Source organism: Equus quagga, chromosome 5 (genome assembly GCF_021613505.1).
Source record: "Equus quagga isolate Etosha38 chromosome 5, UCLA_HA_Equagga_1.0, whole genome shotgun sequence".
NCBI classification, from domain to species: domain Eukaryota; kingdom Metazoa; phylum Chordata; class Mammalia; order Perissodactyla; family Equidae; genus Equus; species Equus quagga.
Window position 1 is genome coordinate 87327437 of NC_060271.1, and position 72089 is coordinate 87399525.

The 72089-nt window shown below is 45.1% G+C and overlaps 1 protein-coding gene across 4 annotated transcripts; it reads right to left on the reverse strand.

Annotated features, from left to right (window-relative positions):
- Nucleotides 1-22497: 22497 nt before the first annotated feature.
- B3GNT2 (UDP-GlcNAc:betaGal beta-1,3-N-acetylglucosaminyltransferase 2) lies at nucleotides 22498-55501 on the reverse strand. Of its 4 annotated transcripts, XM_046660177.1 has the most exons (4): nucleotides 49280-49378; nucleotides 48188-48363; nucleotides 43250-43356; nucleotides 22498-24966 (listed from the first exon to the last, which is right to left on the reverse strand). In XM_046660177.1, exon 4 carries the CDS (start codon nucleotides 24955-24957, stop codon nucleotides 23764-23766), a length of 1194 nt encoding a protein of 397 aa, XP_046516133.1. In that variant the 5' UTR covers nucleotides 24958-24966; nucleotides 43250-43356; nucleotides 48188-48363; nucleotides 49280-49378; the 3' UTR covers nucleotides 22498-23763. The 4 variants fall into 4 exon arrangements, with proteins under 4 accessions (XP_046516133.1, XP_046516134.1, XP_046516135.1 ...); XM_046660178.1 differs by lacking the exon at nucleotides 43250-43356; XM_046660179.1 differs by lacking the exons at nucleotides 43250-43356; nucleotides 48188-48363; nucleotides 49280-49378 and adding an exon at nucleotides 55428-55501.
- Nucleotides 55502-72089: the final 16588 nt, after the last annotated feature.

Genomic DNA, 72089 nt, shown 5'->3' on the forward strand with positions numbered 1-72089 from the left:
CCTGATTTCCCAGAGCTATCACTTGCCAAAGCAGCGTGTGCAGCAGATCTTCATAAAGGTTTGGTGAGAGGTTACTTGGCAGCCCAGCAGAGCCACCATTTTCACTTTTCCTATTAGAACCCGCAAGTGTTCCCACCTTGTCGAATGTTTGGCTGGCTCTCTCTTCTCAGGCCCCACGCGGTGCTATCTGGACCTTAAGTCCCTCCATTCTCATTTCTCGAAACCTCTCCAAATTCCCTCCCTTCTCTGCCCTGCCCCTTAGCCCCTCTCTCTCTCGAGAGCTGTCCCCAGGAATTCAAAATTCTTCCCACCTTGCTGGGGAAAGCATAGCCCAGCCCATTCAGCCCTGGATCTGTGAGTGTTCACCTTTAACACCGAGGCCAGGAGGTATTCTCTTAGACTAACCTCCATTTCCTCTCAGACAAAATAAGACATTTCTCTAGAATGGGAAGGTGGCAGCAGTTGGTTCTTGTTTTAAAAAGCAAAACTTTCTTCTCCCATCACACATGGGAGAGGATAATCCAAATATATAGCAAAATGGAGGGAGAAAAGAGGGAATTTTTTCTGTCACGTGGCTCCCAGGGAAATTGCTCCCAAATTTACCATATTTATAAGCTCTCTTTCAGATCCCCAAAAAAGAGCTGGATTAAGAATTTCCCTTTGGGGAAGAACCCAGTTTTCCTAAAGGCAGAGGAAATCTTTTGGGCACAGATGACTTGTGTCCTACTCCAGACGTGTAGTCTAAGGGCCCTGAGCTGTACCACAGCACCCGGGGAGGTGGCGGCCAGGGGTGGATGCTTGAGAGATGCTCTCAGCAGCTGTGAGATTGGCCAATAGCAAAGCAGCAGCATGAAACCTGCCGGGATAGCAAAACAGTCCTGTACTGGGTATCGACTCATAATCTCCACACTATAGTCAGCAAAGACGTCGAGGAACAGTTCAGCTGCATGTTGCAATTTCTTAAAATAAAACTTCCTAATTTGGAGCTTCACCAAGGATTCACTTGGTTTTGCAACATTACACACGTGGTCTTTACTTCTTACAGTGTCTAACGTTCACACCACTTTTAGGAGACTCCCCTTTGCATGGAGAGGCTGGCCTAGGAAAGCTCGGTGTTAACCTTCCCGCTGACTTTGAATGTGGGAGGGTACCAGACTGCATTAGTCCACTCAGCTGCCATGACAGAATACCACAGACTGGGTGCTTTAAACAACAGAAATGTATTTCCCACAGTTCTGGAGGCTGGAAGTCTGAGATCAAGGTGCTGGCTCTTTCTCTTGCCTTGCAGGCGGCCGCCAGCTCACTGTGTGCTCTCTTCTTTCTGTGAGCACAGGGGGAGACCGAGAGAGCAAGGTCTCTGGTGTCCCCTCTTATGAGGACACTAATCCCATGGGGAGGTGGAAGCCCACCCTCGTGACCTCATCTAACCCTAAACACCTCCCGAAGGCCCCATCTGCAGAGACCGTCATATCGGGGGTCAGGGCTTCGACCTATAACCTTGGGGACACTCGCTTCCGTCCATAGCAGGGTCTCAGGTTCAGAAGCAGCCTCTTCGCTTCCTGGTCCTATGATGTGAAACGACAACCAAGAGCACCAAGTGCATTTTAAACTTCGCGAGTTTCTCTCTTTCTCCCATGACGAGAAATGACACAGCATTTTAAAAATTATTACCCTGGTTTTTAAAGGTCTTTTTACAGTTCTCTTCAGATATTTCGTCCGAATAGCAGGTAGTAGCATTCCTTTGAATTTCAAAAAGTTTCTGCTGAATGGCCTTTCTCTAGAGAGAAAGAAATTCATGCTTGATAAGGGAAGGAAATGATAGTAAGTTCCTCTCTGTGGTGATCTAAAAATAACACAGAATGCTCCATGTTAAAACGTATTAAACACGCACAAGGGCGTTCTTTCCACCCTTTTATATCTCCATTTATGGACTATGGTTCATAAGAATGCTCTGTCACAGTAAAAGCATAAAAATCAAATTTCACCGCAGCATATTTACGATTACTACCAGGAAAATATGTAGTGTTAAGACGGGGGGGGGGGGTAATTCTTTTTCCTTGGGTCTTTTTTCCTTTCCTGTGTTGTTACAATGTGGATTGTACAATAGTAAATAACGATAGGTAATGCTGACTGAATTCTTCATATGTGCCAGCCACTCGCCAAGTGTTTACATTCCCCATGGCTTTAATCCTCACAAAAGCCTCCTGAGGTAGATATAGTTATTAGCCATGAAACCACATGCAAAAAAATTAAGTATTTATAATTGCCTCCCTGTTCTTCACCTTCTGAACAGGGAGATTCCTTGGAGGGTTCTTTATTTTGCTTGGTGAGGTGCTGTTGCGGACAGGAAATGGAACGAGTCTCAAATCCACTTACCCAAAGATGGGGTCTCAGGGCTATTTATGGGGTAGGGAGCAAGGTGGTCTGAAATATGGAGATAGATGATTGGAGGTGAGGAGAGGTGAGGTAATTGATGATCTGCACAAGTGTAGTCAGACTTCATGCTTCTTCATAAGACGCGTTTCACAAAATGGTGGCGTTAGCATGATCTGAGGGTGCAGTTTTTAGCCTCTTGACGTCAAAAGGTCACTTATCGGGCATCTGCCTGGGCCTAGTTGATGGGTTGGTGATCTCAACCGACTTGAACTGGACAAGGGGTTCTAATTCCTGGAAAGAAGCTCAAACATTCATTACCATGGTGATCCAGGCTCCAAGGAGATGTTATCTATAGGAACCTAGTGGGAGCCAGGTAGCATATTGCCTAAACAGCACAGTTAACAATGGGTGGGTTAAACAGCTAAAAGCTATAATTAGTAATTGCAAAAAGGAAAAAAAACTTAGTTACTAGCTACCTAATCATCAATGACTAGCTGTTTACTGGTTTCACAGGCACCTGACAACATGGTTTTCCAACAGGCACTGGCACTTTTAACAATCTGTGAATCTTTGCTGACATTAATTCTCCATCTAAGAACGCCTCCCACCTCGCTTATCAAAATCCTTCAAGGTGGGATCAAAGCCGCCTTTTCCTGTGAACCCCACCCCTCCCAAATCCTCTGACCACATTAATGGCTCTTTCTGAAATGTGTCAGGATTCTGATTGTCTTCCTCTCTGTTTTACAGAGAGTTGATACTTAAAGACCTGTGTCTCAACTAGATTATCAGCTTTCCAAAGGCAGGCCTGAGGCCTCGCTTGCTTGTTTGTTGGCTTGTTTTTAATGAGATCATGTTTGTAACGCTTGAGGACAGCGACAGGTATGTAACAGAGGAGGAAACTGAGGCCCAGAGCCAGGGCCACTGCAGGAGACCAGAACGTGCCTCCCCAAATAGGCTCCTTGTGTTTAAGGATTATTTTGAGAGAGAACAGACACAGAAACTCTAAAAACAGAGCAGAAATCACACTTTTGTAAGGGAAGTTTACATTTCTAAAGAAAATCTCCATTTGCAAGTATGTCTGCCTCCTTGTCCCAGGAAGAGGATGACCCTAGATCACTTATGGGGGGGGGGGGGGGGGGGGCAGAGACTTATCTTTACAACAATACTCACCCTTGTTGACCATACTTTTCCTGGTCACTTTCCCAAAATCTGTCTCCCACACACACTCCCTTTGTTTTAGCTGAAGATGGTATTTGAGCTCAAGTTCTAGCCACCTCTTTGAGCTACTCTTCCCTGTGTTTCTCCCATGTATATATGAGATATACATGTTTATAAACTTCTGTTTGTTTTTCTCCTGTTAGTCTGTCTTTGTAATAGGGCCCCCAGCCAAGAAGCTAGATGAGTAGAAGGAAAAGATTTTTTCCCCCTCCCCTACGCTACCTAGGAAATGGCAGAACCAGACGGAACTGAGAACTGTAATCAGAGTCTTCCCGGAGCACTGGCTCTCATTGGCTGCTGTCTCCGTGGGCACTCCAATAGCTATTCTTGATAACAATAACAACAACAAACAAATACATTAAAAACCAAAAGCTTAGGACGTAAGGAACGAAAGGAAACTTTGAGGGAGTAATGTTCTACTTCTTTTCTTCTTCAAATTTTATTACAGAAACTGTCAAACTGTTGAATCAAGAAGTCGAAATGGACAGTAAAATGGACTTTATCTATATTCATCAGTTGTTAACATTTTTGCTCTATTTTGCTGAACAACTTGAAAGTAAATTGTACATAAAGACATTTCAGCACTGACTATTTCAGCATGCCTCTCCTAAAAATAAGGACATTCATCTGCATAACCATAATAATATTGTCAATAATAATAATTTCCTAACATCATCTAATATCCAGTTCAAATTCCAATTTCCCCCAGCTGTCCCCAAAATATATTTTACAGCTAGGTTTTGTTTTGTTTTTCCCACTAGGACCTAATCAAGTTTTACACACTGCATTTGGTTCTCTTTTCTCTCTTTTAATATAGAACAATCCCCCAAACACTTTTTATTATTTATGACATTGACTTTTCTATTTTTTACTCTGTTGTTTTTTTTAAAAGATTGGCACCTGAGCTAACAACTGTTGCCAATTTTTTTTTCTGCTTTTTCTCCCCAAATCCCCCCAGTATATAGTTGCATATTTTAGTTGTGGTCCTTCTAGTTGTGGCACATGGGATGCCGCCTCAGCATGGCTTGATGAGCCGTGCCATGTCTGCGCCCAGGATCCAAACTGTTCAAACCCGGGGCCCCCAAAGTGGAGTGTGCGAACTTAACCACTTGGCTGTTGGGCGGGCCCCGACTTTTCTTTTTTTGAGGAAGATTAGCCCTGAGCTAACATCCACCACTAATCCTCCTTTTTTTTTTTTTCCGAGGAAGATTAACCTTGAGCTAACATCTGCCAATCCTCCTCTTTTTTTTTGCTGAGGAAGACTGGCCCTGAGCTAACATCCATGCTCATCTTCTTCTACTTTATATGTGGGATGCTGCCACAGCATGGCTTGCTGAGCAGTGCGTAGGTCCATGCCTGGGATCTGAACCAGCGAACCCTGGGCTGCCTAAGGGGAGGGTGCAAACTTAACTACTATGCCACTGGGCTGGCCCCATGACACTGATTTTTTTTTTTTTCTGTAAGGAAGATTGTCGCTGAGCTAACATCTGTGCCAGTCTTCCTCTATTTTATGTGGGATGCCACCAGAGCATGGCTTGATGAGCAGTGCTGGGTGCGTGCCTGAGATCCGAACCTGCAAACCCCAGGCCACTGAAGCAGAGCATGCAAACTTAACCACTACGCCGCCAGGTTGGCCCCAACATTGACTTTTTGAAAGAACCATATGCCTTATGAAAGGCCATATGTCTTAGAGAACGTCCCACTGTGTGATTTTGCGTGTGCTTGTGTGTGTGTGTGTGCATGTGTGATGCAGTTTAATTTGGTCCTCTGTTACCTGTGTTTCCTATTAAATAGAGGTTGGGTGATTCAGGTTAAACCTTTCTGGTAAAATTGTTTCACAGGTGATGCTTTATACTTCATAGGGAATCCCATCAGAACGCATATGCCGGGCGTCCCACTCTTAGCGACTGCGTTGGATTGTGTGGTTAAAGTGCTGATCAGCAGGTAGCTCCCTTTGCAATGGATAAATAACTTGTGTAGTGACACCTTGTTCTGTCTTGTTCATTTTTGTAGCTCTCAGTTCCTTGCACAGGCCACACCCAGTAGATGGATGAGTTCTGCCTTGGCCTTACAAACTAGGATTGAGCACAAGGACCCAGATCTCGTGAAGGGACTTCCTCTAATTGCATTATTCTCGAGTGATGGAGACCCTGCAGCCGTGAGAGAAGGCAGATTCCTGGAGCAGGTGCTAGGGCGTAACAAAGCTTCCTCTGCCACTACCTCAGACTGAGGCCCCAGACCCAGGCTGAGTGCTTGGGAGGAGCTGCCTTCTCTCAGAGACTGCTGAAGGAGGCTACCCAGAGCTTGGAGGAAGGCAGAAAAACAAGGATTTTAAAAGCTATCCTTTCAAAGCTAGGAACCATTTTCTGTTTTGAGGTAGGCGAAGACTATAATCTCGCTTTGTTCTTGGAAAACCACCTGCCTGGTTCATTGGTGTTATGCAAATGTTTAGCAGGAAATGCTTGAGCTAAATTGCTTATTATAATGTAAGAGGGTGTCTATGCTTTTGCAGAGTCAAATCTCAGAAGAGTTGTTCCCTTAGGAGAAATGTGGGGTTTTTTGTTTGTTTTGGGATGTATGTGTGTTTGTGTGTGGGTGTTGCCTAAGTATGGTTTGAAAGTTCTCTGCACTTGAAAACTGTTGCTAGTTCTGGTGGAGATGACTGGAAGGGGCACCCCAAGAAATGACCTGTACATGGTCCTTGCTGTTACCATGAGCGCACTGTCCACAGAGGCTCCTTCAAGCTGAGTGGAAGAACGTGAACAGAGCGGCTCCTGAGCCAGCTGAGCCTGAAACCTAGACATTCCCAGTAACAACTGGGGGACATCCTGAGGGGGGGCTTAAAATTCTCTTCTCTGGCTATGAAATTAAAATGTGACCTCATTGTGATGCCAGTTTGATGTAGCATACAAAATGCTTTAACACCAAAAAGCATACATGAAACGCCTGCTCTGAGAGAGCAATGTGGGTGTGGGAAGCAGTGGACACGGAAAGACCTCCTCCTCTTCACTGGCAGCTTTAGAGAGAATGATAGGGCACACGCTGCCACCAGATACGTTCGAATTTTAAACAAAGATTATGTTCTTTAGCCAGGCCTGACAGGTAGCTCTCTGTGCAACTGCTAGGCAAATAGCAGTTCTGTCACCTGCTGACCTTGATACGTTATTAATGGGTCAGACTTTGGCCACATTAGAGTGGATCTCTTCACCAGAATGAATACACTATCCAAAAGTTTCTTGATTCCTGGAATTCCTAAGTACCTTAAACCTCTTAGCAATACATTTTGGCGAACAGTTCACCAATCTCTGTTTATCTCAAACCAACCATAAGCCTCTTCTGAGACCCCAGGGACAGACAGTGCACCCTGAGGATTCACCCCGTGTTGGGGCTTGGGCGGCACTGGGACTGATTCTGCGTAGACAGGTGGGTTATAGTTCAGGGCCCAAGACCTCAAAGCCTTGTCTCTATTGCCATCTTCATTAATTAAATGTTTTTGCCTTGAGAGGTTATTTATTAACATAATCATATAGTTTTTCTGTTTTAATTTGTTAATATGGTGACTTAAATTGATTCAGTTTTGAATGTTGAACCAATTCTTGCAACCCTGGGATAAACCCTACTTGGTCATGACTATCACTTTTAGATACTGTTGGATTCAATTTGTTAAAATTTTGTTCAGGATTTTTACACTATGATCATAATGAATATTGGTCTGTAGTTTTCTTGAAATGTCTTTGCCCAGCTTTGATATTAGAGTAATGCTGTTCTCATAAAGTGAGTTGGGAAATGTAGCCTTCTCTTTAATTTTCTTGAAGAGTTTGTGTGGAATTGGTATTATTTCTTTCTTAACTGTTTCGTAGAATTCACCAGTAAAGCTATCTGGGCCTAGATCTTTCTTTGTAGGAAGGTTTTTAACTCCAAATTCAATTTCTTTAATAGATACAGAGCTATTGAGGTAGGTAATCTATTTCTTCTTGAACAAACTTTGGTAGTTTGTGTCTTTCAAGGAATTTGTCCTTTTTACCTTAGTTGTCAAACTTGTTGGCATAAAGTTGTTCATAATATTCCCTATGTTCCTGTTAATATCTGTAGAATTTGTAGTAATGTCACCTTTCGCTCATGACTGGTAATTTATGTCTTCTCTTATTTTCTTTATGGTCTGGCAGGAGGTTTATTGATTTTATTGATCTTCTCAAATAACCAGCTTTCGTTTCCATTGATTTTCTCTATTGTTTTCTGTTTCATTGATTTCTATTATGATCTTCATTGTTTCCTTTCTTTTGCTTACTTTGTTTTAATTTGGTCTCCTTTTTCTAGTTTCTTAAGGTGGAGCTGAGGTCATTGATTTGAGATCTTTTTTTTTTCAAATGGGAATTTAGTGCTACAAATTCCCTCTACATTCTGCTTTTTGCAAATCCAACAAATGCTGATAGGTCATACTTTTATTTTAATTCAGTTCAAAGAAGACTTTCTAATGTCCCTTCAGATTTATTCTAATATACATGGCTTATTTAGAAGTATGTTATTTTGTTTATAAGTATTTGGGGATTTTCCAGAGGTTTATTATTGATTTCCAACTTAATTCCATTATGACCAATGAAGATATTTAGTATGATTTTAATCTTGTAAAATAATTTTTTATAGAGAGAACAGAAGGATAATTCAGTCTTTCCTATAACATGTTTGATCAAAACTTGCTTTTCATTGACAGTTTAGAAAGGTTTCTTTCAGCCTTACAATTCATTATTGGTAATGTCATGTATATGATTAGGATCTTCCCAAAATTTTGGGAAAACTATCAAGTTCCTTTCATATAGGAGCTATATATAAGTTTGAGGACTTTCAAGTTTTCTTATTCAGTGACTCATCTTATTCTTTGAATTGATTACACTTATCATCCAATTTGTCACCAATATCCTCATAGTGGCTTATTATGAGTTTTATGTTTTATCAGTATTTCATATCAAGACAGCAAAAACTTGATAAGAATCTATATAGATACGCTTGGGAGAGACCATTTCAGGCTGAGGGAAAAGTATGGGCACAGGCAGGCCTGGAAAAGGCAATGAATTCCATGGACCAAGTAAATGGTACAGAGATGGTGACAATGGGTAACAAGACTAGGGTTTAGACAAGGTAGGAAGGTGGAAAATAGTCTCAAATGTAGCAAGTATCTGAGGGCAAACTCTCATGTCTTTAAGCTGATGGATCACTGAGAATATGAAAACCAACCTAGCCTAGGGTTCAATCCATGAGATGAGTCCTGCAGTGAATCCTAACCATGCCAAGTACCAGCCTGTGAAACTTTGCTGGCAACAACACACTCTACACGGAAGCGACTGCAAGCCTCATGAACATATACCCCTAAATCTTCTAAATGCATCTCCAAATCAACTTCCCCTTAGCCAAAGCCTCAAAATATTCTCAGATGTTGTCACACCACCAAATCAAGAGGAAGTATGAAGGAGGGAAAGCTGAAGTAGTAAGAGGCACCAGCCCTAAATGATTGCAGTTAAAATATTTTCTGTAAATTTTTTTTTTTTTTGAGGAAGATTAGCCCTGAGCTAACATCTGCTGCCAATCCTCTTTTTGCTGAGGAAGGCTGGCCCTGAGCTCACATCCGTGCCCATTTTCCTCCACTTTATATGTGAGACTCCTGCCACAGCATGGCTTGCCAAGCGGTGCCATGTCCTCACTTGGGATCCAAACTGGTGAACCCCAGGCCACCGAAGCGGAACCTGCACATTTAACTGCTGTGCCACTGGGCCAGCCCCTATTTTCTGTAAATTTTACAAAAACATATGACTAGGTGAGCACATCGCAAGGGACTCTCCAAGGACCACGCAAAGGGCTATGCAAGTGAGGGGCCCAGAAACTTAAGTTTCACTAGCTTCATAGTAAATTTGTCGCTTGGTGGAGAGCATAAAGCAAAACACATACACAATGTATTAATTATCTCTGGTTGAGTAACAAACTATACCAAAACTCAGTGCTTTCAAACCACGTACATTTATTATCTCACAGATTCTGAGAGTCAGGAATCCAGGCATGGCTGAGTAGGGTCCTCTGTTTCAAAGTCTCTCACAAGAGTGCAATCAAGGTGTATTGGCCTAGAGTCTGCGTCTCATCTGAAGGATCGTGTGGGGAAGAAGCAGCTTCTAAGCTCATTCATATTGTTGTTGGCAGGATTCACTTTCTTGAGGACTGTTAGACTAAAGGCCTCATTTCCATTTCCTAGTTGGCAGATGTCCCGAGGCCACCCTCAGTTCCTTGTCACATAGGCCTTTCCAGTGTGACAGCCTGCTTAATTAAAGCTAGCAAAAGAGAGAGTTTGCTAAGAAGACAGAAGTCACAGTCATTTATAACCTAATCATGGAAGTGACATCTCATCATCTTTGCTGTATTCTATTGGTTAGAAGCAAGTCACTAAGTTTAGATAGTTGGATGTTCCAAGAAGCAATCTGGTCTTTACAGTAATCTTCTATCTCCATCCATTGGCAGGGACACTGGGCAAGACACAACTCAGCTGCCTGGCCTGCAGGGTGGGGCAGGAAGTAGGAGTGTCTCTTACTCACTGTGGCTGTAGGCAGGGTTGGAGATCAAATGCCAGACTCTAATGTCTTATGCTGGGATTCAGGGCTCAAAATGAGTCAGTAAATGCAGGACTGGAACATATACCAAAGTTAAGGGCAGAGGCAAACAGGAGCTGGAGGACTAGACAAGAAGTGACCCAGGTAGTCCTTGAGGTAAGTGACCGACACCTGTGGCCAGGCATTGACCTGTCTTCAGGTTATCCTTGCAGAGGCAGTTTGGGTCCATGTAAGGGGCCAGAGTAGGACTGACAGAAAGGATATAATAAAGAGCAACTTTGCGGAACAAACACTTCCCTGCTCTTTCTTCCTCTCCTCTCTGGAGACCATCTGAGTGTCACTCTGACTTTTCTTCCTTCAGCAAATATTACCACATTCATCTATTCATTCATTCAACACAACCTCTGTTGAACTCCTCTTATGGGCTACATATAGAGGTGAACACACAGATACTGGCCCTTACAGTACTTTTTTTTTTTTTGAGGAAGATTAGCCCTGAGCTAACATCTGCTGCCAATCCTCCTCTTTTTGCTGAGGAAGACTGGCCCTGAGCTAACATCCATGCCCATCTTCTTTTGTTTTATTTGTGGGACACCTACCACAGCATGGAATGCCAAGCGGTGCCATGTCCGCACATGGGATCCGATCCGGCGAAACCCGGGCCACCAAAGGGAAACGTGCGAACTTAACTGCTGCGCCACCTGGCTGGCCCCTACAGAACTTTTCACCTACTTTCCATGAAAACTGAGTGGAAAAGAACAAAGATTAAATTCAAATTAAATCAGTCAATCTGGTTAATACAAAATCTTAGGAAAAACACTTCAGAAACCTGAAACTATTATCTGCATGCTCACATACTTCTTCTTTCAACAAACACTATATTCACTCATTCAACAACCACCTCTTGAGCTTCTATCATGAGCAAGACACAGAGATGAACAGGACAGACATACCTCTGTCCTGTGGAGCTTTTATTTTAGTGGGTGAGAGACAATATGCAAACAAAGAAACCAGTTCTTTGAAGATAATAAAGTGGATGAACAGGACAGCAGGCACTGGGAACCCAGGAACAAACAAGACAGAACTGGCCTCCACCCTGTGGGAGCACCTAGTCGAATGGGGTGACAAACGGGAGGGCAGCGAAGCGACTGTGCCCCGTGAATGACAGCGCTTCACCCAGACTGCACCCTGCTTCCAAGCAAGCAGTTCCCAGACAGGCAGGGGTTTCAAGGCATCACGGAATCAGAATTATAGAATTTCAGCATCAGAAGAGGCCTCGGGCCCTTATTTTGTCCCCAGAAGTGGGAAGGAGTGTATGGACAACTCAGGGAAGGCTCCCATCCTGGGGAGAAAAGCATTAAAAGGACACTTCTGGTGGGCAGTAAACCTAGTGTGGCCTGATGGGAAGGTCTTGGTATTGGGGGAGCAGTCAGAATGGGTGGATTTGGTCTGGTTTTTTGAAAGAATTAGAACTGAGGCCCTGCCTTACCTTTTTTTTTCTTAGATTCAGTGAAATTTCATTTTTTTAATAACAATTTTATTGAGATCTACCATACAATTCCCTATTTAAAGTGTATAATTCAATGGTTTTTAGTACATTCACAGAGTTGTGCAATCTTTCCATAATGAATTTTAGATCATTTTCATCATCCCCCAAAAAGAAACCCCACACCCCTTTCTGATCACTCCCCGATTCCCTCCACCATCACCTCCAAGGCCCAGGTAATCACTGACCTGCTTTACCTCTCACTGCCTATTTGAAATCCAAAGGTCACGTGTCCTGTGAGCCTCAGTTTTCTCACCTAATAGCATATCTTCTCGGTGGCCACACACCTTCATCGACAGTCACTGTAGGTCTGTGAGTACAACATGAGGCTGTGTACAGAGATGCACAGGGTGGCGCTTGAGTCAGACTCTGGAATGACAAAGCCTGAGAGACGCAGCTGACGGAGAGAAAAAAGATCTCGACAGTGGGGTCAGAGGTCAAAGAGTAAGCTCAAGTTCATGGCTGGGGACTTTGGCAGAGATGCCACAGCACTGGGGGCACTTCCTGAGACCGTGATGGCCTCCCACGTTCTCCTCTAGAAGGCCCAGGGAGACAGTTCACAGTGGGGTGATGCCCTTGGGCTTTGGAGTTAGAGACCCCAAGTATAAATCCTGGTTGCCTACTTGCTAGTTGTGTGAAGCTGGGTTGATACAACCTCTTAAGCCTCACTTTCCTCATCTGTAAACTGAAGGAGGAAACCAGGCCTGGGATCAGTGGATCACAGCACACAGGCACACATAACTTCTCTCCCTGCAGCCGGAGTGCTTGCCACACCGCTGGACCTGACACTCCCCTGAACGAGGCATGGAGCTCTCACCTCCCCACACCTGCCAACGCTAAGCCCATCTAAGCCCATGGGCCAGGTGCCTAGTGGGAGCAACTGACTTGACATCAGGTGTCTCAGGGTGGGAACCTGCAGGCACTTGCAGCTGGGTTCAATCTAGGACTCAGGGAAAGAGCTAGGCTCTCATGGTATCAGCCAGGTCTTTTCAGGCACGATCACCTGATTATGAAAGCAAGGGATTGCCCATTAGCTGTTCCGACCTCAGCAGCGGTGTGCTGCTGGGCCCCAGCCGGCTCTGGCCCAGAAGAATCCTGGGCAGCCTGGAGCACAGAACTTTCTAATGAGTCTCCATCCACCTTCCCCTTCACAGCTGGGCCAGGCTGTTCATTGCCCTACTAGGGAGCAGCCAGGTCTGGACCCAGGTTCTCCTTCCCCTGACTGTAAGACCCCACGCAGCGGACTCGCGCCCGGCTGTAAAGGCAGCTAAGCACCTCCCCCTATCCAATCTTTTCCCAACCTACCAGCATCTCCTCCTAAGGAACTGGATTTTACACATGCAAACACACACACACACACACATGCAAACATCTCTATCTTTTGGGGGTTTTTTGGCTCTTCACACCAGAGCAAACACTTAGAAACTGAGCCTATAAACCGAACCCTGAATGAGAAGCTGTAAACTGTCTCACCCAGGGATCTCCGGACGTGCACTGAACACACCCTGGGAGAATGGAAGGACCATCCCTGCTTCCCAAGTTTTTCCACTCAAATTCTTTGGCCTAAGACAAGTATGTCAACTCCCGTCCCCAGGTGCCTAGTGGGAGCAACTGACTTGACATCAGGTGTCTCAGGGTGGGAACCTGCAGGCACTTGCAGCTGGGTTCAATCTAGGACTCAGGGAAAGAGCTAGGCTCTCATGGTATCAGCCAGGACCAAGAAGCCCAACTCCACTGAGCTTGGGCAAAAAAGGGAATGTATTGGCTCACAGAGCAGGGAAGGCCAGGGATGGAGGTGGATCCAGGGCTCAAAGGCTCCCATGTGTCACCACCACTCTCTCCACCCTCACCCTTCTGCTTCTACCCATTTTGCCCCTATTCTTCTGCCAATGGGAGGCTTCCTGCAGATGGGCAAGGAGCTGGTCAAGTAACTCCATCAGCTCCATTTAGCAACCCCAAGGAAGAGGCGCTCCCCTCTCCCAGGCCTAGGAGGACTCCAGTAGGCCCTGCTTGGTCACATGTCCAACCCTCCAGTTCTGGGGCTCAGTCTGTCTCCAGAAGGAGGAGGGTGGAGGAAAGCCTGCTGGGCAGGCAAAAATAGTAGCTACAACAGTCCTCTACATGGCAGTTATTTTCAAACATGGGAAACTTCTCATCTCTGAGTAAAAATAGAGCCCAAATGCTCTAAAGCAGGGGAAGAGTCTGGGAGGCTGAGAAAGCTGCCAAGAACAGCTTTTCTGTAAATAAAGTGCTGTGTGCTAGAGCAGGACAGGGAACCTCCTGGAAAGCAACTCATAGCAGGCTGTCCTGGAGCACACTGGCATCTCCTGACCCTGGCTGAGGAGCCCCTGCGCTCATGGAGAGGGAACCAAGTTTGCTTTAACTCGGGCATCCTTGCCCAGAGAGGAAAGGGAAGGCAAGGATCTCCCCACATTGGACCTTTGTGCTCCATCCGCCTCTGAAGGGTGCTCAGCGCAGCAGTCCACCCCTCACTGGAGAAAACTCCACCGCCTTCTACAGGAGGAGGGCCACTCTGGCTCCTTCCTACTTCGAGGCCTCAGCTAGGTGGGCTCTTCTTCGTCACGTCCCTCCAGATCCACGAGGAGAGTGATGTGGGTCCTCGGGTTCTGATCCAGACTTCTACCATGAGGAATATGTGCCAGCTACCCCCACCCCCCAACCCCCAGCTAAGATCACCCGTGAATTAAGCACATCCCGCAAAGATGATCCTCCTGTTGGCTCCCCGTTGCCTTCACCCTGGAGTAACAGGCTCTTGCTCCAGCCCGACCCCCATGTGCTGAGAAGCTTTCAGCTCCTCTGTACCCTTCTTGAGGCCACAGATATTTTGAACAAGAGAGCCAACCCTAATGTGAGGAAGTGGCCAGTCAGGGGTGGACCAGCGTAGGATGCAGAGGAGAACGAAGGAGCAGTAAAAGTAGGCTACACTAGGGGAGGAAAACCAGGGGCAGAGCCAGGGCAGGGGCAGCAATAATGATGATGATGAAAAAGACGACAGCTGCCATTCATTGAGGACATTTTGCATGCCAGGCGCTCAGTGCTTTACATGCATTAACTCAATTAATCATTTGTACATTTTAAACGTACAAGCTTTTAAATGTACAAATGTCCCCCAAGTTATTTCTTAACTATAAAGAGAAAGATTGAACCCCACAGAGGAGAAACCCAGTGAACAAGGATAAAATCACCAGGAATAGAACAAATGGACATAATGATCCCCCGACATGATACACCGAGGACAAAACATCACTTCTGTTGTATTCTTGCCCAAAATACGTAACCTCATTCTAATCATGAGAAAAATGAAACGAGCTCAAATTGAAGGGCATTCTACAAATAACCAGTACTCCTCAAAAATATTAAAGTCATGAAAGGCAAGGAAAGGTTGAGAAACTGCAACAGATTGGAGGAGACCAATAACTAACTAAATGCAACGTGGGAACTTGAACAGGATCCTGGAGCAGAAAATGGACAGTAGTGGAAAAAACGGGTAAAATTCAAATGACGTCTGTAGCATGGGTAACAGAATTAGAGCAATGTTCATTTCCTGTTGCTGGTGGGTCCAACCTTGATTTTGATTGTTGTAACATGGTCATGTAAGATGTTAACTTTAGGGAAAGTTGGGTGGAGGTAAACAGGTACTCTTTGTACTACAACTTTTCTGTAAGTCAAAAATTAATTAAAATTTTAAAATTAAAAAAAAATTTTTTTGATTAACTAAAATTTTACAATTAAAAAAATTTTTTGAGGAAGATTAGCCCTGAGCTAACATCTGCTGCCAATCCTCCTCTTTTTGCTGAGGAAAACTGGCCCTGAGCTAACATCCATGCCCATCTTCCTCTATTTTATTTGTGGGATGCCTGCCATGGCAAGGCTTGGCAAGCAGTGTGTATGTCGCACCCGGGATCTGAACCGGCAAAGCCTGGGCTGCTGAAGTGGAACATGTGAACTTAACCACTGCACCACTGGGCTGGCCCCAAGTTGTAGGTTCTTCTAGTTCTTCTATGTGAGCCATCACCACAGCATGGCTACTGACAGAGGAGTGGTGTGGTTCTGCACCTGGGAACCAAACCCCGGCTGCCGAAGCAGAGCATGCTGAACTCTAACCGCAAAGCCATCAGGGCTGGCTCCAGAAAAATTTTTTTTTTTTAAAGATTTTATTTTTTCCTTTTTCTCCCCAAAGCCCCCCAGTACATAGTTGTATATTCTTCGTTGTGGGTCCTTCTAGTTGTAGCATGTGGGATGCTGCCTCAGCGTGGTTTGATGAGCAGTGCCATGTCCACGCCCAGGATTCAAACCAATGAAACACTGGGCCACCTGCAGCGGAGTGCGTGAACTTAACCGCTCGGCCACGGGGCCAGCCCCTCCAGAAAATATTTTTCAATTGTCTGCCATATTGTTAAAAATTTGCCATGGCTGGGTTTTTTATTGTTATAATGGCTATTTGTTGATCAGGGGATCAGTTGCAGGGACTCTGCTGGCACTCATTTCAATAAGCACCTCTGCAATTTCTAGAGGTGTGACCCGCAAGACAGGCTGCCTGTGACCATGAAACTCTCCTGCCCAGCCTTGTGGGCCAGCGGGCTCCCAGTAGGGCTGTTCTGCACCTTCTGTTTGCCTTGTTCTTCAATCCAGCAAGACCCAGTGAGGGAGAAAGTTCTTTAGCTTTAACAGTGCATCATATGACCTCCTTCTTCATTCCTTCCATGCTGACTCACTTTTGGAGGCTTTTGCAATGAAATAAATAAAGGCATTTCCCACCAACTTTAAGCCCAACAAGTTTATTCTTCAGTGTCCACCACTCATTTCTCATGCCCCACAAGAGGGAAAATAAATGTGAGATTATTGCTACGTAAGAGGTTGAGCTTTGCCCACGTTTGATTATTTTGTTTTCTTCTCTTTGTGCCTCTCTGGGTTTCTCCCATCTCACCAGCCAGGAGGATAACTGAGATCAGAGGCTGCTGCTGAAGATCCTGCAGCTCTGGGACCGGGAATGCTGGTCCTCAAGGTTCCAAAGGGCAAAACCGGCAAGACTTGAGCCTTGTCACTGTGCTAGCCCTTGGCACCTGTCACCTGACTCCTGGGTCTCTGCACACTTAGATTTCCTGCTAGGCCCCTGCAAGCCTGACCCTTGGCTACCTTTACACTGTGCCAACAAAGTTCTACATTTTCATTCTCTTCTCTCCACCCTACAGACTGGAAATAAATTATCCAATGATTCATTAACACTTCATCACTGTGCCACATTCTGCAATGAGGTGGGACAAGGCAAAAGGCATTCTGTCCCCAGTGCCTGGAACCCTTGAACAAGAGGAGGAAGAGCCCAGAGGGCCCTTGATTCAAAGGAGGCAGGAGCCAGGCCTTTCTCGAGTGTCCAGGGAGGGCTTGGGTAGAGCCAGGCCACTTCCCACCCACTCTGGAATTTGTGGCAGCTGAAGGGGTGCTGCCCGGGCAGGGTGGAGTGTCTGTGGAGGAGCCCCAGTGCCCCCCTCCCAAGGCCACCTCTCTGGCTTCTGAGCTCTGCACAGCGGGCAGCAGGGGGGCCAGGGCGGAGGGAGGCAGCTCCATTCCAGGCCCTTCAGGCCAGTTTCAATTGGCCACAACAGGAGAATAAACAGACAACAGGGAGGACGAGGAGCACCATGTCACACAGGGCATGGGGGAGAATGTCAAGGTGAGGAGGTCAGTGTGGCAAAATGCTAGAGGTCAGGAACGATGAGAAGCAGTGCTGGGGACCCCAGTTCAGGAGAGTGTGCAGTCAGAAGTGTTGGCCTCCACCCCCTACTAAAATCACCTAGAAATGACAATAAAGGGATACAAAAGTGAAGAAACCCAAGGCAGCAGTGACAATGAAGACGGTACCATCAACAGAAAGATTTCATTTCTGAACGATAGGAAATACATCAAATTGTACTATGTTAGGACAAACTGGAAGAAGGAAAGCACAGCCCAGAACATGAATGAGAGAAGGCTGCAGGGGATACGGACTGGGCCTTCCCAGGGGAGCCCCACAAAGGCTCCCAGCTTGGAAGAGGCATTGGGGGTGATTTACTGGGAAACTGACTGCACAACAGTCTGACTGACCAACCCCCCAAACACACACATGCACGCGCGCGCACACACACACACACACACACACACATATCAGGTGAGCATGAGCTCAGATGCTTACATGCTAAGAAACGTTCCCTAAACTGCGCAGAGATACAGTGTCTGGGTTGGGGGAAACTGAACAGAACTCCCCAAAACAAACCCAGAACAAAAAGGAGAAAAGGCAGCTCCAGCATCTGAAAGGACATCAGCCCCTTCCAGGACACACACTCATCCAGACGCTTACTCAGCCCTCCAGGTTGGGGAAGTGGCCTTTTAGATGAACAGCCCTGAAAGAAACCCTTCCCAGGAACTTATACAAGTCGGTTTAGGCCTTTATTCACAAAAATGGCAAAGGATCACTTAGTATTCTCTCCCATGAGAATTAGGGCGCAAAACAGCCTAAGCCCTGAGATAACTCATAAAGAATTAACAAAATAGGGGCTGGCCCGGTGGCGCAGCCATTACGTTTGCACGTTCCGCTTCTCGGCGGCCTGGGGTTCGCCGGTTCAGATCCCGGGTGCGGACATGGCACCGCTTGGCAAGCCATGCTGTGGCAGGCGTCCCACATATGAAGTGGAGGAAGATGGGCACTGATGTTAGCTCAGGGCCAGTCTTCCTCAAAAAAAAAAAAACTCAAAGCAGTCTAATTTGTTTTCTTATAAGAAGCCACTGCATCCGTAAAGAATAGGCTGCTATGGAAACAGGAGTAATCAGAGAACAAGAGATTGCTTTGGAGATTAAAAATAAGAAAAAAGACGGCCAAAATAAAAAATTTCCATAGAGGGCTAAGTACTAGAAAGGTTATGACTGAAAACCAAATTGTTTGTGTGGTGGATTGTAGAACCGGTTACAGCACAAGTCTAATCCACTAACATCACTGCACACGTAAAGTGGGTGAATATCATGGTGGGGAGATTACACCTCAACAAAGCTGCTATAAAAAACAGCCCAGGGGCTGGTGCAGTGGTTAAGTTCACATGCTCCACTTTGGCCGGCCCTGAGTTTGCAGGTTTGGATCACGGGCGCAGACCTACACACTATTCAAGCCATGCTGTGGGAGTGTCCCACATACAAAATAGAGGAAGATTGGCACAGATGTTAGCTCAGCGACAATCTTCCTCAAGCAAAAAAGGAAAATTGGCAACAGATGTCAGCTCAGGGCCAATCTTCCTCACAGGCACACAAAAAAGAACGAAAAAAGAAAGCCCAGCTCCCACAGGCTGTAGGAGGGATCATTCTGTTTTTTGTTTTTTTTTTTTTGAGGAAGATTAGCCCTGAGCTAACTACTGCCAATCCTCCTCTTTTTGCTGAGGAAGACTGGCTGAGCTAACATCTATGCCCATCTTCCTCTATTTTATATGTGGGACACCTACCACAGCATGACTTTTGCCAAGTGGTGCCATGTCCACACCCGGGATTCGAACTGGCGAACCCCAGGCCTCCGAGAAGCGGAATGTGCAAACTTAAACCACTGCGCCACCAGGCCAGCCCCTAGATCATTCTGAGGCATGTTTTCTGCACTGTTCTCCAGAGATGCCCCAGGGGAATGCGCTGCAGTTCCCAGGTGGCAGTTGGCTTACCACGTACTCCTGATTGGCTGCCTTCCTTCCTAACATCTCTTCCCCACGGAACCATGTAGCCAAAAAATTACTTGCACTAGAATCCTCCTCTTAAATGTCTGTTTCTGGAAGAACCCAAACCAAGGGCAGGATATTTTTTCATTCTGTACTCTTCTGATAGTTATCTTTAAAGAGGTGGTTGAAGTTGGTGCCAGGATCAGGGTTACTGATGACATTTCAATAGAATGGTTAGGGAAGTCAACGTGGGGAAGGGTTTGGGTGATAAGCAGGAAGAGAATGTTAGTTGAAGACAGGCTAGGAAAGGGCACGTCCCAGGATGGTAGGTTTCCAGGGCAATGAACGAGCCCTTGCTAACACTTAGGATCAAGTTCTCCATGTGGCTTATTGCTTGAGTAGGATGAAAGAGCATTCCCCGGATGTGCGGCAGCTGCCGGGAAGCTGCGAGCATCTTTGTTCAACCACCAGGCCCCTGACTTAGAAATAAGCCATTGGATTACAATCAAACAAAAATGCTAGTTTCGCTGCTTCAATACAATCAATACACCCCCTTTCACAAGAAACAACAGACAGGAAGAGAACTAGCGTCAAAGCTCAAACGCCACCAGGGTTGCTTGCGTGAAAATCCCTAAACACAGAAAGTTAGAGAAGCAGGACATATACCTAAATAGGACTCTATCTTTCAACTTCAGGGTTTTAAAATTCTATGTACACACATACACACTGATGCTGCATTTCAATTATTCCAAGATATAAGAGTTCACGTTTTAATTTCTCTACAATTGAGGCACACCACGCAATTGGTATAAGTCACACTGAATTGACAGTGTCTTTTTGGTGGTATACAGAAAGTATTGCGTCTGAAAATTAATAAATATGGCAATTCATATGCAATGTGACAAGATTTTTTTGGCTCCTTAATGACAAAAGTGCCTCATCCTTGGCCCCTACAAGATATGACAGAGCAAAAAAACTTTTCTTTCAAGTGTATTTGAGACCTGAATGAATCAGGATACTTATTTTTCAGATTTGTTAACTCTAATAAGGTAAAGTTCAGCCTAAAAATTATTTGGTAAATGTCCCTGGCATTTAAAAAATAAAACCAATATAGAATGAATATTAAGGAAAAACTGAATTTACCCCTTAATCTCAACAGCCCAGCACATGAAGAATTTGTTTTCCTGTTCTAAAAAATTTTTACCTCATATGAAGGCACATCACAGAGAAGTTAACTTTTGACCCAAGTAAAGGCTTCATTCACTTCAGCTTTCCTGGAAGTGAAAATGTCATCCTTTGTCTTAATAAATGCATTCTCTCTTTCTGCACTGAGAGGACCAAGATGACCCAGAACATCAAATATTCCAGACCATTATCAATCAAGGGTAGAAAAGCAGATGGTCACACTTCGGGTGCCTTTACTTGTGGATGGATTTAACTTCTAAGTGTGACTCCAAGTATCCCCTCAATTTTGCGTCCTTCTTTTCCATTCTCCCTCAATCAACTCAAGAAAGGAAACCGGGGTCAGGGGTGGAAACGAGCCACTGTGGTCTCCTTCATCCTATTCCTCTTAAGGCCCGACCGGGTTGATGAACAGTCCAAACCCTGCCAATGCTCATTCAGCCTTTTTGACTTTCAAACTCAAAATCGACATGACTGGGGAGTAGCCACAAAAAAGGTCCAAATGCCAGTTTCCGATGAAGCCTCAATTGTTGAGCAGTTCACAAAGAATGAATTAGGCTGTGATGCTTATGCCCATGAGATGGAAGCTCAGGGGAGAATCCATCCTGTGGGCACCAAGAGAGGGCTTCATGGGTTTAAGAATCAGTCAGTGCCATAACTGAGCCCAAGCATGTGTAAAGCTCTAAAACCTAGCATCTCTTTGCTGAAAAGCCCACGAGGTTGATGACCAGTGTTGTGGGCTCAGGTAACCACTACATGAGAGCTTCTGCCAAACACAGGGCTGGAGATCGTGCCACACACCAAATGTAAGCACCAAGGACTTATGTTCAAACAACAGCACACGTCAACTGGAGGCCCATGAAAGGCCCCGAGTGGCCCTCCAAATGTGTTTCAAAACCTGCTACATCTCTTCTTTGTCTGCAGACTTGAAATCTCAGTGAATGAGAATCCCTAGAAGAAAAAATTAAAGAAATTCCCCTCAGAGGAGAAACCTATTACTTGAGAATGCATGGTCAAGTTATATGGACAGACAGAAATTGTGAACCAATTACCTGTGAACGTTCTTAGAGCTTCGTTATTCTTCTCTCTAAACCTCACATGGCAATGTGGCCCTCAGAGAGATCTGCTAGCAACCACTGGAGTAGGTCAGAGGCAGGCACATGAAACCTTTAGAAGGATCAAGCTCACAACAGTCTTCAAATGCACATCAAGGACCTGTCACTTGTATCCTCATCATATACAGCCTCAACATTCCAAGTAGGAGAGGGCAGTCTGCTTAATGTTCTCACAACACTAATCCTTCTGTGTTTCTGAGCTTCATCAACTGTCTACGTGTTTGTCATTGAACATTAGCGATTTCTTCTCAACATGAGCCTAAGAAAGAAACTTGAGCAGTCAAGGCTGCCTCTGTATTTCATCACTGAATACAAACCCCAATAGTCATGGCTAAAGGTAATACAGTCTTTAAGATGCTGCTCCATCTTTCTTTTTTTGGTGAGGAAGACTCACCCTAAGCTAACATCTATTGCCAATCTTCCTCTTTTTTTCGTTTGAGGAAGATTAGCCCTGAGCTCCCGTGCCCATCCTCTTCTATTTCGTATGAGGGTTGCCTCCACTGGACCCCCTATGCGGTGTGTGCAGAACTTTAACTGAACTCGGCCACAGGCCCGGCCCCTCCACTTCCTAGTTAAATTCTTGATACTCACTGAAAATGGAAATATAAATAAATATTTATACTTCTCTTTAAAGACTCTAAGTGGGAAAGCACTTTCAAGAATTTTAAATGCAAACATAGATGACTCATTGAGACAGAGAAAAAGTTATAGTTCAATATTACTCTAATAGTTTCTGGGGGGAAAAAATGGCCTTTTCCAGGAAAATGTAATCAAATACAGGAAACAAGAAGAGATCACAGATTATTACACACGACAATTAAAAATACAGCGACTTTATTTCCATCTCTTTACAGTCCCCAGCATCACATCTGGTAAGAATTCTCATCTCGACAAACACAAAAATATTTCAAGAAAGCATGTTATAAGATAGTATATATAAGCAACAGTTTGGCAGAATTTTATCACTCTAGTAGTTCACAGCCCCCCCAAAATGAATTTTTAAAATTCCAAAATAACAGTTAGCTTTATTTAACACATTATACCTTAACACTTAAAATATCATGCTCTAGTTAAATATATCATCAACAACGCTGTATACAAATAAAATATTACACAAAATATATTTAAGAAAATGTTTTGGTCTTTGATCTGAACAATAAATAAACGCACAGGCACTTCTACACCAAGACAGGGAAGCAGTCACTAGTCAGAAGAGTCATTTTGTATAAGCAACATGTGAAAATACGGCAGGAATAGAATCATGGAATTTTAAACTGATAAATCACATGAAAAGGTCTGTAACTTCACTTGAAGTTCAAAAGTTACCTACACTTTCCTGGTCCACGTTGAAAAATCATAAAACACAATAAGGTTGCCAGGGTCAGTTCAATCTTCAGTTGGCCATTATGTAATCGTACACATTATTTTCAAATACTAAAAGCAGAGAACTATTATGATACCACCCAAATCAAATACAAGAACAGTTAAATTTTCTCTTTATTATAACCATAAGGCCATTACAAGATTAAACTGGTAATGATCACACAGTGATTCTCATTTTGCAAAATTAACAGATTAGACTAACACAAGAAAAAAATAAAATTCCATTTCACAAAAACCAGTGAATCATGTATAACAAAGTCTTTGTAGCCAATAGGTTCATAAACACCTAAATTGCAGATAATTCACCCATTATAATGGAAAGTAGGAATATTTTCAAATGAGGGTAAAACAAAAATAACTTAAAATGGTCAAACTTCAGAGACATCATTCCAGATGAGAAGGGAAGCAAATTAGAAAATAATTACCACTGAGCCAGCAGAAAGGATCAGATGCAATCACCCCAGCATATCCTCCACAAAATATCAGGATCTTTTGCTTTCCTTCTTTAGAAAGTACCACATTGCAGGGTTTAAAGGCCCTCAAATGGATACTACTTACAAAGGCAATTTTGATGATTTAACATAGACATTACCCCTAATGGGAGAGAATATAACGTGGGAACTATTCAAGATATAGTCTTTCTATGCAAAATTTTGTTTCCATACATTTTAGCAATTTAAATGAGCATTTTGCAACCGAGACCAAATATCAATCATCTCTTGAGGTTTCCTGCTGTGTACTAACATCAAATCTAGATAGGAACAAATGTTATTCTTGTTTTTCTCTTCTATATCAAATGTCCTAAAGCCTTTGTGTTTCTCCGGAAGGAGGCCAAGCTTCTGAAGGCACATTCCAGTATAAACGTCATCAATGGGGTAGAGAAGGACCTGGTCAGTTATACTGTGCAGCCTCAGGGCCAGATGGCCAGAGTAGAGGAACCCGCCTCCGCCCGCATACGGCGGGTAGACACCAGTGTAAACAACTTCTGGGATGTAGTACTTCAGTTTCTTATCCCGATGAGGACCAGCATTGTGGATCACATCTCCTATAAACAAATCTTTGGCTTTGTTCTTGGATAAGCTATTCAAGTAATTCAGGATGTGATGGGTGTTCACAAACACATCGTCATCGCCCTTAAAGACAAACTCTGCGTTTGGGCAAGAAGTGCTCACCCACCTGAGAAAGAGCACTTCTTTCAGAGACAAGTTGAAGAAAGTGTCTCTGTAGTTCCACATAAGAATGTCTTGGTGCTTCTCACTCTCAAATTTCAGCATATCTGAAAGGTCAGGATGGTTGTCCTCTGGGGGCGTCTGGCCCAGTAAGAAGACTCGCACCACTGTTCGGTTCCCCACGTTGGTTTCTCTGCCCCAGGATTCCCGAATTGCTTGCCTTCTAGCAAAATGTGAAGTGAGCGACTTAATCGCCAGCAATAAGAAGGGTTTCTTTGCACACTTATTTGGCTGATCTATAAGCAGTGAGTAATTTCGACATCTCAAATACAGAAGAAAGTCTTTAAACCTGTCAGGCAAATTGTCAAAGCCTGAAACTACTGATGCGACCCTCAGGTCAGGTTCACAATAATTCAGATGGCTTATATTAGAAAACCCGTATACTTCCCCTGTCTGGTTGGTCAACATGTTCAAAATGGGATTGTATCGCCTGTTCAGCTTTTCCTGTTCTCTGTTCCAATATGCCACAGGAGGTTCAGATATCTTCCAGAACTTTCCTTTGGGTATTATTACTTCCCCCTTTCCATTTTTTTCTTGGTTACTGCTTTTGGAGACTTCGACAATCAAATAAATGAAGACATTTAGCATCATGAGGATACCCAACAACTTTATTCTTCGACGTCCAACACTCATTTCTCATATCTGGAATAAAAGGGAGGAGCGTTGTATTAATTAGATAATTATTAATTTGCATTTGTTCACACATGTTTTCTCTCTCCTGGAGTAGTGGTTTAGATCAGATTCTAGATTTGCACTGTTTAGGTTCAAATCATGGCCCTGCCATTCTAGCTCAGTGCCCTTGGGCAAGCTGTAAAACCGCAGTCTCGCCTTCTCCATCTATGAAACGGGGATAGTAACTCACTTCATAGGATGGCTGTGAGGGCTACATGATTTAATTTATAAAGCTTTTAAAACAGTGGCTGGCCCACAGCAAGCAGTATGCAACAGACTGATAACACTGTTTTAGACACCCAAGGGCAGAGATATGCATTGACTAAATAACCTCACAGGTGTTCAATTTCCCTGCTTACAAGGACTTAACCACACTGAGTTCAGAGAGATAAAATGAAAAGACTCATACTAGCTTTATCCTAATAGCCAAAAACTGAGAACAACCTAAATATCACTAACAGAAGAACGCATTACCATATCGTGGTATATTCATATAATGGAACAACTCTCAGCTTAAAAAGAACTGCTGCTACTATCATCAATAATACATTGTGAGCGCAAGACCTCAAATTCCATTTAGGTTAGGTGTTCCCCCCACCCCCCACCCCCCCCAAGGAAGATCACAGCCCTGGGCTAACATCTGTTGCCAATCCTCCTCTTTTTGCTGAGGAAGACTAGCCCTGAGCTAACATCCGTGCCCATCTTCCTCTACTTTATATGTGGGACACCTGCCACAGCATGGCTTGATGAGTGGTGCCATGTCCGCAACCGGCATCCGAACCCGCGGACTCTGGGCCTCCGAAGTGAAACGTGCGAACTTAACCGTGCGCCACCAGGCCGGCCCCTAGTTTAGGTTTTGACTGGAGAGAGGCAGGAAGAAACTTTCTAGGATAAAGAAATGTACTACCTATGTCTTGATCTGGATGAGGGTTTCATGGGTGTATACATTTGTCAAAAGTCAAATTGTATACAAAAGATCTCTGCTGTTTATAGCAAAAAGGAAGAGAGAAATGAAAATGACATTTTAGTGAAATATCAAAGGCCAACAATAGATTTCAGGCTGTGGGCAACAGAAAAACAAAGAAAGAGTAATGAAATGGTTTGCTGGGGATTTAACTCCAGAATGCTGACACTACTGAGACGGATGACCTGCAGAAGAACAACCATTTAGATAAGCTTGACATTAAAAGATAATCCAAAAAAGTGGAATGGCAATACACTATAAACAATCTCCTATTTTTTTTTAACGATTTTATTTTTCCTTTTTCTCCCAAAGCCCCCCGGTACATAGTTGTGCACTTTTAGTTGTGGCATGTGGGACACCACCCCAGGATGGCCCGATGAGGGGTGCGATGGCCACGCCCAGGATCCGAACTGGCGAAACCCTGGGCTGCCGAAGCAGAGCGAGCGAACCCAACCACTTGGCCAAGGGCTGGCCCAAACAATTTTCTTCTTAGGTTAATTATAACCTGAGAATTTATCCTTAGAAAAGAATCCCAAAGAAGTATTGTGTCCCAGGTGCTGTGCTCTCTCTCACTTGATGCAGTGAGCCTATGACGTATGTACTGCTGTATTTATTCCCATTTCTACCTGAGGAAACAGATTTAAAGAAGTAACTGTATTAAGGGCAGAACTGGAATCCCAGCCAAGGCAATGGGGTTCCAAGGCCACCATGTCAAATGGTAGCTGCTCTTCTCTGACCTTTAGAAGAAAGTCGTGTGACTATTTTAATCAAGGGTAGTATTTACTTTTTTTAAATATAAGAGGATTTTTAATTTTACTGAGTTCTAACAAACTGTCCCAAGGTAGAAGAAGTATTTGTCATACTGAGAATGCTGTGAAGTTATTATATGTTGGACAGCCCCGTTTGACCATTGGGAATTCACAAGCTATTTTATGTCTCTTAAAATCTGTCAAGTAGATCCTAACCTAGTTGCTTGTATTTACCAATGCTAAATAGCTTTGGCTACGGACATATAGGTAAAAGGTGCTTTCAAAAAAACCAGCTCCTACCCCGCGCTCCTGCTCCCCAAAGCTTTTGCACATCTAGAGAACATGGCGGATGACAAAGTTCTGTGGGCACCTCAGCTCACCCAAGTAAGCAGCCTCCCATTGCCAACTCATTTCTGCCCTCACTTCTCAATCAATACCCACCTCCACCTCCCAAGAATCCCACCACCGAGCTACCAACAAAGGGCCTTAAACTTCCTCCAAAGAAGGTAGTAAAAAAACACAAGACATTTCTTACACCTTTATTACCGTTTTAAAGGGCCCCAAGTCACACACAACCTGAATAATTCAAAACGTCCACACCTAAGTCTATGATCCACACCCTCCTTAGGCCAGCTCCTCTCAAACAAACTTTTGGGCAAACCTTACAAGCAAACTCCAGGTCTGAGTCCAGCACATCTTTGGCAACCTAAACCTCTTTGCTATGGCCTTACTCGCAAGGACCTGAGAGCTCAAATGGACAATTAGAATGCATTTGCACGGGTATCTGATATAGTTAATCATCTTTTTAGAAAAAAAATCATAGTTTTAACCTTTTTTTTTTTTTGGCTTCCAGATTTGAGACAAAACACTGTTCAAACACAAGCAATTCTCTCTAAACTGGGATAATTTGCCTAAAGCTAAAATAGCACTTGAGCCAGCATCTCTGATCGCTAAGTCTTGGGCCCTTCATGTGAACAGGCTGAAAGAAGGGCAACAAGGAAAAGTGTGAGGGTAAATGGAGAAAGATTACGACGAGGAAAAAGATTCGGAAGGGTGGTCAGGAAAAAGCAGCACACGCTCGGAACAGCTAATGACTTGGCAGAAATTTTCAACTCAGGAAAGGAATACAGGTATCAGTAGACTATTCTTGGCCAGGGATATCTGGAGGCCAGCGAGAAGCATCTGAAGTGACGGTCTGACGCTTCTATCACGAAAGCACCAATCTTCCTTTTGGGGATACTGTGAGGAATACATTAGGCTTGCCGACCCCGGCCAAGATTTTCAACTTCATCCACTGCAATTCAGGCTTTTATTTTCATGATCAAGACCTCCCATCAAGCTTGGCCAATACAGGGATTAGTGGCTCTCAAAGGAACACCATCCTCACCCTGTGTTTGCTCCAGGATTCCACTCTGCAGAGCGTTTTCCTGCCTGTTTCTCATTTGCACTCCCTGAGGGAAGCTGAGAGGACAGCACCTTTACCAGTGAGAAGTGGACGCTCAGAGAAGGTTAACTGAGCTGCTTAAATGCGACATAAGAGTTAAGTGACAAGGCTGAGATGACAGCCTTCTGGCTCCCAATCTAGGGCTCTTTGGATCCCCTTTTCTACAAGGCATGGCCACATTCTTGTAACCTGGTCCAGTCTGAAGGGCTGGCTCAAGACTGACAAGACCTAAGGCATGGGGTCATGATGGCACATCTGATCGTCCCCAAGACTCTCCAAAGAAAGGAAAACGGGAGCACCTAGAAGCTCCCAGACCCCCTTGTAAGAAGGGGCCAGCCTTCCTTGTCCAAATTCCCAAACACATAGCTTGGGCTAACTCTTACCATTAAAGGGCATTTCTTCCAAACCAACCTGAGAAGGACCGGTGGGGAAACCAAGCTTCTCAATTATACATTGCCATCGAATTTAAAAGTCATCTTTCATTTGTGACCTTGCACAGTCCCTTGCATGAGAACTCTGCTTTTGGCCGACTCTTACAACAAACGGGAAGTTCATGGAAAGGAGGATAAAACAGTGACTACCATAAAAATATCTGTGGGAAGAAGTCCTCTGACTATCTGACTAAATATTCCCATTACAGACATAAAACCAATTTCACGTCCTTTCTTGAGCAGGAAGTTATATTGCTTAAAAAGAATTTGAGTAAGAAAACTTATCCCAAAGCTGGGGCAGAAGCTATACAGCCCTCGCTGGGAAACCCAGAATTCTCACTGTGAGTAAGAGAAATGGGGAGAACTCTCCTATGCAGACAGAAGCACCTTGCTTTCTACCTTGCACTCGGGAACAGTCTCCCCAACGGACTGAACGGTTTTCGAAAAACAACTTCCTTCTTTATTTTGCAATATTTAGAGACATGAAAGGCAGAGGCATGAAAAATATATTTGTTAGCTGAAAATGGATTACGAAATAGTACAGATGCTATGCTTAAACTATGTGAAAATCCAGATGAAACACCACCCTGAAACAAAACTGGTTTAATCAGGGTGCTAGGATTACAGGCTATTTTAATATTTTTTAATGCTGCCACACCATCTCTCCCCTCGGACAGCCTCGAACGCACACATCTGCCCGGGATGGGGACGGGGAGCACACGCACAAAATCCCTGACGCTGGGTTCCCATTTCTGCAGCCCACATCCTAGCCTGTGTCATGGCCTCACTTCCACACTCCATCACTGTTCTGGAGCCCACAGTGTTCAGCCTAGGCTCCAACTCAACACCCATCCCCAGATGGCCTGCACACCTTTCCTTGGGCTGGCGCTGAAGCCATCTACCAGAAATGACTCCTAAAATTAATAGTAAAACATGAACATATCTGCTTTATTTTAATAATTACTTAGGTACCCCTTGGGCATCAGCAATCCTAGGAGGCAGATACTCAGAGAGGTGATTTAACTTGCCCAAGGTCACATAGCTGGTAAAAGGCAGAGAGAGCCAGGATTCAGACCCACGAGTTCACCTCCAGAGTCTGAGTTTTAAACCATGATGCAAGTGAATGCTGCCGCTCGGGTTATGACCAAAGGAACTAAATAAGGGACACCAGTCTTATTTTCAATGCTTAATTAATCTTCTTAAAAAAAACCATTAAGTACTTCAAAGCTTCATGTTTATATATTTTAACCCATAAACTACCGTGAAGCAAAGTCAGATACGGGAGGCAGGGTGCTATCAGCAGTACCATTTACTGAATGATTACTCTAGAGGCCAAAGTCTGGGCAAAACACCTCACACAGCTCATTTCATCCCCCAGTGTGCAGTCCAGACAACCCCAGTGTCTCATTCAGGGACCCCAGATTGGCAACCACCGACGTGGATGACCCCGAAAGGTCCCCTCCAGCTCTGAAAGGCCTATATACACGGAAGCAAGGCGCTGGCAAGAAGACATTTTAATATTGCCATTGACGGCCATGAGGACCCATTCTCACAAAACTGAGTCAGGGGTTGACACCTCCCACCCAAGGGGCTTGAGCAAGTTAGGTAGGTGGCCCCCAACAGCTAGCCAGGGAACACAGGCAGCAACCACACTGAGGCCTGACTCAAAAACCTGTTCCTGAGACTGTCCTACCCTCTCCCCTAGTACCCAGCTTAAGGATAAAAGAAAGGCAAGGCCTTCTTGTAATCATGAAATAAAATGACCAGCCACCGCCATCTGGCCAGGCTGAGGCAAGGAAGTTGGAAATCCAAGCTCCTGGTTCACTGCAGGAGTCTGAGCTAGCAGCCTCCGTGTCCAGGGGTCCTGCTTCCTGCACAAACCAGACATACAAATCCTCGGAGAAAAAGCCCAAGCCATCGCCACATCATGGGGGTGGGGGAAGCATGTTTACTCTCTGGAGAACTTGTACATCATTCTGCCTGGCCCCTGCTCTCCCCCACCCTCCACGAGCCTCAAGAGAACAGCTTTCCTAAATCCTTTCCTCCCAGGCTGCTCCCATCTGTTGCCTGGCCCTTGCCAGCCCTTTCTAGGTTCTGCTCAGATAAACAAAGACAGGGACCGTTTACAGCTAAGTGGTTCTGGGGGAGAGAACAGCTCCCAGCACTCAGGCAGAAGGCGGGTGCTAAGCGTGAGAGTGAAGCAGCCCAGCAGGACCAGAAGAGCTGGCCATACCTAGAGTTGTTCCTTAGCAGGAGCAACAAGCCTGGCCTGGGTTCTCGCCAGGGCTGGGGCAGGGGAGCCCCAGGGCAGCCCCACCACCTCACCTAGCGGCTGGCATGCCCTGAGAACATGTGTCTGACTCTGCTTTCTGGTCTGTAAGTCACGGAACAACTACCAGCAAAATTCAAGGAATGTGGCTCATGGTCATTAGCAGTACGCTTCATGTTCAAAATTAAAAGGGAAAAGTACAAATAATGAATCTATTCACCTACACATGCCCACAGGCGACATTATAAATCAAAGTGTTTGGCAGGACATGTTCTGGTCCCCATTGATTACAATTCCTCCAAAGCTCAGTGTGGCTGATTTTCTCAAATGGTATTTATCATTTAAGATAAAACGGATTACTAAGTTTATTCTTCAAATAAACACGTATGGAACTTTCAGAAAAGGGAGAAGGAAAGAAGAAAATTTAGCAAACAATGACAGGGAATTTACCCTCCCACCAGGCCATCTTGCCTCTGCCTGTAGGAAAACTGACAAGGGTTTTAGATCCTCAGTGTAAAGATTATGTAATTCTAAAACAAGGCTGGTAGGTGTTTCAGGTGGAGATGTCCCAGATCCATTTCACTTTGGAAAGTCAACCTGGCATCTGGAGTCAGACAGCCCAGAGTTAAATTCTGGTTATGCTACCTACTAGCTGTGTAACCTCAGGCAAGTTACTTGACCTCTCTGAGCCTCATTTTCCTCATTTGTAAAATGAGAACCATATAATCTACCACACTAGTTTGTTGTCTACCACACAATGGGCATTCAATAGTTCTCCTTCAGAAGTTCTGATACCTCCAACAAATACCAAATGAAAGTATATTTCTCCTCAAGTTTTGACATTCATTGTTTCTTTTATAAATTTACTCTTTTTAGAAACCCATTTATCCCCTGCCTTACACATCACCACCAAAAGGAGATCACAAGTCGATCCAGCTAACTCCCGTTACCAGCTTCTAAATGCCTTGTGGAGTCCCTCTTCCCAGATCCCCATTTGGAATGGATCAACTGCCCAGGCACCTGGGTGCACACCCCATTAACACTTTAACCTCTAACCACAGCACACGTTTCTGTTCCGCAAATCCCAGCTTCTCTCTGCCATCTGCAGAGTGCCTTCCTTCCGCTATGCCTTCCTGGAGAGCTTCTACTCCTTCCAAATTAGCCCAAGTGTCACCTCCTGGCTGAAGCACCCACCTCCCGAGAGTGAGAGCACCCACTCTTGATCAGGTTGGCCTAAACCTGGGCATCTTCCACAATCAAAGTCCTCTCACTGTGCATGTTACCCCAGCACGTGGCACCTGGGAGCCATTCACCATTTGCTGAATAAATAGATATTCTGGGTGTCTGGTCAAGTTTATTGGATACAGTGAGGTATTCAATAGGAATTGGATTAATTAAACATACACACCCTTTCTCCAAAGAGATGACACTGGAAAATCACTTCTTTGTGTGCTGGTAAATGCAATGTATTTGCATTATAAATCTATCTCACTTTTTTAAGTACTAAAGCATAACAGAAAAAATTTAAAGGATTTTCTAGAGTTTGGAGAGATAAGTTTCAGAAGTAGTGAGTCTGTATTAGACCTGGGAAGGGAGGGGCAAGATCTGAAGAGAAAAACTGACTCACTTCCCACAGACAGCCCCAGGTCCACCAACACAGCATCCACGTGGGTGCGCTTTGACTGCGCACGCCCTGTGGGGGTGTGGGACTCAGCAGTGCTGCCAGGTGACAGCTCCACCCTCCTGTTGTAGCAGACCCAAGCCACCCCTCCTCTATCCTATCCCCAAATAGGGGAGCCTCCACACCTCCTTCCTGGTAGGGGAGGACCTCCAGCAACGTTACTCCCACCGAGGCCATGACAGTAGAGGGACAAAGTAAACGTGCCTACAGGAAGGCAGGCCCCTAGACTTAAAACGTGGGCATCCACTTACCTAAGGTGGGAAATCATTTTACAAAAGAAATGCCTCAACACAATGTAGGTAGTTACTTCTTGGGGAGCTTAACATGTTCTGGAAGGCCTTGTCAAGAGCCTGTACATGGCTACGGCTTGGTAAATGTTTCTACTCCAAGCTCTAGGACCTATGTACAAACAAGTATAGTCTCGCAGGCTCTCAATGAGCCCTCAGAGAAATCCCTAGGAGATTTCTCTCTGATTCCTCCTCCTGTTTGCTTGGTTGAGTTACAAGGGTTGTATTTCAGTCTGGGTCCAACCAGGAGGCAGACACCATACAGTAATTTAAGCAGGGAAGTTTAATAGAGAGACTACGATAACTGAGGAACTATAAAGACGGAGTAACTCTATAGGTGCTCTGTGGCAGGTGAAAAGCACCCAAAAAGGACAAATGTGGAAAGGGGGTGCAGAGCTGTCAAAGAGGGTATGGATAGCAGCAACGTTCCAGGGTGCCCAAGCCAGACGTGGTCCAGTCACCAGGAAAGCAGGAACAACCCTCTCGGGTGCAGGCAAGCAAGGCTGGGGGGTGGACGGGCTTGTAGAGGGAGTGGGGCAACACTGCAGGCACAAAGGCTGGAAGACACAGTGTCCTCATCAGGAGGCCTACAGAAAACAAACCTGGAGTATGCAGGTGAGCCAAGACTGCTAGGTGGACGTGCAAACGGAATGAGGGTGCAGAGGGAGTCACACATACACACGCACACGGAGTCAGGGCGCTGCTGGCACTGGGAACTGGGGCCGGAGGCCTCTTTCTGCAGGAGCCTAGCATGTCAGTCAATGTATGGCATAGATGGGAGAAGCTCAGGGCCACTGCTCAGGACAAAGATTGGGCGACCAGTTCACTAGATGGCCAGGACCATGGGGCCCCCGGTGTGCACACACGGGGGCTGAGGAGAGGGTGCAGAGAAGCAGTGACCTGGGCTGGGTACAGGCTCCTTGTTCCACCACTGCTACCAGAGCGGGAGAAAGCACAGAGCAGATAAATGCTGGAGAAGCTGTGCCCTGCAGGCACCTAGGAGTACAGGAAAAAGCGCAGGCTCTCTAGGAGCCTAGAGACACACACACTCAATGCACAGACTCCAGGAATCAGGAGGGAAAATATCTTTCTCCTGCAAGGTCCTCTCCAGAGCCTTCAACTTACTGAAGTCAAAGGAAAAATATTTGAAGGGCCCTGATCCATTTCCACAGACCAAGCAACAAAGGATGCATTTGGAGCTGAGAAGCAATAGTCAAAACTAGCACAAGTTGTAGATGTCTATATCACCAACCCAAAGTCATCTCCAACCACAAACATTTTTATTTGAGTCTGGAGATAGGGGAAAAGGGTATAAAACACTGGTCCTGTACAGTGAATTGGCAGATAGGCAACAAAAAAATGACAGTCCATTAGTCAAGAGCAGAGGACAAGGCAGGACCTGAGTGGGCCTTGAAACAGGGTAGATTTCAGAAATGTGGGGAGGGGCCAGGCCCGTGGTCGAGTGGTTAAGTTCGCGCACTCTGCTTCAGTGGCCCAGGGTTTCGTCGGTTCGGATCCCGGGCGTGGACATGGCACCGCTCATCAGGCCGTGCTGAGGCGGCATCCCACATGCCACAACTAGAAGGACCCCCAACTAGAATATACACCTATGTACTGGGGGGCTTTGGGTAGAAGAAGGAGAAGAAAAAAAGATTGGCAACAGATGTTAGTTCAGGTGCCAATCTTAAAAAAAAAGAAAAAAAATTGTGGGGAGAAGCAGGGCAGGCCAGAGACGGGGTAGGGACATAGGGTTTCTGCAGGCAGAGACTGACAGCCAGTCTGCAGGCAGATGGGTTTTGAGTGGAAAGAGTAGGTAGGAGCTTGTGGGCCCAGGGCCGAGTGGAAAGGAGAGAAGAGAAGAGAGCCAAGACTGCTATGTGGACATGCAAAAGGAATGAAGGTGCATAAGGAGCCACACACACAGGGAGTCAGGGTGCTGCAGGAGAGAAGGGAGAGGAGAAGAAAAGAAAAAGTAAACGACACAGGAATACAAAGTAAGAGAAAAATGAAGAACTCCAAATTAGATGTCCATGTTGATTACAAATATAGTTGGCTTTCGTGTTCGCTGAGGTTCAATTTCTGTAAAGCATACTCAGTTCACAGGGGGAAGAGAGCGTGATCTATCAGAGAAGTTTGTCTTCTAACATGAGATCTCGAATGCACCTGGCAGAATGCACGTACCTGGCTGGTCTGGCTTACCAATCCCTAACCCACTGAGTTGTTTCTGATTTTCCCTATAATCAAAACAAAATTGATGAACAACCTCATACGTGCATCTTTTTTCAATGTCTTATGATTTCCTTTGGAAAAAAGTACAAAGGGAACACACATTTTTTGTTTTGTTTTTGAGAAGATTAGGCCTGAGCTAATATCCATGCCCAGCTTCCTCTATTTTATATGTGGGATGTCCCCCAAAGCATGGCTTGATAAGCAGTGCATAGGTCCATGCCCAGGATCCAAACTGGCGAACCCTGGCAAATGCTGAAGTGGAGTGCACAAACTTAACCGCTACGGCCACTGAGCCAGCCCCAAAGAGAACACACATTTTTAAAGTCATTTAGAATAAATCAAATTATTCCCCTCCTCTCCCCTAAAAAGAAAGGCCAGACTGATTGATCCTCTCACTGTATACCCAAGAGCACAGAGCTATCCACACTGACTGTGGACACTGTCCTTCTTTCTAATCTCTACAAAAATATGACATCTCCCTATTTTAATTTACACCATCTTTTCATATGCTTCCTCCCTGGTTTTCCTATTCCTCATGCCCTTTGCCCATTTTTCTATGTCAGGATGTTCTCAACTCTTCTAAGCTTTGCAACAAGCTCAAAAACGTGAAGCAACCAGTCTGCGGTCACAGAGCTAATCCGGTGGGGCCAGCAGTTGGACCCTGGACCCCAATCCCAAGTCTAAGCTCTTACACTTTCTGCCACACAACACTGCGGTTCAAAGAGGATTTCAAAAATCCCTAAATAAAGCTGCATTTGTGGATACCGAAGAGATAAAATTTCAAGGACAGCCAGGGGGTTGAGATTTTTTTAAAAAACCAGTATGAGAAAGGAATAACGTAGACAAAATGGCCAGCTGGGAACTGTTCACTGGTCTAAGGCGCCCAGAGGTCCTGGTCAGGTAAGGCAGGCACCTTCCCTACCGTGGGGGCGTCCCTGGAGACGCGTGCTGGGTATTTATCCATTCCTAGCAGGGATGAGAATGAGAGCTTGGCAGGGGGATGAACTGGCCAAATCACACACCCACCCAGACAAACGCTTTTGTCAGAGCTGTTTACAAAGAGAAATGCTGCCCCTTCACTCCCCCCTCCCCTCCAGCACCACAGCCGGAAGTGAAGGAGACCCTGCACAGTCCCCCGCTCTGCTGCAGGCTAGTGCAGAGCTGGCCTAGAACCCGGCTCTCCTGGCTCTAAGAGGAAGGGACATCCGCTGTGTCAGAAACGGTGATCGAAGAACAAGTGTTGGCCACCATCTCACCCTTTTACTTGTTTTCTCCAAAACATGCACGCGCATCTACACACAGATCACACCCCAATTTAATTACCAGGAAGAAGCTACAAGAATTTCTTTTCCAGGGCCTTACAGCTCATCTACTCCAACCACCTCATTTACAGAAGAGGAGGCTGAGGCAGGGGGAGGCAAAGGCTCCCTAGGGTCACCCGTAGGGAAGAGAACCAGGACACAGGGAGGAGTCCAGGACAGCGAGTCCAGCAGTGAGGATTATTACGTGACAAAGTCTACAGCTTCAATCTGGGGCAGCAATACAAAAAACAAAAAGGTCAACTGCCCCACTACCACCTCATGTGGTGCCTTCCCTAAGCCCTCCCACTAGGTGTGTTTTTATTACTTCCCCTTGCTGTTACAACACCTATCCACTTATTACACCTTGGTGTTAACAAGTCTGGACTCCCTCACAGGAAGGTGTGGGCCTCAAGGGTGGAGACTAGGCCATATCCACTTCTGTATCGCTAGTGTCTGCAACCCAATTTATTGACATCAAAGGGGAGGGGCAGTAAAGAAACAAGGGCTAAGGAGAATTTTTTATATTTTTGATCAAGAGTCTTCAACAATGCTCTACACAAAGCACTGGTGAATAATTTCACCCACCAGCCCTACATTTCCAGGCACCCCCTTCTCCCGGCCCCCGCCGGAATACCCTCCCTGACCTCTGGCTATCTATTCGCCAGTCCTGGCCACTCCTCTTCATAAGCCTTTTCCACTTTCTGTGCTTTCCCCTCAGTCATCAGCCATCAGGACAGCATTACCTGGTGTCATTTCAAGGGAGTACCTCACCTAGAAACATGTCAGGAAACAGCCTCATACGATTAAATAACTGTAAACAAACAGAGGCCCAAGGGATGGGGAAGGAGAGGAAGAAGGCAATTAAAAATTAATAAAATGCACAAGCATAAGTTACAGTACTGGACTAAACCCAGAATCCCGTTATATAAACTAAGTTATCAAACTGAGCCTGCGTAAATGCTTCTGGAAGTAAGAAGGCCATCAGCCATGGCTTGGCAATCTTGGCATACAGAGATGGGGAGGGGAGGAGGTAATTTGGCATCTGCTATGTGGGCTACTTGTGTCTACAGACAATTGTGTCTATATACAGAAAAGCTGGTGAAATCAATTAAGAAAGAATATTTTCATACAGGCATAGGAAAAGAGATTACTGTCATTTTACACAGTAAAATGCATGACAATTCAATTAAAGACTAATTAACGAAATTAAATTGACTCTTCTCAAAGTTTTAAGATTGATTCTCAAAATTACACCATTCCCCACCTCTTAATTCCATGGGTTGTGATAATTGACCACAAACAGAAGTAGGTGTTTTAGATTTTAAAATAGTCACTTTAGTGATAAGCACTTGGGCAGCCAAGTTCAATCTGCCATTTTCCCTGGCATAGATAATCATCTATGCCATGGCCAACAGGTGCGCTACACACAAACTCTCTCAAAACAACCAGTGCCCTTCCCGATTTTATTAAATTACATTTGGCAATTCTCATCCCCATGAAATGTAGAGTTTCAGAGCATCTCCATCAGTTTCCTGAAAAATAAAAGTTTACAGCTGTCTCCCTTCCAAAATAAAACTATAACTTCCCCAAATCAGGAAAACAATGTTTGAACATGCTGCAAAGTTAGGATTGCTTATATAATATTAAAAATAGCCTTCCTTCGTAACTTTAATATTTTAATTAGGGCAGGCCCGGTGGCGCAGCAGTTAAGTGCGCACGTTCCGCTCCGGTGGCCCGGGGTTCACCGGTTCGGATCCCGGGTGCAGACATGGCACCACTTGGCAAGCCATGCTGTGGTAGGCGTCCCACGTGTAAAGTAGAGGAAGATGGGCACGGATGTGAGCTCAGGGCCAGTCTTCCTCAGCAAAAGAGGAGGATTGGCAGTAGTTAGCTCAGGGCTAAACTCCCTGCAAAAAAAAAAAAAAAAGAAAGAAAGAAAAGAAAAATTTTAATTAATACCAATGACAACCATCGTGTTTAAATGATTTAATAAATTGGAAAGTCTCAATTTCTTGGTTGTTAGGATGAAGTTTTCCAGTGATGTGTTTTCTTAAAGAGCCCTTGCCCTTCACGTGAAGGGGACGCCAAGAAGCCTAAGGTTCCAGCCACGGTAGGACTCCAGGACTCCTGTCTTACCGTTTTGGAGTCTCTTGGAGGGGAAGCCTTAAGATAACTGCCTGACTCACTCTTCTAAAAATATGCATGAAAATCACAGAAAGTTGTACAGAGATTTAAATACGTCGTATTAAAATAAAAGGAATCAACAGGTCTGACACCTTGGGGGAAGGGAAAAAAGACAAGAAATGAAGCAATGGGGTGGAGGTACCAAGGACACTTCTTACAACAAGACAAATTTAAGAAGTGCCCGCCAGCTCCACCCATTCACTGAGGGCTTGTCCTTGCGCTGGGAAGCATGCCAAGGGCCCAGCTGGATACACAGACCTGCAAAGTGGTTACTGAGGTATCCTTATTTTACAGATAAGTGAACTGCTTCCAGAAACTTGTCTCAAGTTCCCAAGAGGGAGAGTGGAGGGGGCAGGAACTGAGAACCCAGATGGGCCGCTCCCAGCCTGCAAGTCCATCCCAGATGCTGCCAAGCTTGAAGACAGGCATGGAGCTGAGTGGCTGGCCAGGGTGGAGGGGAGGCAGGCATCTCCATCCTCATTAAGCACTCTCACAAAGACCTGATCCTAGATCCTGGTATGAGGGTATACCCTCAAAATCCCCACCTAGAGGCCCCTGGGCACCAGCACCCCTTAAGAGCAACTGCTACTGTCCCTACCCATACCTTTGCTCATTCTGGCTTCTTCCAGCCTGAAATGTCCATTTTCTTGCTTCTCAATCCTACCCTATCCTTGAAGGCCCAGCTTCAAATTGCACTGCCTCCTCCTTCATGAGGACATCCTCGATTCCCTCAGTGCACTGTATTTCATCCTCCCTCCCTGCACTTGGAATTCCCCCCAAACTGGAGCCTCTCAAAAGGAGTACCAAGAGCTAGTTACCTACAACCCATCCCCACCCCCAGTAAAGTCCGAATGGTTCACGTGAGCTGAGATCCCACTCTCCTCAACCCGGAGGGAGGCAGGACAGAGGCACCCCACCACCCTACAGGTACTGTAACCGTGAGGTTAAAGCACACTGACCACTGAGTGCCAGGCACTGTTCATCACACATGCTGAGTATCCAATTAAACTAGGCTCCCCCTGGGCCAGCCCCTTGGCTTAGTGCTTAAGTTCAGCACACTCTACTTCGGCAGCCCATGTTCGGTTCCCGGGTACAGACCTACACTACTTGTCGGTGGCCATTCTGTGGTAGTGACCCACATACAAAGCGGAGGAAGACTGGCACAGATGTAAGCTCAGTGTAAATCTACCTCAAGTAAAAAGAGGAAGATTGGCAATGGATGTTGGCTCAGGGCAAATCTTCATCTGCAAAAAAAATAATAATAAAATAAAAATAAAGATAAACCGGACTCCCCTCTTCTCCAGAGTCAGGGACCATCCTCCTCCCAAAAGACAACCTTTCTAGTGGCAACTGACCCTGGGGTGGCAACTTGAGAACAGGGTACCAAACAAGCAAGATGGCTCCCTCTCTCTCCCAGCTCCTACATCTCTTTCCTGCCTCTTCTCCCTTTCTCAAAGGTTAAATTTCAACATAGGCGCTTGAGAATTGTTGTTTTTAAGCTGTTTTTTTTAAATATCAAAATAAGTCCTATGGATTTAAAATACAGATCCTCAGAACAGTGTAATTTTGGTCTTTTATCCAAATATTCCAGTAAGGGCAGGGGGAGGGGGTGGTTGTTCAATCAAGACTTACATCTACATATTTAAAGAGATGAAACAGTAACATCACTTTCTCTGGCCAGCTGCCAAGAAAAATTGATGTTGCCAAAATAAGAGAGAACATGTTGTTTGCTCAATATATGGGCACACTACTGAGCAGCTTAGAAATTGGGCCCCGTTTACCAAGTAGTCTAAATCATCTAATTTTCAGTATGTCTGTGAATGTCACCTTCAAATGTCATAGGCTCTCACCTACTTGGAAACATGAGGGACAGTAGCAATCCCTGTGTCTCGTTCTGCCCACTCCTCCCTCCTCCTGGGGGTCCAATCCCTCCCACAGCTCCTGCTGTATCCACACGGATGACTCCCACACCCAGAGGTCCAGTGCGGACGTGTTCTCCCACTGTGGGTGGTGCCCACACAGCCCCCTAATCATGAGTGGGGCAGGGACGAAAAAGAGAGGCCATCATGCTGACCCTGGTGATGAATACCTGAGACTTCATTATACCACTCTATCTATATTTGTTTGAAATTTTCCATTATGAAGAGTTGTGTTTTTTTAAAAAGGATCCATCAGAATCTTGAGGAAAAAAAATTCAAGAGAGAAACATTCAGTTAAAAATAGGAGTATTCATGAGAGATATTTTAAGTTCATTTGAAGAAAATAATTCCTTATGTGGTGAAGGGAGAAGAAAAGGACTGCATCTCATTTACTCAAAGAATAAAAGCTACATAAGTTCCTTATAAACAAGCGTCAAATTCAGCCATAAAATAATAAATGTAAAATACATTTCATTAGTTCCAAATGTTAAATATTTAGAAAGAATGGTATCTGTAACAAATCCACTTTGACCCTTTCAATGCTAGATAAATATATTTGATTCTAAAAACATCACCAGACTTCCCACTGAACAATCGAGAGCCAGACTTGAAGGTTTTGTTTTTGTTTTTAAACACAATTGTTGTTACTCCCTGATCAAGACTCAAAAAAGAATCACTTCAGAGAATCATTTGGACGTTAAGCGCTTTTCACAGAAAAGAAAGAACGACAAAATTCTGAAGCATAAATTATAAGCCTTTGCAAGTTTGTCCATGGAAACAACCTTACCGGAGTGTTAACACTTTCACATTCACAACGGCACTGGATTCAAACAATCAACGTGTGAAGTTGGCTGTGCAGGGTTTTTTTTCCTATTTTTTTGAGGGGTTGGGGGAAGGAACAGAAGCTAAGGGGGTTGCCATGGTTACAAAGATATTTGATTTCAGCTCTGGGACCACAATCTACTTCCACTTCTCCACATGGACCAGTCTCCTCTCTTCAGTAAGTCACTCCGCAGCCCCGACAAGATTACAGTCCCCTGGGACAGCCCTTGCTGGTCCCCTGGGGTCCTGTATCAAGAGTGGTCTCCACTTTCTCCTCCACCTCAAAGCTCCCCTCCTCCTCTCGAGTAGCTCTAGGCACAGGCTCCTTTTTCCCTTCTCTGCCAACTTCTTGGAAAGGTTCCATTCCTTGTCATGCCCCCTTGTCATGTGTTGAGCTTCCCAATCCCCTTCATCCTCTAGAATTTTCAGTCCTCAGCCTCTCTGACTTCCTGGGGCCCTAACACTGCAGGCCACCACCTCTACCTCCACCCCAAGTTCAAGAACACCCCCAACCCTGATTCTTTTCCTGCTTCTCTCACATCTTGGCAGCCTTTGCTCCTGGCCCCATCCCCCAAAATGGGTGTTCTCTGCGGTTCTGGGCTCAAGCCTATTGCTGGGTCTTTCCTCCCCCCACACCCCTGTCCCCTGGACCCTCTTAGACACCACTACAGTCTCCAATGTCCTGAACGTTAAAAAACACCCCAGTGTACTTGTATCTGTAGCTCACCTCCTTCGAATCTCCCTGAATTGGTTTCCAAATCCCATCCCCCCCACCACGAGAGGCTTTTATCTTTCACTCCCTTTCAGATAAATCGCACTGGCACGGACGCACCCGCACTTTAATCCTGTACCATCCCTGGCTGGAGTGGGCCCTGTTTTCCCCCAGCAAGACAGATGAAGCGACCTAATTCAACACGTATCAAGCACCTACTTTAAACTGAGCAGCATTTAAAACAAACAACCAAGAATAAAGTTATGCGGTCTATTATCATACGGTGGATAAGCGCTTAGACAAAATATAAAGCACAGTACAGGGGGAAAGGATAAGGACGGTCAGAAAAAGCCTGTCTCCTCAGAGAGAAGGTGGGAAGGACAAGCAAGACAATTCCAGGAAGAGGAAACGGCCAGTGCAAAGGCCAGAGGCAGGACAGCTCGGAGGCCAGTGTGGCTGCAGCGAACTGGGGAGGGGAAGAGAGGCAGCGAACTGAGCCAGGACCTGGTAGGCGACATAAGAACTTTGGCATTACTTTGAGGGAGAGTAGAAGCCATTGGAGGATTCTGAGTAGAGAGGTGTATAAAATATTTTCAAGTTTTAAAGATTCCTCTGGCTTCTTTCTGAGGATGCCCAGACCACTGTGGGGCAAACAGGAAGCAGGAAGCCCTGTCAGAAGAGCATAAAACGATGGGCCCATGACCACACCTGCCTCGCATCCCTCCCCAGCTCAAGCTCATCTTCCTCAGTGCAAGCCTGACCACGACCTGTCACCACATCCTCTCCACGAGACCTTTCCACAGCTCCCCAAGACCTCCATAACTAGTTCAAGCGCCACTTCTTTGCATGGTCATCAAGGCTGCACCGTGTCCTATCACCCCTTCCCAAGCACCCTGCCTCCCAAATCCACGAGATCACCTATTTCCCCAACACACGGCCACAAGCCCCTGACTGCCACTGCCCTCCTTTCTCTGCCACTGAGAAGTTATTTATTCATCCATCAAGGCTAAGCCCAAATACCACTTCCTCAGGAAGGCTTTCTTAGCTGCCCCAATACTGCACTGTGCTTACCCCTCTACTAGAACGCTCCTTCACCAGTTCCGGGGTAGTTTCCACCAGACTGCTAACTCCTTGAGGGCAAGAACTGTGCCTGACCTGTCCAGGAATACACATGGGGCCAAGCACAGTGCTAGGTATACACTAAGTGTTCAACCAATGCATGCTGGCTAAGTGAACAAACTGGCCACCTCATTACACATACCTTGAGGTCTTAACGGGGGTGGGGGAAATCTTCCAATCACAGGTTTTCTCTCTCTGCTTCTGTAATCTGGAGTCCAGGGGTCCCTCTGATGGAGCCTCTGGTGATTCCTGACAATGGTACAGCCACAAGGAGGAACCAGAGTGGGGATGGATTTGAACCCAAACCTTCGAAGCCTCCCGCCCTCTCAGCCAGTTATCTCTAGGCAGGCCCAAACACTGTTTAAAATGCCTAACGTGTTGGCAACACGTGTTTCCTAAGCTCATTCTAGAAGTGTACAGACTCAGAGAAAAGCACCTAGAAGGATCCAAACCAAGTTAACAGTAGTTACAGTGTTAAGAGATGGCGGAATTAACTTTAGTTTCCTTTATCTTGATTTTTTCCCCCTAAATAAACATCATAAGAAAAAGGTCTTTTAGAAAGAATGCCAAAGTACCACCCGAGTTACATTTAAAAAATGGCTCCAAAAATAAAAAGTATCAAAATAATCCACCAAAACACTGGGGACAGGGGACCACTGAATATATAATACCACTTATAGAGGAAGGTTATAAAAGTTGAAAACGTTTTAAATGGCTTGTCTGAAGCATTCAGTTAACAACTGGCCCTGTGCTTCCACTCCTGAAATAATTACTTCACAAAACCGAAAGCAGGTAAATGCTGTTCTGGGCACTCACTGATGCCTCTGATCTAAACTCAACTCCTCTGTGGGCTTCAGAAGCGAGTGTAAGCAGCTGTCGTCACCACACCATAGCCCACATCACACAGCTGACAAATCAGCTCTAAAGGGGACATTTCAGTAACTGTCATTTCATGACTTACAGAGGATATGTCAATTTAAAATAACAGGAGATCAACTATTAACAAATACTACATCTTATTTAAGCTAAATGTTACATCAACAAAGTATTGAATCAACAAAGATCTGGCTTCCAACTTTCAATAAAAGACCTACATAACTTTTATAATGAAATAACATATTAAGACACAAGATACAGTTGCTTTAGTTGTCTACCTTTTTAAAGAAATAAAGGGGGACAAGGAAACTGAAACTACATGTCAGGCACAGTGCTAGGATTCGAGGTGTCTCATCACATTAATTTTCTCAGCAAATCTGAGACAGGGCTTTATCTCCCCCATTTCACAAATGAGGAAACTGAGGCTCAGAGAGGTTAAGTGACTTAGTCACGTGGCAACCACATTTACACAGTAAGCAGCAAAAATGGAAATTAAATCCAGGTCTGTTTCACAAAAGGCTACACACTGCATGATTCTGTAACTCCACTTCTGTGAAGTTCAAGAACAGGCAAAACCAATCCATGATGATGAGTCACATCTAAGATGATAAGGCCAGAGTAATGGTTCCCTCTAGGGGGTGGATACACATTCACGACCTGCACTTCATACATTTTACCGGATGCTACACCTCAAGTTAAAAAAAAATCCACATCTGATAGGCTCCAAGTTCATGCTCTTAACTGCTAAGCTGCCATAGGGCCACCCTGACAGAACCTGGCCACAGTCTAGAATTTATTTCCTTGGATAATCAGTTTTTAAAAATATTCTGGTAGACAATATACATCCTAATCACATCAAAGCGAAGACATCGGAACAATAAACCTGTGTTTAAAGCCACAAAATGAAAAGTAGAAACTATCAATTTCCTGGCAACAGGGAATTTCCCCTCTCTTGCCACATCAGAATAATAAAGACAAAAGTTAAAATTCTGCTCTAAGGGAATATTTATAGATGTACAGAAAATAATTTGTCACAAAGTTCTTAGAGTCATCCATGGAAATACCCAAAGCTAAAATTACACAAAATAGGGCCAGCCCCAGGGGCCTGGTGGTTAAGTTCGGCACGTTCCACTTTAGCACGTTTCACTTTGGCAGCCCAGGCTCAGTTCCCAGGTGTGGACCCACACCACTCATCTGTCAGTGGCCATGCTGCAGTGGCAGCTCACATTAAAAAAAGAAGATTGGCAGTGGATGTTAGCTCAGGATGAATCTTCCTCAGCAAAAAAATAAAATAAAATAAATTAAAAAATTACATAAAATATTTCAAGACATATGCTGTAACTTTATCAACAATGCTAACTCTCAAAAGAAGTTTGAATTTTGTTACAATAACTAAGGAAAGGCACGAAGACAAAGCTGATGGGCACAGAGCATAAAACTCACAGTAGGGGCAAGGCACAGTGAGTGCAAAAATCTCAACTCAGAGTTATAACAAACAGAAAACTTGCACGAGTCACTTTTTCTAGCAGTAAAGTGATGTGCCACCTATGCTCTAACAACAAATTCTCCATTCAAGTACCAAGTTCTTCCCACCAAAGCTTTGTTCAGACTAGCAAAGTCTCATCACCAGCGGGCAATGATGAAATCATTACATCAATTCTCTTGAAGCCTTACCCCACATATACACACTCCTCTTATTCAAACGGTAATTGTCTCTCTAGAGAGAGGAATTTACTCATCCCACAATTTGGAGACTATTTGGCAAGAATCTAGTAACAGTAATTCCACCTGGGGCGGTGGGGGGGGGGCTGGATTGGGGGATCCACACCTGTTGGGTGTTATATGCTGTCATCTTTACTGGATGCTTTCCATTATGCAGCCAGGAAACCCAACTTTCAAATTGTTAGAACCCAGTTTAATTCGATTTAACTTTCTGTACACACAAAAATGCCAGGCAATTGATTCAAATGATTTTAGTCCCTCGGTATTTGCATATAAGACCAAAAGGCCTTTATGAGAATTTTTCAGTATTGTTAATTTATGTATCACCACTGGGTGTGTTGCAATAGTTTACATAACCAAATATTATCCCAGTTGCAAGAATCTCAATGTTGATAAAAGTAACCATTTGCATTTATTAAAAGTCTTTAACAAACTGTCCAATAAAATTGTCAGAAAAACTGAGTAGAGTCAAATATTGTGGCTATTAAGCAAGTCAGAAAGCATTAAAAGAACTGACCCAGTATGTTAAGAACAGAGTGTGATTCAGGTACTTCATAGCCCTGAGTCAGCACCCCCAATTACGGTATTCCAGAAAGAAAAAACACACAAAAGCATTACTAGAAAACATCGAAACAAAGTTTCTTTGAGAAACAAAGGATTCTTTTTTCTCTTATCCCTGCGTCAGCTGAAAAAGCCCCCATATTTCTACCTAGAACATCCTAGCTTTATACCAACAATGCATCACATAAAGCAAAATGATTATTTTTTTGGATTCTCATTCATTTCCTAACGTAACTTAAAAAAAGCCACATATTTGAACAAACAGTATAGTGAAAAATCAACCATGAATTATCAGTTCCACTTCCCTATATTTAGCAAAACTTTAGCATCTTAGAATTAGAGAAATCTAAATTGTGGTTTTTTTAAAACAAGGAAATCTTCAAAACCACAAGCCACCTATATACTCAGCTCTCCATCAGAAACTCAGAAAAATCAATTCATAATTTTTGCAAGTGTATGTTTATTCTCCTCAAAAGACTCCCTCATTCCTTGGATTTTAAAAACTTCATCTGCATCTGCCAAATATGGCTGATTTCAGTCTCAGACAAACCTAAACAGTTGTCACACGGTTACTGTTTGGTAAGGGGAAGCTGATGCCTAGAGGAACTTCTATACTGATTACACAATGACCACTACTTTTTTTTTTTTAATATTCTTTTTTCTGAGGAAGATTAGCCGTGAGCTAACACCTGCTGCCAATCCTCCCCTTTTTGCTGAGGAAGACTGGCCCTAAGCTAACAACAAAAGGAGTACCAAGAGCTAGTTACCTACAACCCATCCCCATCCCTACCTTCATCTACTTCCTATGTGAGACGCCTACCACAGCATGGCTTGACAAGCCGCACCATGTCCGCATCCGGGATCCGAACCCACGAACCCCGGGCCACCAAAAGGGAACATGTGAACTTAACTGCTGCGCCACCGGGCCGGCCCCTGACCACTACTTACTATGCACTTCTTAACTTCCCTGATGCAGAGCAAGGAGTCTGGCAAACATTATCCCCTTTGTCCTAAAAAAAACAATCTTGTAGAGCAGACACTACCATCCTCAAAACCAGATACGGAAAATGAGGCTGGAATAATAAACAACTTGACCAAGGTCACTAAACTGTATGTGGCAGAACCAAGACCAGCGAACAGTGAGGGTAGGAACTCCTAACTTTTATGGAGAATTAAGCCTTTCGTCAAACATATGCCATCTGCACAAAAACTAGATGAAGAGTAGTGAGCTCCTGCTGTAGGGAGATTCCCAAGGAGGGGGGAAAAGTAGTATTCCACCCTGAAAAAGTAATTTCAAACAGAAGATCTAAAAGATAAAGACATTTGTAAAGGCTGGGCAGGAAGGCAAGGTTTACTCAAGTAGGGTTCTATAAGGTTCCTGCACTTTCCTGGTCTTAAAATCTAATCTGGCTCAAGAGCACAGGGACTCCGTGTAACACTCTCCCAACTTCCACCAGGCTAATAGCCTCTATTGGAAAGAAAGAAAAGTGGGAACTAGGACAGTAGGAAGAAGTGCCGCCCAGCCCTGTCCTCCCTTCGGGTCAGCTGCCAGATCAGCTAAGGCATCACCTCGAGACCACGAGACAGCCAGGCTGGGCTCTGGGCTCGAGAGCCCTCGGACTGGGCTTGGCTGGGGCTCCCGGCTTCCTGGTCCCAGTACTGGCCCTGTCTGCCACCGCTCTAACCATCCCATCACCTCCTAAAGCAAAATTACACTGGAAGAATTCGCTGTAACAAGTAGAAGCCCATATTCACCAACTGGCTTCACAATCTGAAATCTACAGCACGGCTCCAACAAGGCAGAGGCAGGAGAATACGTTATGATGGTTCCTACTATCGTTTTACGAAGTTGGGGAGGTTCAGGAGGCCGGGGTGGGGGGGTGGGCGCGAGGTAGGAGAGCAAAGACAAACCATCCCCTACGTTTTAATCAGGAGAGGGAGGCTCCCGGCCAACCCAGGTTTAAAATGTATCTATTATCTTCAGAGATGAACTTTCACGCTTGTGACGCTCGTCGGGGTGTCTCTTTGCTGCTCCTCCTCAATGGATGAAGACAGTGGGTTCTGGGACTCCCCAGCCCCGAGTGTAAAATGCTTGGCCTGGAAATTAAGGTGACTCGGTTTTATTGCCTCCAGAAGGGTCCGCCTGCGGTGCTGGGGTAGCCGCCAGAAGCTGTGCCGCAGTCCCGCCTGGGTTCCCACCGAGCGCCCCCGCGCCCACCCTTCACGAGAGGCGTTTTGCACAGGCCGGCTTGACGCGCTCCGGCAGCATCCACCCTTCCCCCTCCCCAGGTCGCGGGCAAGGAGCCTGGTTAATCATTCAACGCGGGCGGCGTGGAATATTTTTCCAGAGGTCAAAGCGAAAGGTTCTCCCTAAGTTTCGCAGAAAATCAGCCTTTGGGGACCCGAAGGCGGCAGTGGCAGGCGGCTGGGGGTAGGGAGGGGTTGCTGGCGGCTCTTTGGCTCACAAAACACCTGATCTCCCCATGCGGCATCGGAGACCTGCTCAGTGCGAGGGTGGGGTGCGAGGGTGCGAGCGCGAAATCACGCACGGCCCCCTCCCCAAAACGCTGGTGCAACCCAGATGAGGACGCCCGGCTCCAGACGCCCCTTCTCCATGCCTGCATCGACCCGGCGCAGGCTCCCCCGGAAGTTGGGGTCCAACCGGGAGGGGGGACGTCCCCGGGCGGGTGGGTGTGGAATGCTGCAAGAGGCTCGAAAGACACCCTGCCGCGGGTTTCGTTTTCTTCCTCCTTTAGGGTAAGGAAGGTGGCGAGGGGTGGGGTGGGGGACGCCAAATGCTGCAGAAGCCACCTAGAAAGTGTTTCCTCCGCTGGGGCGCCGGCACGAAGCCGGAACCCGAAAGGAAACGGGTTGGGGGGCGGGGAGGGGGGGGGCCAGTGGGTGGGGGACGGGGAGCAGAGAGGTAGGGGAGAACGAAGCGGGCCTGGGGAGGTGTTGGGGGAGGGGAGCGTCGGGAAGGAGGCGGCGAGGGTGCACACCCGCCTGGCCCTACCTTGTCCGGGAGCAGCTCCTGCTCAGCGGGGCGGGGGCGGGAGATCGCGGCCGCATCCACGTCCCGGCCGCTCGGCGCGGCTCAGCCCGGCGACCGCCGTCGCTCACGCTCCATGCGTTGCGCCCGCAACGGGCGGCCCGGCGGTGTCGGCGGCGGGGATGGCTCCGGCTCGGCTAGTCTCCGGCACTTGTTGCCGCCACGGCTGCTGCGCCTCACTCCCGGCTCCAGCTCCCAGCGCCGCCGCCGCCGCCGCCGGGCCCCCGCCCCCGCCCGACGCGCCAATCAGGCCCGGCGCCGCCCCTCACGTCACCGCCCAGCCCTGCCCGCCGCCCGGCGCCCCAAGTTGGGCGACGGCCCAGCCACCGCCTGTCTGCCCAGGCTCGAGCTCCTCCTGGCTACTGGGTGCCCTCGGGGTCCCCAGGCCCACACCTGGAAAGCAGAGGGTTAAAATGGGTGAAGGGGACCCCAGGAAGTAGATACCTCGGAAAAACAGGGCAGCTCGAAGTTCAAAAGAACTATATTGCAACTCCGGTCTAACCTAAATCCCTCCAGCTGCAGGTCACCCCTCTTGAAGTAGGTCTGATGTTGGGGGACTAAGCACATGGCCTGGCCGGAGCCAGTTTGTGCCTGGGCCTGGACTGGACCCCGGCCGCCCCTCAATTGCTTGGGCAGATGCCGGGGGAAGGGGGAACCAGGGCCAAACTGGGACTTGACCGTTGGTCTCTGCCCACCCATAACCTGCCACCACCTCTTAGGTGCCCAAATAATGCCCTAGCGCCCAAGGCCTAGGGGTGGTGCCCTACTTGGCACTGCCACTCGATCTTCGGATTCATGAAGCCGATAGGAAGTGGTGAGGGGGGAGTCAGTTCTCTTCCTCGCGGTGTCTTGCAGAGGGTTTCCTCGAGGTTCCACGCTTGTCTCGGGAAACTGAAAACGCAAAGTGCCCAGACGCGAACCTCCAACCTGCGCCGCGGCCCAAGGAACAAGATAGACACCTAGGTGCAGCCTAAATGGCAGAACTCTGATACACGCACCTCCGACTCCCGGAGGTGCCAAACACACCCATCCGCCGGAACTCCGGAGACAACAAACACACCCTCCTGGCCCAGCCTACCCGTCGGGCTGGCCAGAGCATTGCACTCTAAGGTGAGTCTGAGCCGCTGTTGACACAACTTTGGAGGTTCCAGGTAAACCTGGGGCGACTGGATGGAGAGGTTGCCCTGATGTGAACGGCCCAGAGCAGCCAGCTCGTCCCCCGTGCGCTCCGCAGGGAGGCAAGCCTGGCCCGAGGCGCACCTGAAAGCGCTCCGCTCCCTTGGTCCTTATCTCTGGGAAGAAAGCAAACCGCTTCAGATAATCAGACAGAGAAATTAAGGACACTCCACCCTCAACTATTTGCATTTTTCAGAAGGCGTTCTGAGCCGGAATTAGCCGAAAGGGAAGGAATTGCTAATGTAAAGAATTTCAGGCACCTATGAGCTGAGCCCACTATGACCCTTGCTCTTATCCAAACTCAGAACACAGAAGAGCACGTTGCTGCTGGATGCACTGAGCCACGTGGATGCGGTCCTCTAGAAAGAGGAATTCTGCGTCAGTTCTGAGAAAGTTTTGATTTGCAGCCTTCAGACCATTTTGCTTTTATGTTAATCATATGATTCTCCTAAGACTGCCATATAAGGTCCAAGAAACAAGTCGGATTGTTGTATGTTCATAGAGAAACATCTGGAAGCATGTACAGGTAACTCTTAACCACAGTTACCCCAGGTGTGGAATATGGGTGACCTACCAAAAGAGAGGAGATGAATTTTATACACTTACTGACTTGAATTTTCTATTTTTCCAGTTATATTAATTTTCATAATTTAGAAAGCTAACAAAATATTTTTTTAATATAGAAATTAGAAATCCTTTAACAACTCTACAAAAAGTATAAATAAACAATTGAAGCCTATGTCTTTAATTCTGTGTCAAAATAATTAATCCTGAGTCCATGTTCTTTAGTTTAAATAAAGATATCTCTAGGCTGTTCTGATCTTTAAATGCTGTGATGGGACAAGACTGACATCTGAAGATTTTTCTGTGCCATCAGATTGGTATATTGTTTCTACACATATGTGTCTTCCCTTTAAATGCACTCTCAGAAGCCACAGACAAACTTTCAGGGACTGCCAGCCAAAGAGTTTTTAGTAAGGGAACTGCTACAACGTCAGCAGGCAACCAACGAGGAAATTAAGCTTGTGTCCTTTGCAGCTGCCAAAAGCCGTTCAGGCCCTGAAACTTAAAAATAAAAGCATTCGCTCCATCGTGCCATTAATTAATGAGATCCAGAGTCTACCTCTAACAGTTACACTGTGTCTTGGGGGGAATTACTCAATGCAAAATTCCACACCTGCTTGGCTGTAGTCTCTGCTCTTGGGTTGGGGCCCGGGTCCATAATCAGTAGGTAAAGATGTATTATTCATATATTTAAGACATATGTGTTGACCACCTACTAGGCGCACGGCACAGGGCTAGGCACTGGAGTTGTGACCAGAGCAGACACACTTCCCTCTTGGAGCTCACAGTCTCACAGTCCAAAATTAACTGAACAATTAAATGCACTATCAGTTGACATAATTACAATTGTGATATGGACCAAAGGGAGTGCAAGGTGGCAGGACCAATTGTCTGGGGAGTCCAAGAGGAGGTAACATTTGAATTGAGCCCTGAAGGGTAAGCAGGATTTACTCAGGCAAAGAGGAAAGTGGAACAGAGTTCCTGGTTTATTCAGGCTACAAAGGGGGATGTGGTTGAGAGGTAGGCAGGGGCTAGATCATGCTGGCCTGGTGTACTATTTTCAGTAAGATCACTTTGACTGCAATGTGAGGAAGGAATATTGGAGAGGGAGGAGTGGGGTGGAGAGACAGCAGGCTATTGCTATAATGTAAGTGAAAGAGGCTGTTTAAGCAGTAGAGCAAATGGAGAGTAGTAGGTACCAAAAAGACTTGGTGATTTCTTAGCTAGGGAGGAATCAAGGAAAACTCTCAGGTCTCTGCTTCTTCAACCAGATGGATGGTGGTACCATTTTCTGAGTTGGGGGACCCCCATGAAGCCAGGTACCTGAGGGTTACTGTAAATATTCAATAAGATTACCTTTCGACCTTGTTATGAAAAGAACTTAATCTTATCAATTTGCTGTTTTCCTGAGGGGTAACTCAAGGGTCACAAGGATTTATGAGCTTGTTTTACAGAAGAAAGAATGCCTTCAAGGATTACCAGATAACCAGCCCCTAGCTGCTGTTGAGGACCAGAAGTCAGATTGCCCCTGGGGGGTTACTGGGAGTGAAAGAAACATGGATTACTCTTTTGTTTCTCCAGAACTCCTCCTATCACACCCCGTAGCTCTATAAAACGCCCTGCCTTTTCTCTCCTTAAGGCAGAGAGAACCCATGCTCCTGCCTTCTCATCTTGGCCAATTTGAATAAACCTTTCTCCCTCTCCAAGCTCTCATGTCTCAGTGTTTGGCTTACTGCACTTCAGACACAGAACTTGCAATTAAGAGGTTCAGTATCACCCAGGGAGGTGGATTGAGAAAACTTTCCCAAGGTTTACATCCGGTCAAGGTGGGTTTAAGGTGCTTGTGAGATGTCCAAGTGGAGATGTTGAGGAGGTGGTTGTAGGGTCTGGTGCTCTGAGGAGAGGCTGGAGCTGAAGCAGCTGGTGTGGAGGTGGTAATAAAGTCACGAGAGTGAGGTGGTCTCCTAGGAGACTATAGTGTTCCACCAGACGAGGGCCTAGGACCAAGCCTTGAGGAGCCCTTATCTAAAGCCTGGACAGAGGCAAACTATCAGGCAGAGGAAGTGGAAGAGCAGCCAGAGAAGCAGGAAGAAAACTCGGAGCTTGAGGAGGTGGGGTCATAGAGCCCAGGAGAAGAACGTGTTATAAGGAGGCAATAGTCAACAACACTCAAAATGGCTGAGAGGCCCAAGGGAAATAAGGACTGAATAATGCCTACTAGACTGAGTGACCTTGGTGTCATTGGCATTTTTACAGAACAGTGACTGGTGGAGTGAAGGGGTGAGAGACTGGAGTGGAGGGAGGAGTGAGTGAGAGGTGAAGAAATGAAGAAAGGCATTGAATGCAAGCAACTCTTGAAAGGTTTGACTGTGAAGGGTCAGAGAGAAATAGCTGGAGAGGAATGTTATGTCAACAGTGGGTTCACTTTATATATTTTTATTTTTTTAGAATAGAATAACTTGAGTGTGTTCAAATGCAGATGGGGAGGATCCTATAGAGAAGAGGAAGATGAAGCTATAGCAGAGAAAGGACAATGGACAATAAAGGTTCCTGTGACCATGGGAGAGGATAGAACCAGAGTATGGGCAGAAAGGCTGAGTCAGGGGGCTGGCCCGGTGGTGCAGTGGATAAGTTCATACGTTCCACTTCTTGGCGGTGCAGGCTTCGCTGGTTGGGATCTCGGATGCAGACACGGCACCGCTTGGCAAAAGCCATGCTGTGGTAGGCATCCCATGTATAAAGTAGAGGAACATGGGAATGGATGTTAGCTCAGGGCCAGTCTTCCTCAGCAAAAAGAGGAGGATTGGCAGTAGTTAGCTCAGGGCTAATCTTCCTCAAAAAAAAAAAAAAAAAGAGAAAAGAAAGGCTGACTCCGGCTGGCCTCCTCTATTCTAACAGGAGGATGCAGGTTGGAGGAGGATTGAGCCAGGCAGGTTTGATGTAGGACAGTGAATCCTTCCACCTGATGACCTCCTCTACTCTGTGACATACAGGAGGCTGGGGGTGGGGCAAGGAGAGATTTGAAGAGAATAGAGAAGGTTTGACACAGTCCTTGAAGAAGGTGGGAGGGTTGAGATGATCAGAGAAATAGCCAGATGGCAAGGCAGCATGGCAACCCACTTGAGGTTGGTGGCTTGAACTTGCAAGGTACCCTTTGGCCCTCTTATGTGATTTGCTCCAGAAGAGCTCAGCTATCTGCTCTGGTGAAGGCTCAGGTGAGGGAATTGCTAGGGCAGAGGAGCAAATTCCTTTTGCCAAGGAATTGAGAACCTTGGCAAAAGTGGGATTGACATGGTGCATGATCAGAGAGAAAGGACAGAGTCAATGGGCTGGTGGGATCAAAGGAGCCAAGGCTCAGTGATGCTGGAAGGAGAGGGGGTTGGATCAGAGATCTGGATGCATAAGTTAGTGGTTCAGGAGGTGGAGAAATTTAGGGCCATGGCAAAGCTAGGATGTGATGGCGGAGAGTAGAGGAGAAAGTCATTGGAGGGTATGAGGTCAGGGATTGAGAGGCAGGGTATTGGATGGGTCATCTGTGTGGATAGTGAAGCCATCCAGGAGGATGTGAGCAGGAATTGGGGTCGGGAACATGGTGTGCAGGCCACGGAGCCAGGAGTGGAAGTTTTAAGCGAGTGAGGAAGTGGGAATGACCAGGAAGTCAGAAGATGGGAACCATCAGGAAGGGGAGAGGGAATTTGGCTGGACAGCAGTTTCCTCAAAGGAACAAGAGTGCTTGAGGGGCCGGCCCAGTGGTGCAGTGGTTAAGTTCGCACATTCTGCTTCTCACCGGCCCGGGGTTCACTGGTTTGGATCCCGGGTGTGGACATGGCACCGCTTGGCACGCCATTCTGTGATAGGCGTCTCACATAGAAAGTAGAGGAAGATGGGCGCGGATGTTAGCTCAGGGCCAGTCTTCCTCAGCAAAAAGAGGAGGACTGGCAGTAGTTAGCTCAGGGCTAATCTTCCTCAAAAAAAAAAAAAAAAGAGTGTTTGATAGGGGCGGAGGAGAAATGATCAGGGAGAGAGGACTCACCCTACCTCTGAGCTCTGGGGGACACAGAGGTGGGAGGGTGAGCAGCCTTATCCTCCAGTGCTGCAGGGAAAGCAAAGAAGATAGGGATTTCATCTGAGGAGAGCTTAAGGATGGATGGATGGACAGATAGAGGCAGGGATTAATGAACTGACCTTTGATTCAGTTTGCTTATTCAAGTCTGCAGTCCCAGGGGATGATATTAAGAGATTTGGAGGGTGGGAGTGAGTAGAGGGTACAAGTCAGGTCCAGACAGAGCAGAGCATTGTGGGGTGATAGCAGGATAGAGGATCCATGAGGGAATGACCATGGAAACAGGCTTATCTCACTTCTGCTACTCACCTTCTCTCCTCCTCAGGCAGGTTGTTGACCTCTTCTGTCTCAGTTTCATTGTAAAACACACACACACGCACACCCTCTCAGGACAATTATAAGGAAAGCACTTTCTAAACTGTTAAGTGCTGTAGATATGTGAGTGATTTCCCTTGTACAGGATCCCCTCACATACGCCCACATCTCTCCCAAGAGTCCTCCCAAAAAGAATGTGAGTCCCTGCTCCAGAGGAAACTGTAATCTTGCCCCGGAGACAGGACAAATACACCCAAAACAATTAGAGAGGAATGCACAGCTGTGTCTGATTAAGTGCTAAATTGTAAAGTGCAGACAATAAGAGCTCTGAGATCAGAAAAGGGAACAATTAGCCAGAGTTGGAAAGTCTGGTTGGCTTCCTGGAGAAGGTGGGGTGGAAAGCACCCAGGCTGCTCACTTATCCTGAGGAGAATATTTGCAAATATGCCCATTCCTTTGTGGCTAGAAAGACTGTCAATGTAACAGTCTGGGTCTACAGAAAGGTTCCTTTTTTTCTGAGGAAGATTAGCCCTGAGCTAACTACTGCCAACCCTCCTCTTTTTGCTGAGGAAGACTGGCCCTGAGCTAACATCTGTGCCCATCTTCCTCTACTTTATACATGGGACGTCTACCACAGCATAGCTTTTACCAATCAGAGCCACGTTTGCACTCAGGATCCGAACCGGCGAATCCCGGGCTGCTGAGAAGCAGAATGTGCGCACTTAAACACTGTGCCACTGGGCCAGCCCCTAGAAAAAGTTTCTAAGTCACAGATTTCTCTCTTGGCACCCCTGCTTCCCAACCTATCATCAGTCCTATAGCCCTGCCCCCTCTCAATCATAGTCCTGTGCTCCCCCCTGGTGGTTGGGCAGGCTGGGCTACACAATGAATCCTGTGTGCTTTGCCCTGGGCCTCTCATTTTTGGGTCCCCCATGTTACCCATTTTCCTGCTGAAGAAACAGAGGCTGATCTTCAGCAAGTTTCCTTTGCCCTCTTTGGTGCCAGCACACACCTGGTATTTTTGCCCAGCCAGACTGCAGGCTTTTGAGCAAGCAGTCTGGATGCCTCTCCTTTTGCTGTTTGCCTCACTGCACCTGGCCAGCCTAGGGCACCTGCATGTCCACAAAGCCAAAGCCCTGAGCCAGTTCCCACACCTGCCTCCTTTGCTCTTTACTGCCTCTGCCTCATTGTCCAGGAGCACCCACCAAACCACCATTCAGATAGCCCCATAGAGCTGCCACCTTAGAGCCCAAGATCTGCAAGCCCAGAGCTGGCTTCTCCCTCCTTGGTTGTTTTGGAGCCAACTCCTGCAGCCCTTTGGACATGGTTCAGAATGAAGGCCTCCTTACTCAGTGGCTAGCCCTGCATCCTGGTTGATGCCTCAGCTCTATACCTCTCTCTTTCCTTCATCACAGGCCTGGAAAAGGTCCCAGCATGCCGCAGGGCCAAGTGCACACGGGTAGCATCAGCAGCAGAAATCCCCAAATCTTATATATGCTATGGACTTAGTTGCTCCAAAAGGACAGCAGTATTTTGCTAGTCTGTTAATCAGTCCCAGGTGGGGCCATGAAAACAACAGCCACTTCTGTCAATGGCTAAAATATTAATTACTGATGGAAAGTGTAGAATCTTGGCACTGGAATTCTTAGAATTCTGGTCCACATCCCTTGGAACTTACAAATGAGAAAAAGAAGGCTCCAAAAGTAGATTTCTGGAGGCCAAACATCTGATACTAGAGATAATATTTTGAATGTTGGACAATTAAATCACAGGTTAAAAATCACCTGGCTCCTAAAGCAAACCCTGTCTCCCAAAATTACTTTGACTTTGCAACAGCAGAAAAACATAAAATCTCGTTATCAGATGCAGATACTAGAAATTAACGTCATGATTCCCAGGGCATTTGCTCCATTTCCCACAGAGTCCTGATACTGGAAGAACTCAGAGTCCCCAGGTGAGTTAAAGTCTAGCTTGTATATGACATTGTGATGGTGTCAGCAATTTGAAGGGTCACGAACAGTCATCTCTATTAGGGTCATCATATTGTTTGGGGAATGGGATGCTCATTAAAGAGAAATGCAAAATCATACTCCTAATTATTATCAAACTGCAAAATTACACTCAAGAGGAGAGGTCCAAAAATTGCAGCATCAAGCTTGAGACAGTACCATTAATATGATTATCAGGGCATAAGCCTATTGGAGAACTTAATACCCTTTGCTGGCATCATCCTTTGTAAAGTTTCCCTGGGTCTAGAAACCATCTCAGTTTTATACACAACTGTTACAAAGCAGTGATTTCCATGGGGCATAACAAAGATCTGCCGGCCTTTACCAAAGGTCAGAGCTGCCTGGCTAAGGAGAACAGAGAACATTTCTGAAAAACGAAGACTCATCTGCCAACTCTAGTTGGCTCTTATTGAGAAAGGAAGTACGTCTCGCTCTGAGTTGTCTGCAGCCTGTAGCAATGCAGTCATAGGTAGAACGGTGAGGTCTGTCCCTGGAGATATGCATGCACCACCTTAGATGGACACAGGGGCCTAAATCTTGACTGCTGCTGCTCAAAAATCCCGGTATGGAGGTCTACAAACCCAGGTTCAGATGTCACTCTGGGAACAAGCCCTGTGTGTCCTCGTGGTATAGTTAACACCTACCTCAAAGAATTCCCAGGAGGGGAAATGAGTCTACAATGCCTGTAGACACTTGGTGCTTAATAATTGTTTGTTTCATCTGTGGCCTTGGCAGTGGGACCAAGACCTCACCAGGATGAAGTACAGGTGGTATCTTTGCATATAATCCTGAGGATTATCAGCATTTGTCCCGGGAGCCCACAGGAGGAATTGCTATTCTATCCTCAGTCCAAAGAGTTCAGACATCATCATCGTCACCATGTAGAATGGAAAGATCAACTGGCTGAGCCTGGGAGGAGCCACCTGCTTGGTCTTTAGGACCCAGTGACTTATGAAACTCATTTGGCAAGTTGTCTCACAGCAAAACCATCACCGAGGGGGCAGGGTCCCCTCTTTAAACATGACAATCCAAGAAATCAGAGAGCAATGGACCCCAGGGAAGCAGAATACACATAATAATGTGCATGAGGCTCAAAACATGTTGGGTGAGGGGCCGGCCCGGTGGTGTAGTGGTTAAGTGCACACGTTCTGCTTCTCGGTGGCCCAGGGTTCGCAGGTTCGGATCCCAGGTGGGCACATGGCACCTCTTGGCACGCCATGCTGTGGTAGGCATCCCACATATAAAGTAGAGGAAGATGGGCACGGATGTTAGTTCAGGGCCAGTCTTCCTCAGCAAAAAGAGGAGGACTGGCAGTAGTTAGCTCAGGGCAAATCTTCCTCAAAAAAAAAAAAATGGTGAGTGAAAGCAGTTGTACACAAAAGAAGATACATAAAGTTTAAGAACAGGTAAAAACTAATTGATGGTGATAGAAATCAGAACACTAGTTGCCTCAGACTAAGGAGAGAATTAACTGGAAAGAGGCATGAGGGAACTTTCTGAGATGAGAGAAATGTTCCTTCTGTTGACTGGAATGATGGTTATATGGGAGCATACCATTGTCAAAACTATCACACTGTACACTTTGGATCTGTGCATTTTATTGTTTACAAATTAGACCTCAACTAGCAAAAAAAAAAAAAAACGGAAGTAGCAGTCTTTATGCAGAGGGAGTATGGGCAAACAGGAGAAAAAGGGGGGCTCCCAACCCATCAGTCCCACTACCATGCCAGGCAATTTCTCCAGTGCCAAACTCTGGGGCAGCTATGAACTGATATTTCAAAATAAACTACAGATAAGAGAAGATGCATTTTCTTAAAATGAATATCCTATTCTGGGCCAAATATTAGGTTCAAGCCATTGTTCCTCTACAATTTAAAATCCTTTTCATTACGTTTCCTTCTTTTCTCATCTAAAGCCATCCCAGGACATGGTTTTCCAGAGTCATCCTCCCTCCACCCCTAACTGCGCATACACATTTTTGCATAATATTAACTCTATAAACTTTGGGCCCATAATGCCACAGAAAAAGGAAGCAGAGTTTAATTGATCAACCAAAGTAAAACTGATGATCATCAGAAGTTAGAAAAAAGAGAGTTTGGGTCACCAGGAAACTTTCAAGAAGAAAGAATCCCAACAATCAAACATTTCAAAAAGCACAGGCCCACAAAGGGTGGTAAAATGGAATGAGCAGTTGGAACTGGAACAAAAATCACAGATTGTAGGCCCAACTCCATCATTAAGTATTGTGTGACAAATTCCTTCCGTGCTGCCAAAGGAGATTTATTGCAGATGACAAAAAGATCGCAGGCCGGGTGGGCTCTGCTTCAATTTGATTTCTCTGCTATACCCTCGGCTCCATGTTCTTCTACCTCTGTGCCTTTCTGTAGCTATTTCTGGAATCTCACTCAGAGCCAACATCCAACAGAACACGGACTCTTTTTTCCTTTGTCTTTTTTTATGATCCAGGAAACCTTTCCTACAGTTTCCTACCAGATTTCCCTTCCCAACTCACTGGCTGGGATGGAGTCACACGACCCTTCCTACGCTAATCACTGGCTAAGTCAATTGGACCACCCTGTCTAGACAATTATGGTTTACTCCTAAGTAGTCACATGAAGATGGTATGGATCCCCAAACACAGTCAGTGCTCTATCAACCAGGATAAAGGAGGGATTGCAGGTAGAGTCTCCTGGCCTTGAGACAGAGGTTTGCATGTAAGAAGTTTATGCGGGGGTACACTTAGCATCAACACTGGGGGGAAAGTGAAGTAAGCAGGAATGGACAAAGAGAGAAGCTGAACTGCAGTGCAATCACAATAAAGGCCTTAGCTGATCTTTCAGGGAGCTCCTGTGCTGGAATGGCTCAGAGTTGTCCCAAATTGCTGTGAGAGAGCTGGGCCTTTTCACTACTGCATCAACCAGACATTAGACGTGGGCTGCCCTTGGGAAGGAAACATGACCAGGGGCAAGGTGTCTCTTTTCAGCAGAGAAGCCTCAGAGAGGGACTCAGCTGACAGTTGCTGCTGTCAATGCTCCTGGTAAATGGGGAAATGAGTGCTTCAGTCTTGGAAGGGGGATCTGGGCTGGGTGGCACAACATGTCATCCACTATAGGGAGGATGGATGTTGCATGCACAATCTCTCAGGTCTCCTAGAAACCAACTAGGAGTCCACACTCATGTCCAGAGAAAACATTATATGTCAGTCTTTACTAGGACCATCTCTGGAGCCCAATTATCTCACTACCCTTCCACTTCCTGAGGAAGGGGTGACAAGAAAGCCTCTAAATGTCACCTATCATCCTGGTTTTTAAGAGTGGGACAGCTGGGAGATGGCTGTGTAGACTGATTTTGGGTGGGACCCAAGCCCTTAGACTTAAGGGGCATGATGCCCACAAGAATGAAAATCCACAGGATTAGTCTTGAACAAGCTGGGAAGCCTGCTAAGCCCTGGCATCTGCTGAACTTCCCAAATTATACACATTAAGCTGTTCAGTTCTACATTTCCATAGTGTGGTTCCTGCCAAGCATCCTAGCACAGTCCACACAATAGGAAAATCAAAACGAGCAGTTAGAGCAATTATGGATACGACAGGTCAAACAAATAAGCCTTTATCTAGGACTTAAGCAGACATAGTCAACAAGGGTCTAATCCAAAATCGAGATTTGGACAAAGAAAGGCTTTACAAAACAAAAAGGGGGGCGGGGGAAGTAGAGATATTTGCGTGAATTTTTTCTCTGTCTCACTGAAAACACTGAAATAACACTTTATCCAGCCTCTCCATGCTCCTGTGTCCCCGCAGCCCCATGAACATTCTCTAGCTCTGTTAGTAATCTGGCTTTGGGGCCAACTCATAGGAAGTGTTATGCTAGGGTATGAAAATAGGCCTCACTGAAAGGAGCTAGGGAATTTACTTTATTCATTGTTATATATCTAGTTAAATACCCAAGAATTAAAGCCATAACATGAGTGTTTATGTGTATATTCAGGAAGTACAGAGACTATGTGTTACAGAAACCCCAAGCATTTCAGCTAAGTGAGAAATTCTAGGTAGAGTGCTCAAATCTGATACTGCCACTATTGTAGTGGGGAGCCAGATGTGGTAGAACTTTATTTTTTTATTATTATATTTTTAACAAGGAAAACTGTTTATAAGTTTCTGGTCACTTCTCGTTCTAACAACAGAGACCTTAAGTCTTGTGGCTACTCATGTTCTGAGGAAAGGGAAATACACAACAGTTTTCTTTTCTTTATCTTTTTTTCCTCCTGGACTGACAAAGGCCGCCACTCATCATTCAGGTCTATAATCTTCTCTGCAATTCTGAAGTCCATAAAACTCTGGAAAATGAAAGTTTTTTCTTAGGGTGGCACTTAACCTAACTTGGCAGCAAAATTTGACTAGAACTTATGGGAAGGTAGTCATAGTTTTTATTTATCGCATATTTCACTAGAGATGTGTTAATGTGTTTGATCATGGGTGCTGCTCCAGATATATTCATATATCTGAATGAAGATATATATTTTGGGGGAATTATCAGCAGATAGAGGGTAACTAAAATCATGGGAATGGTTGAAATGGTCCAGGGAATGAAAAGAGACTGAGAAGGAAGAGGGCCTAGGATAGAGCCACCAGGACCAAAAGTAGTGAATGAGCCCGAGGGAGGATCCAGCAAAAGGAAGCCAGAAAGAAGTGGAAGAGAGGAAGAGAAAGGTGTAGCGATGCAGCAGCCCAGAGAAGAGAAGGTTCCAACGTGCAGGGTGGTTATCAGTGTTGGCTGCACAGAGGTCAGTAGTGGACCAGAAAGCAGCTAAGGGGTTTGCAGCCTCAATGGTCTTGTCTCCTAGAAGGCTGAGAACACGTCTTAAACCCTTTTCATCTTTTTAACAGCACTGAGCTGTGCTTTGTTCCTTATAGGTGCCCAATAAAGACTTGTCAATTGAATATGTCAGTTAAAGCTATAGATCAGAGAGGCAAACCTGCTTTTGTGAGGCCTCATTTGGGATAAAAGGCTGGGAAGACAACAGAAAGAGCACAAAAACAACTAAGAAGTGAGCCGAGTTTGCTCACTGGCATGAACAGGTGCAAAGGAGACCATGTCGCTCTTTACCACACAGAAGAGTGGTAGGACTGGATAATGAGAAACAGTAAACCTGGTGGGTCTTTGTGTCGAACAGAGCAAGAACCATGGTGGAGAGAGGAAGCAGATTAAGCAAACATTTATTCTTAAACTATGGGTCAGGGGCAATTTATAGAACCTCAGAGATAATCAAATCAACTATTATTTCACAAATGATAGACACTCAGAGGGGCTGGCAGACTCTCAAGGGAACAGCTAGTTACTGGCAAAGCCTGGACTCAAACTGAGGGCTCAGGCCCCAGTCCAGTGCTCTTCCATTATAAACAGAAAATCTCACTACTGGGCCCCTTTCCCCACTTTCTGCCTGTCCCTCGACAATTTTATCAGTAAAATCTGGTCAAAATGAACCTCTAGGCAGCTGTGATCATCTGCATGAAATCTTGGGCACTGGGGCTAAAGCGCTATGGAGTAGAGGGTCAGAGATGGAGAGGCTTACTCATTTGCCTCCTTTGGAAACCCCTGGGAGGGAAGAGCCAAGCATGGCTTCAGAATTCACCCAGGAAAATAATTTTTTAACTGTATTGGGAGTGGGGAAAAGCGTATCCTCTTTTCCAAATGGTATCTATTATTAATTAATTAATTAATTGATTGATTGATTTGCAAGGAAAGATTTGCCCTGATCTAACAACTGTTGCCAATCTTCCTCTTTTTTTTCTCTTTCTCCCCAAAGCCCCAGTGCATGGTTGCATATCCTAGTTGTAAGTCCTGCTACTTCTCCTCTGAGAGCTGCTGCCACAACATGGCAACTGGACAGACAGGTGCTGTGGTTCTGCAACTGAAAAATGAACCCAGGCTGTGGAAGTGGTATGAGCACTGAACTTTAACCACTAGACCATCAGGGCTGGCTCAGATATTTATTATTTTTATACTCAGAAAATATGCATTAAAAAAAATTTTTTTTTAATGAGGGAGTGGGCAGCTGAGGAGGAAGAGTTAGGATGAAACAGGCTTTTTGCCAGTGTGACAAGCAACCACTTAGAATCAGGCTGTGCTAGATGAAAACTAGGCAAGGCTCAAGGGAAACCAATTCTCCTTTCCCTCCCCTGTTCTCCTTTGGTTTGGTTTGTAGGTGAACTTCCGTGCAAGTAAGCAATTTGCACAGAGAAGAAAATGCATGCATTTTCTCGACTTGGTGAGATGGGAGATCAGTTAAAGGAGGGACAGGGAAAGAAAATGGACACTGGAGAATGGGTGAAGCCATTTGACTTTGGGGGAATATTTCAGTGAAATATTACCTGAGTGTCTGTTGTAAGCAAGATTAAGGAGGGTAAAACATGCTCCTTACCCTTAAAATGTGTGACTGTTTGTTGCTCTATCCTCCAACATTCAACATATGCCTGATGGGCAGAAGGGGCTCAATCAACCTTCCTTGAATGAAAGAATCAGATGTCCATTCTTGAAAAGATATAGCTCATCCTTTCAGGCGGAGAAAACTTCCCATACCCTTTTCCCTGACTTTTTTAGATCCATTAGTCCCAACAGATACCCTCTGCTCTGAGATGTCAGGAAAACCAGACCTGGTGTTACTGAAGTGCTACCATATTCCCTTTCTTGGTATTCAACACTGCCCAGCTGGCTGTTACATTTGCTAGCCGTCCCTCAAAGTCCTAGGCTTTGGGAGAAGACCCAGACCCTAGCAGAGTGTCCAAGACTGCCAAGTCCATGTGTCTACGGTCAAACATGCCATTCTGGCTCTAAGGAGACTCCAGAGATGGTTTCTCCCCATTTAGTGGCAAGATCCAGGCCTGGCTGATGTGCTGTGATATCAGAAGCCAAAAGCTTTTCTTCTTCTGCTTCCAAAATTCAGTTTTGGATGCCAGAAAGGGGAAGTTTTAACTTCTGCAGCTTGGAACACAACATCCTAAAACAGCTGGAAAGGCCTTGGAAACTTCAGATGAAGTTAATTAAAACCTTCCTCTGACCCAAGGGTCAAATTCTGCTGTTGATGGATAACCTTCAAGTTGCTGTCCAGCTGAGTCTCCGGAAGAATGAGTCTCCCAAAGACTTGAGAATTTGGTTTGGAAAGCTGTGCTATGTAGAAAGTGCCAGCTGTGCTTGCAAGGGAAACAGCTGCTTTCTGCCGCAGAGGTTCTAGGCCTCAAGTGTAGGAGAGCCTAAAGTCATTTCTGCCAGTAACTTTTACTGTGGCTCATACCCTCGATTTTCAGCCAAAGGAATTCTATCCTTTAGATCCACCCAGGAAGAAAACATCTCTATGATACACAGCAGTGAGCCCTATGCTCACCATCAGAAAGGCCAGCTTTGCTCTGGGAAGAATAGATGGTGTCAGTCTCTCTGTACAATGTCAATAAGCTCATGTCACTGAAATGGAATAAGAGGGTTACAATAGCAGGAAAGCAGTGCCTCACTTGCTCTTCTGCTACTGTGAGAGATTCCTTGGTGCAAGGAATTGAGCCTAGCCCTGGCCTGGCCACACACAGCTGGGAGGCATTTCAGGAAAAAAGGAGCCATTGTCCCCAACAGGATGCATGCTTTGCCAGTGTGTCTCTTTGTCAGCCCAAAGCAGGTTGGCTTCTCTGCATGTGGATCAAAAAAGTCCTTCTCAACAAATGTCAAATGTCTTTATGCTTGAAAAGATCCCTAGGAATGGATGTGGTTGAGATATCTAATTGTAACAGTGTTTATTTTTCCTACTCCACTTCAGTACATATGGACTGAGTGGCTGACTTAAAAGAAACAATACCATGTACTACGGGAAAACCAATGTGAGACCCAGGTCCCAGACCTCTAGGAGTTTATCATCTAGTAGTAGAGGGCCCTGGGCACGTAAGCTATGGGCTCTGCCACACCCGATGTCTCCTATGGAGGGGGAACCTGCCCACTAGAGTCCCTGCTCAGAGAGATAACATCAAGTTGTTCTATATCCAGGAATGGCCACTGACTGGGCCAGGAGCAGGGAGCCAGCCCAAGGGCCACCCCCCACAGGCTAGGCAGTGCCCTCAAGTGGGCTTGCATGGAAAGATAAGCAGGGCCAAATCTATGGGAATGGGAACTAGAAGCTGGTTGCATGTGGAGGAGGAAGAGGGCATATGCATGGGTAGGAGCTGGGTCCTTAAAGGCCATGCTCTGGAGAGAAGCTCCTATGACCTGGCTTCACCACTGTCTCTGCCTTTGCTGAGGCCCAGCTGGTTTCCTTTTTCTGGGCTCCTCTGTATATGTATCCTTTCAAAACCCACCCCTTAATACATATACCTACACATACATTCCCCTCATCACCAGCACTGTTATGGTAACAAGAGAATCACTATTCCTGACCAAGAGGGAAGAGGAAGCAGAGAAGTTATGCGATAATCATGGTAGGAGTTGGAGGGCTTGTGTTCTTTTTTTTTAAAAATGTTATCTTTTTGAGGAAGATTAGCCCTGAGCTAACTGCTGCCAATCCTCCTCTTTTTGCTGAGGAAGGCTGGCCCTGAACTAACATCCGTGCCCACCTTCCTCTACTTTCTATGTGGGATGCCTACCACAGAATGGTGTGCCAAGCGGTGCCATGTCTGCACCCGGGATCCGAACCGGCGAACCCCAGGCCGCCGAAACGGAACGTGCGCACTTCACCGCTGTGCCACTAGGTGGCCCCTGGGCTTGTGTTCTTAAATCTTTAGTCTAGATGTAGTTTGAAGCTTGCCCAGGCCTGACACAGCCACAGGGATTGTAAGCTCCATGAGGGTTGCCTAATGTTTACTGCTGTATCTCCTAGATCAATGCCTGCACAAGGTTGGTGATCAATAAGTGCTGGCAGAATGAACGATTGAATAGACTGGGAACCAGAACGATTAGCTGAGGTTTAGCATTGGCTATCTTCTGTGTATCATGATATGTCTCCCCACTGCTCCATGCCCTGGGAGGCTGACCTATAGTTACTACATTCAACTTGACAACAGAGTTGTCTTCTGACTTCTAGAGGTTCAGCCAAATGGGGAACCCTAGCCAGAGATCAGAGGGAAGGAGGCAAGTGATAACAGGGTATTGATACCCCCATGAAGGATACATTCTTATAAGGCGGCCCTCTTCATACCACCCCACTATCTCTCAATTCTCTCACTTTTTCAGGCCTAGACGTGGTAATGACTCCCAACTCAATGTTACCGGCCCAAGGTAACACCAATCCTTTGCATTTCCCCACCAACCTCTGTAAATAATGCCTTTATTAAACGCTCCTCAAAGCATCCAATTTGAATGTACCATGTTTCCTGCTGAGACCCTGACTGATAGAGGTTCCAAAAATCAAGTGTGCACTTTTTGCTCTCTGGTTTTCCTTATGTATAAGTACATTCTGTTCAATTCTATCAGCAAACACTCATTGCTTCACAGAGACAAATTGGCTGGGAAGATGTTTGCTCAGACTGGCCCAGTATGAGATGAGGGTGGTGGAGTGACAGAAGGAAAGAAAAGGAGTGTCCTGCCTCAAGGTCAGTAAATACACCACATAAACCCTAAGTGAGTAAGACATTTAACTGGATAGCTACCTTCTCCAGCAAGAAGTCTGGGTCCAAGCTTTTGTTAAGCAAGGAAGTTTTCCTTCTTAGATAAAATTAGTTTCTTTGGCTACAATTGCTTTGTTTTGAGTTGTGTTTTACTGGACAACCACAAAATAATAATCAAAAGGGTTCTCTTGGTGAGAAGGCCATTACTCTGCTCTAACTACACAGTTAATTTACCCAAATTAATGCAGCAGAAGCAGAGTGGGGGTGGAATTTTCTTTTCTATGTCATTTATGCCTTTTTAATTTTGATAAGCTCTCAAAAGCAAGGGTTACTGAGCATATCAAGCTGCACTCCTCTTTCAGCCTTTAGTGTGGGGTTAGGGAAAGTGGGTGGAAGCAGTAGGGCTATTTTTATTTTTATGACAATTTTCTCTCTCTGAACATACTAATGGAGAAAAGTACATTTCAAATTTCCTAAAAAGGAAATTAAAATGGTCTTGAATGATCTGAAGCTTTCTCTCACCTCTAAGAGAAATATCTTTCCTCAGCAATTTGGTGCATATTATCTTGTCTACTTGGGATCTGCTTTTAAAGCAGGTTTCACACCAGGCAGATGCAACAGCAGTCTAAGATAGAAATGTCTGATCTCCTGCCTAAGACTCAAATGGAAAAACACAGCATCTGAATTTATTTGTTCTCTTTTTTTTTCCTCTCCCTCATCCCTTTAAAAAAAGATATACTGGTTTCTTTAGTCCTCAGTCTTTTGGCAACAGCCATTTAAAAGAAAGAATCATGTGGTAATTATTAATTTTGCATAGAATTAACTCTGGACTCAGCTTTCATTTGAGATGCAGTTACATGAAAAACAGATTGCATTAATTTCATCCCCTTCGGGGTTGCTTGGCAACAAGGCCTTGTTCCAGATCAGTTCTTCTTCTTGGCCCAGAGTGATCTCTTTGGGGGGTTGCTCATACTAAGGCAATCACCCTGTTGCTGTCACTTCTGAATGTGTCCCTGTGGTCCCGATGGCACAGGGGTTGGTGGCCTGGTCTGGAATAGAGATTCCCTTGGGAGTTAGTATGTGTTGGTGTCATACTGCCCAGGGTCTGTAAAAGCCCTGAGTTTTTCAGCACAGAGAATGAACTATGCTTGGTGGATTTGGGTTTCAAACAATTGAGGTTAGACAGGAAAGACGGAGCATGAGCAAAGTCTGAGCCAATGCTGGAGGGCAGTGGGGCTAAGATGGGATAAATACTAATGGGGTAAATACTGAAGTCCTTTTTTTTTTTTTTAAAAAAAAGCATTACTATGTTCTGATTTGGAAATCTTTCTAAGCTATATTGTTAAATGATAAATGCAAGACCCAGAACAGTATGGATAGAATGCTAGCTTTTTGGGGGGTAGGAAGAGAAGGGAAGGTATGAAAATATTTTCTTTGTGTTTGCATAAAAAAAAATACAGATGGTCACTCGTGAGTATTTATGAGAGGTGAGAGTGATGGGGTAGAAAGGGCAGAGGTGAGAACAAGAATTTTCACCTGTGTCTCTCTTTACATTGTTTTGCTTTATAAGCCAAAAGAGTGTGTTACCTAGTCAAAAAAAAATTAAAGAGTAAATATTAAAAAATTATTAGCAACCCAATGCAAGTTGTTAATGTTTGGGAGAGCTTGGAAAGTTGGGTGAAGGGTATATGGGAATTCTTTGTACTATTTTTGCAATTTTTTTGGTGAGTGGAATTACTTCAAAATTAAAGTTAAAAGAAATGTTTTGAATATTAGCAACTCCAAGAAATTGTCTAGTCTTCTCTTCCTGTTTAAACATTATTCTTGCTATCATTTATAAAGGAAGTCAATCTGCACATTTAGAAAATTTTGAGTAACTTGGTAGGAGATGGGGGTATCTTTGAGCAGTATGAGCTGCAGAGAAGTCTTCATCTGGAAACATTAGCCTCAATCAGAGTGTGGTTCCATCCTTGTCCCAAATGGCTTCAGCTGTGGTCCCTGAAGATCTGAGGAGAAATAAGTGACACCTCCTTAGGGACTGGCCTCTGAGTATGGAATTCCCATGATGAAAGCATCACTCTTCGACTCATATAAGCCCTTAATTGTGCCTTCATGGTTTTCCTGGATACCTTTCAGTGTTTTCTCTCATCTCTGCAGCAGGCGGCCATCTCTTCATCTTCTGAATCACTCTATTTGTATCTTTTTTCACTAGACTAAGCTCCTTGGTAGATACAATGGCTGAGTCATCACTATACACAGCTCCTCTGGCAGAGCATAAGTACATACTTTTTTCTTAAGTTTTTATTTTGAAATAATTATAGATTCACATGAAGTTGCAAAAAATATATATACAGAGAAGCTATAAATACCTATATTTAAAAAAAAAGAAAAAATCTTAAATCAATAACCTAACTTTTCACCTGAAGTAACCGGAAAAGGAAGAGCAAACTAAATCTGAAGCAAGTGGAAGGAAGGGGGCTAAAAAGATTAGAGAGGAAATACATGAAATACAGAATAGAAAAACATGGAGGAAATTAATAAAACCCAAAGTTGGTTTGTGAAAATATCAACAAAATTGACAAACCTAAAGCTAGACTGGTGAAGATAAAAGGTGACAAGACTCAAATGACTAAAAATCAGCAATGAAAGAGAGAATATGACTATCAACCTTACAAAAATAAAAAGGACTATAAAGGAAAACTAAGAACAATTGCATGCCAACAAATTAGATAACAAAGATAAAATAAACATTCCTAAAAAGACAAAAGCTACTGAAACTGAGTAAATAAGAAATAGAAAATCAAAACCACAATGAGATATCACTTCACACCCACCTGGATGGCTATAATCAAAAAGACGGACAATCACATGTGTTAGTGATGATGTGGAGAAAGTGGAACTTTTGTACACTGATGGTGGGAATGTAAAATGGTACAGCATCTTGGAAAACTATGTCAGTCCTTCAAAAAGTCAAACGGAGTTACAACTTGACCCAAAAATTCTACTCGTAGGTATATACTCAAGAAAATTGACAACATGTGTTCAAAGAAAGCTTGTACATAAATGTTCATATCAGCATTATTCGCAATAATCAAAAAGTGAAAACAATTTAGATGTCCATCAGTTAATGCATGAATAAACAAAATGTGGCATATCTATATAATGGAATATTATTCAACCATGGAAAGGAATGAAGTACTGATACATGCTACAATATGGATGAATCTTAAAGGCGAAAGAAGCCAGGCACAAAAGAATACATATTGTATGATTCCATTTATATAAAATATCAAGAAAAGGCAAATCCACAGAGACACAAAGAAGATTAGTAATTTCTAGAGGGTGGGGGAGGTGAGAATGGAGAGTGACTACTAATTCATATGGGGTTTCTTTTGGGGGGATGAAAGTGTTCTGGAATTAGTGGTGATAGTTGCATAACTGAATATACTAAAAACCACTGAATTGTATGGTTTAAAGGTTGATTTTATGGTATATGAATTATATATCAATTAAAAAAAGAATGAGTAGAAGCAATAGCTAATGCCTTTAAAAATGTAATGACAAATTCCACTTACCCTTTACTCATTTCCCCCATTGGTAACATCTTGCATAATTGTAGTCCCATATCACAACTAGGAATGACACTGGTACAACCCACAAAACTTATTCCAATTTCACCAGTTTTACATGCACTCATGTGTGTGCACTTAGTTCTATGCAATTTTATCACTTGTATTTTTGTGAAACCACCACCACCGACAATATATAGAATGTTTCATCATCACAAGTATCCTTCCTGCTCCTTGTCTGTACTCATGCCCTCTCTCTCCCTCCATCCCTAACCCCTAGCAGCCACTAATCCGTTCATCTCTATAATTTTATTTCCAAATTTTTTTTTCTTTGAGGAAGATTAGCCCTGAGCTAACTACTGCCAATCCTCCTCTTTTTGCTGAAGAAGACTGGCCCTGAGCTAACATCCATTCCCATCTTCCTCTACTTTATATGCGGGACACCTACCACAGCATGGCTTTTGCCAACTGGTGCCGTGTCTGCACCCAGGATCTGAACTGGCGAACCCTGGGCTGCTGAGAAGCAGAACCTGCGAACTTAACTATTTCCAAATTTTAATGTAAATTGTTACACATTATAGAAAATGTTATATAAATGTAACCTTTTGATTTTGTTTTTTTTTTCACTCAGCATAATTCCCTTGAGATCCATTCAAGTTGTTATGTGTATCAATAGTTCATTCCTTTATTTATTCTGTCCATTAATAACTAATATTTAACAACATTTACAATATTAATAGAACTTAATCTAAGAGAAGTTCAACTTACTTTTTTCTTTTACATCTCAATATTGGGTCCTAATAAGAGAGAGAGTCAAAATAATTATGGTCCAAATTATTATTTCAAAAACTTACAAATAAATGCTTAGTGTTAGTATGTCTACATACAACTCAGTTTTTGGTGTAAAGTTCTTTGGCTGCAAGAAAGAACATTTCGTTTACTTCACCAATAGGAATATATCTTAATGCTGGGAAGGCCTCTCTTGGTATTTCTTGCACTGTTTATTTTTAGCATAGTTATCTGTGACTGTATGAATGGAGTTGAATGGAGAAGTATTCATCATATTAACTCTAAATTAGAGTACATAGCAGGTTACTGTAACCAATTACAATAGAAATAGGAAGTAGACAGGTAACGCAACTGCCCAGTATTTTTGAGGCCAAAAAGTTAAGCCTAAGGAGTTTAGCCAAGATTCAGGAATGGAAGCCCACAGGAGATACAGTGTGAAGTCAAACTGAGAGCTTAAGAACAAAGCCATACTTTGCTCTTTCTGGCAACGATGACAGTGAATTTTCCACCATTTTCTCAGTGGCTTTAGACAATCTCAGCACCAAGTCCTCTGCACAAGTGCTGCAGAGGGTGGGAATAGAGAGGAAAAATTGAGGGAAAGGCCAAAACATGCAATGGTGCTCTCAGAATGGGCGCAGGTGCACTGGGATCCTTTTCAGGGTGGCGGAGGGAACACGTCCATTCCTTTTATCTTAAAATAAATTTTTATTT

Bases quoted from the DNA above. Each gene is read 5' to 3' on its own strand.
- B3GNT2 (XM_046660179.1), bottom strand. From the start codon at position 24,957: ATGAGTGTTGGACGTCGAAGAATAAAGTTGTTGGGTATCCTCATGATG.